Source organism: Melospiza georgiana, chromosome 6 (genome assembly GCF_028018845.1).
Source record: "Melospiza georgiana isolate bMelGeo1 chromosome 6, bMelGeo1.pri, whole genome shotgun sequence".
Lineage (NCBI taxonomy): Eukaryota > Metazoa > Chordata > Aves > Passeriformes > Passerellidae > Melospiza > Melospiza georgiana.
Genome location: NC_080435.1, coordinates 28,468,098 through 28,540,186, shown reverse-complemented (window position 1 = coordinate 28,540,186; position 72,089 = coordinate 28,468,098). Strand labels below are relative to the sequence as shown.

The 72,089-nt window shown below is 45.4% G+C and overlaps 1 protein-coding gene across 1 annotated transcript; it reads right to left on the bottom strand.

Annotated features, from left to right (window-relative positions):
• Window positions 1-29,969: 29,969 nt before the first annotated feature.
• Window positions 29,970-61,819, bottom strand: WT1 (WT1 transcription factor). The gene is given in 10 exon segments (XM_058026633.1): window positions 29,970-30,041; window positions 30,043-30,092; window positions 33,693-33,785; window positions 34,539-34,628; window positions 40,771-40,921; window positions 42,315-42,417; window positions 51,212-51,289; window positions 57,216-57,318; window positions 57,399-57,521; window positions 61,429-61,819. Coding segments are annotated over 10 exon segments (1,254 nt in total).
• Window positions 61,820-72,089: the final 10,270 nt, after the last annotated feature.

Here is a 72,089-nt window from a genome sequence, read left to right as displayed (position 1 = left end):
CAGTGTTTCCAGAGCATGAGATTTTTGCTGGGTCATGAGATGAATCCACTTCAACCAACTCAATTTCAGGAGGCTTGCTTTATTTTCTTACACTTTGGTTGCTTTTCCAAGTGAACACAAGAGGGCACAGCTCATGTGCAATTGCAGGCTGTATTCATATCCAGTACATGCCAAATTAAAATCAATTCTTCCTGCATGCAAAGCTCACATACAAAAATAAGGCAGAGGCAGGAAATCTTATACACAAATAATTTCAGGTACTAGATGAGAACTGAAATGCTGTAAGCGAAATAACAGAAGATCTCCATAAGATAAAAGTAAATCAGGACCTCTAGAGCAATGTGCAGCCTGTACAAGTTGAAGGATCTATTTCAGGAAATCTGACACTGATTCAACTAACATCTGAAGGTCCTGAATATAAAACATCCTGGAAAAGGAAACACAGAATGGCTCAGGAAAAGGATCAGTCTGATAAGGGTGGGGAAACAAAATGAGAATATAGGATTCTTCCCTGCTCTAACCCCTTGAGACTAAGCTTATCAGTCTATTTTTGACACAATGATTATGGAAAAAAGTGAGAGATTGGAAGGCTCAGTAGTTTCTGTATTCTACAATAGCTAATCAGGTATTCCCCTTACATAGAATGTTTGTGCTCTAAGATAATCCAAAGAAACTGTAAAATTTAGTTATAAAAGCTGTCTGATAGTCAATAACGCAACAACCTTTGCTGAGTTAGAAAGGGAGCAAAATTAACTCTGTAGGGCTGGTAAGCAATACCAATTCAATTTTTGAACACATGTATTCAAAAGCCCTGTGCAAGCCCCAGGAAGCTGGACAAAGTCAGGGCTGATAAGAAACACTGCTCAGAGCTGTCTGAATTATTCTACTACAGCTTTTCCACTCCCTTCAATACCTGACTGCATTATTCTACTACAGCTTTTCCACTCCCTTCAATACCTGACTGCATTATTCTACTACAGCTTTTCCACTCCCTTCAATACCTGACTGCATTATTCTACTACAGCTTTTCCACGGCCAGCTCAAATACCTTCCACAAACATCTCCCAGTGATTAGAGAACCAGAACAGGTAAAACCCAAGTTCTAGGCCAAATCCTCACCACTCTGTGAAGAGCCTGGACTAAAAAAAAAAAGCACCACACACACATAAAGCACAGAAGTTTCCACTCACAGGGGTGTGGGGGCAGCTCTTTGTGCATCCTCCCATCCCTAAAATCAGGGCAGTGATGCTCCCAGCACGAAGGCTGGTCTCTTTTCCTAAGCATATGTTGGAGTTGAGCCACCACACAATTTCAGAAGGTTTTAAGCACTCCCAAACCAGAATAACACCCTACCTCATCAGAAGGCTTCAGGCACCTGCCCATGCAGAGCAGCATTATGGCACTGCAGAAGGCTGGGAGCATCTGCTCCTCCTGTCCTTCAGCCCAGCCTTTTATGCCCTGCTTTTGATGCCCTGCACCCGTGTGCCCTCTGTGTGATTGCTCAGCACCCCTGGGCACTCCTGGGTGTTGGCTGTTACTGGGCACTGGCTGTTACTTTTAATATTAGTCACCTGTTTTTCACAGCTGCAGCCAGTTAGGGATGAGGCTGGGCCACTGCTCCACTCCCAACCACCACAAACTCTGTGCCCACGCTTTGCCAGTGCACCTTTTGCCATACCAGTGGCATTATTTACAGTCATCCCTCCTGCCTTCAGAGGAGCCAAGCCCATCCATTCACCTGCCCAAAGAGGAATGGTGCTCCTAGAGCACATGATCATGTTAATAAATCACAGAATAATTCAGGCTGAAAAAGACCTTGGAGAACATCAGGTCTAACAGCAACCCAGCACTGCTAAATCCACCGCTAAACCATGTCCCCAGGTGCCACATTTAAATCTCCAAGCAGCTTTTTGCACTTATTGACAATTCATATAAGCAGTGAACGGCTTTGTCTGGTTGGCTTAAAAGAACCTGTCTTTTCATGGGGAAGGTAAAGCCTAAGGAAATTCACTGTGAGGTCTGGATGAGGAAGATGCAGTCTGAAAAGCAGCTCACAAGAATCATGCAAATGAAAATAGGGGCTGACAGCAAGTGTGCAGAGGAAATCTGCTCTAAAAAACTCTGTAAAATACAGGCGTGACTGGGGCATAAGCCAGTACACATGCAGCAGGTTCTAGGATACATCATAATCTCAAAACAGCTTTGGCCATAGCATTTAAATCTTTTTTACACTGCTGACCTTAGCATACTGTTTTTCTCTGAATAAATACTTTGCTACTGAAATTTTAAAAGCAGGAAATGGGCTGGAAAGACATTCCTGTCAATGAGACATCAGAGAGTGTGGTCCAATTTACAGCGGGACTTGAACAGGGCAGCCATCAGGATCAAAATGCTTTGTTGCAGGTCTGAAACTTCACCTTCTTCCTAGATTAGACTCTTCCTCACATCTCAAAACCCTATCCTAAGCTTCAGATGCCTGAGTTATCTTTTTGGATAGAGATGAGTGGTTCACTTTTCCTTGAAAGTAAGCCCAGTGAAAACAACCCACTTCATCCAACAGCAATCAGGTTGTCCAAAACACAAGAAACTCAATAATAAAAACTCCTCAGTGAGAAAGAATTCAAAAGGTCTTCCATAAAAACACCCTACCCTACTGGGCTGCAGGCAGCAGGACAAGGAAGGAATCTGCCACCTCTCCTAAGAGAGGACGTGCACAGGTTCTGATCACCTGAAACAAAAACCAGCCTTTTCTCCTCATTATTATTTACATTGGCAAGTTTATTATGTCTGTTTGTCCTCAGTATAAAAACATAACTGGAAAATAAAATGGTTCTCCAGCTCAGGTAAAAAAAATGAGCAGCAGCTCTGTGACATGCAGAGTTGAGGGCAAAAAATGAGCAAGTTCAGGGAAAGAAGACAGGAAACAGAGGGAGGAATAAACACATGAAAGAACAGACTGCTTCTTCCTATTAAGTTATTACTCATGGTGTATAATTCAAGCACAATGAAACAAATCTCAAAAATTGAAGCCCAAAACAGTATGAGGCTTTTGTTTTTGCTTTTGTTTATTTCAACGGCATGATAAAAATTTGTCACAGAATCAGAACTTAATTTTAACTCTTTTTCAGAAAGAACAGTTTCCAAAGCAGTAACAGGCTTCAAAAGAAAGCAAAGATCACTTCAGTCTGCATTAGTTTCTGGCCCCATTCTCTGAAATGCTATATGTTATCGTGCACATGTTTGTTTTTATCTGTCACTGTGGTTTATTGTTCAGGAAGTGTAGTATCAGCTGTCTCTTCCCTGCCATCAAAGCTACTTCGTTAAAGTTAATAGTGTTTGACTTCCAGAGGATCTTTTACCAAGGTAACACAAAAAAACTTCTGCTCATCATTATTTTTACAGCAGTAAAGACACCAAATGGATGCAGTATCCCCTTTACCTCTTAAGAAAAGAAATCCACTGCACAAATTTGTTGGAAGCGTTTAAAGGTGCTGTTTGTCACTTGCCAAACTTCTTGAGCTGTGAGGAATCCAAATGTTAACCACACACCATCAGATTTCAGAGCATGCTGTATTAATGAGTGTCTGCTTTAGCTGGTGAAAAAGTGCTGTACAAAGGATCCCTGCACCTGTGTGCACTGCCTCCAGTCCTGCATTAATGGCTTTAACTGCTGCTGTTGCTGTCATGGAATATTCAGCACTGCCCTACCTCCAGGAACACAAAATGAGTCTTAAAATTTAGTTCTAAAACTCAGTTTTATAACTGTGACTCTTAACTAAAGAACATCGAGAGAATATCAATTAAGTCAATTATTTTCGCCTTGATTTTAATGATTGAGAAGTGTGTGATATACTGCATAACTTTCAAAACTTCTCTTCCACTTCCAAAAACATGTTTCTTTTTATGACACAGCCACTGCTTTGTAGTCTCTTTGCATTTGTATCTCCCCTCATCTCTATTTTCTTGTAACCACACCTGGTTTCAAGAATAAGGGTCACTCCAAAAACCTGACATTGTCTGGGCAGGAGGGGCAGACAGCAGCTGGCAATACATTTTATGGCTTTTAATCAGAAATCACTGCTGAAAACCATTGATATTTAAAAGCTACTTACATAAATTAAAGTGCTGCTGCTTTAAATAAAGGAATAAAATAAATAAAACCAGGTTTTAAATAAAAACCTATTAATTTTCATGAAAGTACTTAAGGACTAAGTGGATGGATCTTGGCATAATACACATGTCCTATGAGCAGTAAAATGCAAAGGCATGACACAATAACCAGGAAATTGTTCCTCTGTAAAAATAAAAACTCCAGTAATGTCTAAAAAGACAACACAGATGTGGTCTCTCATATTCACAAGTATTTCTTAAGTCTAGCAAATGTTTATCAGCTCAAATATAAAAAGACCCAAGCTCAAATCAACTTTACACCAAGTATGTAAAGTATGCTCCAAAAATCTTGTGTCCCTCAACAACCTGTATTAAAATAAAAATGAAAAGTAATATTTGATGCAGTATTAAGGTATTTCCAATCTCCTAAAATACATTGCAATAAAATACTATAAAAAGAGAAAAGAATCATCTAATGCATACAATAGTAAAATAAATGTATTACAACCATTAGTTACCCCATGCACACAGCCCTTAAAAATGAGATGAATTTCTTGTTAGCTACTTTTACCTGAATAATCTCACTATCATCTTTTCAAGCTGCATCCAGACTATTCCTGGCATCTGGGAATACACCAGGTCCTTTAACTGAGGAACAAGATCCTAAGGCAGGTATGCACACCTTACCCTGCTTTTAAAAATATGGGGTTTTTTCAATATGCTGTTCTTTTTAATAATTCTATTCATATTTTTATGTGTATCAAACTGTCTCATGTCTCAGAAAATCCTGGCAGCTGAGGTGTACAGACAACAGCATGCAGCATTTTGTTCCAGAGAATCTGAGATGCATTGGCTCCATGTAAAATTATTAATGGCAGCCAGGCTGAGCATAAACTCGGCCTGGTTGCCATTATAATTAATTATTATAATGGAATTAACATAGAATTAGTATTTATAGAATTAATAATTAATTAATAATCATTAATATAGTAGATAATAATGTGATAATAATCTAATAAAATAATAAAATAATAATATTTTAAATAATAAATTAATAAATTAACAATATAATAATAGTAGATATGATTTATTATTATTTATTATATATAATAATAAATATTATATATATTTTATATCTACTATATTATATTTTTCATATATATTATAAATATCATATATTATATAATATATAATATAATAAATATATTATATTATATTATAATTTTATATTATATTAACAATTATATTTATAAATTGTTAATAATTATTAATATGCTGTTGTTAGTTATTATAATTACTGATTATATTGAATAATAATTATAGAATTTATATCATAATGGTATAATATATAATTATAATTATATTAAACTATTAACACAATAATATATAATACAATAATTATACAATAATGTATAATGTATAATTTTTTTACAAAAATCAGTTAATAACTAATAGTATTATTAGTTATAATGTATAATGACTAATAATAATATACCTAATGTATATTCGTTAATACTAATAATGTATTAATAACGGATATATATTAGTTACTATAATTAATATAACTAATGTATATTTAATAATTAATTCATAATTATAAGAATAACGATAATAATATTATAATAATTATTAAGCATTAATTAATAACTAATTAATTAATGATTGATAATTAATTAATCATTAATAGAGCTGATGTATGCGGTGTGAATTACCCATTCAGACACCCAAAAGCAGGCGGAGAGCAGCAGCCAGGGGCAGGGCAGTGTGACAGAGCCTCTGGCAGCCAGCACAAGAGGGAGCAGTCGGGCAGCGTGTGACCCTCCTTGCCAAGGCTTCGAGTGAGACATAAGAGTTAGAGACTCAATATAAATAAATAAATAAATAAAATAAAAACTCAATATAAATAAATAAAAACTCGGAGCTCGCATAGAGGGTCACAGAAGCTCGGCCTGCTGCGGGACAGCCCCCCAAGCGCCGCCCAAAAATGAGAACGCCACCAAAAATGAGAGCCCCCTTCAGCCCAAGCGCACTGACCCTGCCCTTCCCAGCCCTGTCCCCCACGGGTGTGCAGCTCCCTGTAAAAGCAAAATGAGCAGTGGCAGCTGCAGCTGATTGCTGTTATCCCCCCTCACTGCAATACGCAGATATTCCTGGGGAGGAGAGGACTTGGGTGCAGTAATTTCATTTTTGGGAACGCAGCTGCACTGTAAAGCCAGTGAATTCCATCAGAGGGTAGCACAGCAGCCTCTGGGTGCTCCTGCATTCTGATTTGTTTCAAAGCTCTAAGGAAATACTGAAGGTCAGCTTGCTTGTACAGGTTTTCTTACATCCTGAGGAAAGCAGTAGGAAACTGCAGTGCCCGCTGAAATGCACCCAGAGGAATCTGTAAGCCTGGTGGACCCAGTGGTTTTACTGACAAAAGTGATCCTTCCTTCTGCAGAAATCTGGAAGGTGCTCAAGCCCAGCTCGTGTCCACAGTTTGCTGTGATGTTCTTCCAGATGAGCACAGCTGGAGCACTTCCTGTGTCTGCTCTCTGGAAACCACCTTCTCCAATACCCAGGGCTATTCCCTCTTTAGGTCCTTAAAGAAAACTTTTAGTTTCACATTTGCAAAACACCAACTTAAATAGAACCACCTCCTGCCTGTGATTAGCAATCTTTGCCACTGCAGCTAAACAGTGTTTCCAAAAAAGAGTTTGAGATGTAATTGTCGCTGTAAAAGAAGTACTCTTTTATACCAAAGTGCCTAAAGATTTAAAAAAACCCAGAAATCAAAAACCAATCAAGCAAATAGATAAGAAAAAAAGATAAGAAGCAGAGAAGCAGGCAGAGTTCACTTCTAATCCAGAGCTTCAATCAATAGCTATTTTTATATAACACATATATTTCAAAAATTACTTATCCTATTACAATATTTAAGTCTCCATAACAACTCTGAGAAAGAAAACTGTAAATTACCAGAGAGAAAAATCCTCCACCCAGTGATTATTCGTACAAGTACTTATTCCACTTCTCAGATAACTTTATAAAATAAATTCACAAGCACAAAACCCCACCCAAATTCCACAGAAGCCAGTGTGACTCCCTCCACAGAAGCAATGAGAGCTGCACTGACTCCACATTGCTCACAGCACCACAGACCACATTCTGCCCATTACCATTTTGAAAGCCATTAAAATACTCAAGGTAGGATACAATAAATACTTTTTTTTTAAAAGGCCACACCTTTTCAATCAGTTTTCCATAAGCTTTTTCATAAATTGAAAGGATTATCACCCCAGCTAAACCTTGAAAATACTACTCTGCAACACCTGCAAGCAATTTTTATCTCCAAAGATTTGCTGAAGTTAAATTTTGCCAGCTGAAAAGACCATGATCATTATTAAAAGAAATGCAACAAAATCCCCTAAGTGCAGCAGTATCTGAACTGCAGGTCTATAAATCAGCCAGTTAGTTTAATTATAAAGAGTCTATTTATAGTGGAATCACTCCAAAAACATTACAGATAGGCCAATTAGTTACAGGCTTCCCTCAGAATAAAGTGAACATAAGCTGTATTCTTACTTCTGTAGGTTGCATGAAGATTTTCATCTGGAAGAAGAAGTTTAATCATTTAAATTCACCTTCTCCTCTTTGTTTTTTACTTACTGCATGCTGTTGTTAAGCAAAGGAAAGATTTAAGGGTTTTTAACCAAAGTATCTGTTGGAAGTTCCAAGTAAAGCCTTGACAGGGTCCAGCTTGCCAAGAACTGTGCTTTTACCAGTAAGCAAGGAAATCCATCCAGTTTTTTGGTTTTTTCTTTTTTGAGAAAAAAAAAGACATTTCCCTTGGAATTCATCTTCTCTCCTGACGATTCTGTGTGCACACTGCCCAAGGCAAACAAACACACACCTCTCCCCAAGGACAGGGAGATCCCTGAGCATCCAGGGGCTCCAGGACAGGGCTGGCACCCGTGTCCCCACTGTGACACAGCCCAGGCCAGCCAGTGTGACCCACTGATGGAGCCCTGGGTGCTGAGGATTCCAGACTTTCAGGCACTGACCCCCAAGAGAACACTGCATTTCACCTGGAGAAATCTTCCAAAGTGGGATGACAGGACTGGGATTGTGGGTGTGCAGTTTGAATAGAAGCGTGTGATATCAAAACTTCGAGCTTAAGGTTTCAGAATATAGTAATATATATAAAGCAAGATGGAGGTTTTAGGGTAGAGGCTGGTCCTTGTTCTTCACCTTCTTCTCCTTGGGTTTGGGTGGTTTGGTGTAATCGGATAAAAAGTCCACATTGCAGACATGGGTGGTTGGTTATTGGGTTAAAAGTAGAAATAATTCAGGTGTCATTTCTTAATTGGACAGTTTATCCTTAAAAGCCTTGTAGAGAGAGAGATACAGCTCCATTTCACCTTGTTAGAGTGAAGTGCTATAGAACTCACAGTTTGTGAGACTGTAACACAGAAAAAACTAATAAACATCCGGGTCCCAACCATCTCACACATTTAATCCCGACCCTAACAAAAAGAAGTTAGGACTCCACAACCCTCTGCTTGTTCCATGGCATTTTTTGTGAGGGAGATCCCAGGATTTGCTCAGAAATACCATGGCCTCCCACGGGTATGGCCCTGGTGCTGGGAGCACAGACCCCGCTGCCAGAGAGGGCTGAGAAATGGCTCAGGGTAGGGAAAAGGTCCTGACCTGTGTGTGTGTGTTCTGAGGAAAGGGGCAGTCTCTTCAGGCCTTGCATTTGGCCTCCTTACCTCGGGAAATAGCTGCAAGCTGCAGGACTGCCCCAGTATTTTCGAGGATAATTTGTTCTAAAGATGAATACCATCAATATGATGGAGAAATAAAATGAGCGTGTTCCAAACCGTCCATGATATAGCACTGACCACTCAATGAACCCAAATCTGGCATCCCTAATGTGCTCACGAAGGAAAAAGAGCCTTGTTTTATCCAGATTAGATGGCATGGAGGTGAACACCATGCTGTCACCTCACCCAAGGCTTCAGCACAAAGCAGATCTCTGGTACGTGGTTACCTGGGGTTTTCTCCTCTATGGACCCCATTGAATCACACTGAAGGGTTTGTACCATCTAATGAGAAAGGGGTGGGCGTATCAGAGCAAGACTGGCTTTTCTGGAAGTGCTATTAGCCCTGGGCAGGTTATTAAAAGGCCCTTTGGATTGTAGTCATAAAAAGAGGGCTGAGTTTCAAAGGTAACTCAGCACAAGAGAGCTGAGCAGGAACAACTTTGCAGAACTGCCAAGCAGAATATGGCTGACACTCAACAATTCAAAAAAAAAAAAAAAAAAAAGCAGAAACGTGATAAGAATAGAAAGGATGTTCATTTTCAAGCAGAAGATAAGATATGGAATAAAGTTCATTCTCAGAATAGTGCAGAGAAAGATTTTATGGCTGCATTATCCTCAAGCCAGAAGATTCCTCACCGAGTTATTTAAGTAATAGGGTAAACTGAACCCCAGTGCCTGCTGTACACAAGGTGTGCTGCTGTGGGTGCCAGTCCTGGCACATTTATACCTCTGGCAGCCTTTGGTCTGGAGCTCTGGTAGAATTTTTTATATTCATTTTTTGTATTCTTTACACATCCATCTGATTTTATGTACATGGACATCACACTTTTTCATTCCTTTATGTTCCTTACCTCAGACATTCTGGTTTTAGCTCTCTCTCAAACCACAGAGAGGATGGCCACTCTGTAACCACTCACATGCCAGTGATGTTAACTTTTCTTCTTTATTTTCATTACCCATCTACATCTTGGCTTAGTTAATACATCAGTGAATACATGGGAGAAGGAGAGCTTGGGAAGGGAGACAGCAGGGCTCAGCTCAGAGAAAGGATTCCTCACTGCCTGTTAAGCATGGCACACCCTGCAAAATTCAAATTTACTGGAGAAGCAGAAAGCAAATGGATTGCCAAGGCTTGTGACGTCTGCAAGACAAGGCAGGGAAATGTTACTTAGGAAGGTAAAGGCAAAACTGCACGTGGTTTTTAAGCCAAGGAAAAGAAAGTTAAAATAGAATAAAAGTCTACTAAGAAATCAGTATAATTGCATAAGTTTCCTATAGACTTATCTGCAAGTATACATTTAAACTTCCAGAGTGATGCAGGACGATGCTAATGTGTGGAGTGTGAGTGTGTGGAGGCTGTTATCAAACCAGGAGTGGCTGGGAATGATTTTTAGCTGTTAGGAAGCTGGAGCTGCAGCTGTAACCTGATGGAAGGTCTGCATGCTGAGTCTCAGTTTCATCCTTATTTCAGATTCCTTCACATCTTTGGGCAAATCACCTGATTCTGGCAGGTCTCTTCCTTCTTCTGTAATAGAAATCTGTTGGTAATATTTCCCTTTGTCCAAGCAGACAAAAAACTCTTCCAAACAAGAACAGGCTCTTCCATAAAAGTGCTACAGTAATAAAAACACTGATTCCTGAGATTTTTTTTTAAATTCAGATTTCAGTAAATTCCTGGTTAATTAAGGAGGTGTATCCAGGTTTGAAAGATTTGATGATATTTGAAATGGTACTAATTGTTGTCTAGGGGGATACACCAGAAGTTCATTAGTCACCTTTCCAGGCCATGAAGATGTGTTTTGGTTAGTTTTATGTGGAAAGAAACTGCAGTCTTTTCCAGCGCCCTTCTGTCCTACTGTTCCTCTCATATTTTTCTCCCACTCCCAGCTTCACTTCTTTTTCCATGCTGCCTCTTAGAGTTTGAATAACTTCCCATCTGCCACATGCCAAATCTCCTTTAGATCCTTCCTTAAAACCACTTCCTTCTCACAGCCTACTTAGGCTGATATTTTCACCAAGACATCTCCATTCATTCCCCATCTGAACTATTGGGCCATAAATCATATTTGTCTCGCTCAGTTTGTCAGCACTAAACATAAAACATGTCCTGGACATTCTAGCAGTCATTCCCAGTCTGCTGCCACATGAATGATAGTGGGGTCTTCTATCAATTTCTGTACATTTCCCAGCAGGACAGAAGAGAAAAAAAATAATTCAAAGAACTTCCCCACAGCCCTCAAGGCTCGTCTGTATTGCACAGCTGGGAACAAACATTTTTTTTGCTCCTGTGAACTACAACTCACAGCATTATTAGTTAAGCAAAGGTTAAATGGAAGTAACAAATGTTTGTTTCTATTGAACTGACAGTTCCTTGCACATACACAAACATCTCAGCAGATGCTTCAACAGTTCTTCCTTCATGGTTCTGGTAGCCAGAATGACATGGCAACTGGAACTGAACAGAAAAAAAAAATAGTAATAATAGAATAAATTATAGAAATAGAATAATAGATAATATAAATATAATATAAATAATTCTAGAATAATAGAATAAAATGATAGAAATAATAATAGAAAAAAAATACTAGTCCTATTATTACTACTAATCACAGAAAAATCCCCACTAAAAATAGAACTAATGATAATAGAAAAAAAAATTATTAGTCCTTAAAAGTCAATAGCAACCATTTAAAATTTGATGGGAAAGATCTGTTCATGATTCTTCAAAATTAATTTTGTCAGGTCATATTTGGTCAACCAGCTTTCTATTTCAATGGTGAAGATTAATGCTTTTTCCATGAAACAAATGCCAAAACTTTGACTCACTGGAAGTAAAACATTAGTTTAAAGAGCTACTCATTATCATTTGTTTTACAGTAAAAAAACTAAATTTCTTGCATTGGGATATAAACCATTTTGTCACATAAGAGTTTGGTGGGGAAGACCTGGAAGGTGACCTGTGCACAAACAGCTCAACCACTGGTGCCAAATTCTCAGTGCTGTAACACTTGCACAGTTAAATGGAAAGTGAAGTTTCATTTGCTCAAACTGCTGAATTAGGTTAACTTCCCTGTGTAAAACAGAAATTACAATGCAGAGCTGACAGGGATTAATGTCATTTTCCTAATCCACAGGATGGGGGATGCTCCCTTAATACCAGCAAATAAAATCCTGCCATAGGGCAAGGAGTTTGAACAGGTTGTAACTACGAAGTAATGACTGGAAAATACCTTTACACCTTCAGTGTGTGTTGCTGCTCTGTGAAAGACACCAACAATAGATCCTGAGATCCCCTTCAGGCCTGCCAAGGCTTTATTCCCACAGGAAAGCAGCAAAACTTGGGAAAGGGTGAATGGGAATGGATGGTGTCCAGCACCTTGTGGGATAAATCCATGTTTGTTTGAAACCAAGAGAAAAATCTCACCTGAGCACTGAAAATCTACAGCTAATATCTACATGAGACAAGAAAACGGAAATACAGCAATGATTATTTGTTTAATATATAATTATGTTAACTGTCAGAGTTGGAGTATGGTGAAATCATACCAAGAATTCCTGCAAATTGTGCAAAAATCCTTCAAATTCTTCCAAATTTCTCAGAAAGTACAGTGGGCAGCAGTTGTTCTTCTGACATAAGTTTAGATGGGTGTATTTCATTTTATACTGTATTCAAAGTTTTATCCTTTTGCTGTTGTTTAGTTGGGGTTTTTTCTTCGGGGCACATATTTTGTCAATTTTGCTCTCAAACCAAATCATGTTTTCAGACACTCATCCCCTAAAAATCATTTAGACTCATTCTTAACCTACCAAGATCTGAAACTAGTATTTTTGGCTTTAGGAATGCTCTAAAAGGACAAAGTTGAGAAAGCACTGGCAGATAATGCCTTTGCAAGGGGGTACAGATGTATTGCAAAGGCAGAGAAGCTGAGGAATCTGCAGAATTCCTTCATCCAAATGGGTTCAACACTCTTTGCTTTCCCTAAAATGTCAATGATCTGATGGGTGTCACATCTCTTGGAAGCACCATCACTGTGAATTTGGGGATTTTGCAGGCTGCTTAAGCTTTTGCTTCTGAATATGTGTACTAAATATTTGGAAACGCTGAATTTTCTGAAGAAAGTGCTGGTGAAAGCATTGTTAAGGGCAATTCAGAGCACATAAAAACAGTATGAACTGTCCTGATGTTGATGCTGCCAAAGTTCCCGATGCTGGTCATGATTTTGGTTACACAGCATGAAATGAAGGTTGGGATTTTTCAAAGGACCAGATGAGTAGTTTCTTTTTCAGAAAGATAACTTTCTTTTTAGAAAACAGTATATCTTTGGTGTGTCTCCACTTGGTTGCTTGAAAATGGGAGCATTCAAGGCTTCTAGCTACCACTAATAGGTTGTGTATGTCCAAAACTACTGTGGATTCTTATGCTAACAGCTTCTTGTTCCACATCCAGAAGGGCTCAGGTTGGAAATGAGAACCTGATTTTCTCTACACACACCTTTCCAAGTTCATGTTTGGAGAGGAGACTTTTCCCCTTTTTCACATGATTACAGGCAGGAATTGTTCAGGTACATTTGTGAGAGCTCACCACCTTCATTTCAGCCTCTCTGCTTCTCATTCAGGAATGCACTTCAGCAAATCCATCACTCTGAACTGTGGGTGGACTGCAGACTTATTCAGCAATTTTGTGAATGGGAATGTTTTCTTACAAACCATACAGTTGGAACCTGCTGAATACTCACTGCCACACAGCACAAGAAAGAATTACATCCTAGAATTACAAGGGTTGGCTGTTCTAGGAAGAGCACACACACAAAACAAAACAAAACAAACAAACAAAAAAAAAAACCAGAAAAAAAAAAAAAAAAAAAAAAAAAGACAAAACCCTGGAGGAAAGATATTGTTTAGAAATAAATTTGCTAGATACAACTGAAAGAATGGGCTCCTTGAAGGAGAAATTCTACATTGCCATTTTAAATTTTACATTGCCATTTTAAATGCTATATTGCCATTTGAAAGTCAGATGGAACTTGAGCAGTTGAGTGAAAAAAAAAATAGTTGTCACTCATTCAGTTGCCTGAAAGCAGACTTTACAAACTGGGAGCTAAGAAGGAACTTAGAGAGGCTGCTTCAGGAGACAGTAAGGTTCTGCTAAATTCCATTTGATGTTCTGATATCTTGAGCAGCAGCAGGGATGGCCCTGTTTTTAGGAAGCCAACCCTGCTGGGCACAGGGCAGGGTTAAATCCATCCCCCATGTGTGGGGGGCAGAGATTCAGTGCCTGGCTCAGAGAGAGGGTGGTCACAATGGAGGACAACACTCTCTACATTTCAGAAGCCTGTATATTTTTACAAAAATAACTATCATCACCATCATCTGATGTAGTGCATGCAGTGATTCACCTCCTGACTGCAGCAGAGTTTTTGAGGATCCATGCTGAGGATCCATGCCTTCAAAGAGCAGCAGCACTCAGAGCTCAGGAAAGCCCAAGGATTTTGTGTCCACAGGACGTTGCGCTGACCACATTGTTCATTTCTTGATCCGGCCAAACCTCTGTGTTGCAGTCCCTCAGCATTGCCACAGGATTTCCAGTCTGCTGGTGAGGTTCAGAGCTGCTGCCCCTGCCCTGGCTTGCTGCATGACACAGAAAATATTTCTGGTGACTGATTAGCAATAGGTTGTTTTTATAACGATGTGTCTCTGTACACATGCCCTCCTCCAAAACCCTTCCCTATTCCCAGGACAGAGATACCAACTCAGTAGTCACAGCCTGCTATATTACATCAGAGAGCCTCATTAAATCACTGCAGACACAATTATCTTTTGTATCCATCAAAGCATGAAAGGTTACCTGAGTTACTAAAAAATTCCAGGCGTGTCTTCCTAATAAACAACAGCATAGTGATTAATTGCTGAAAGAATCTGGTGCTTTAAGAGTAGCTTTTATTTGGAAAGTTGAACACACTCATTCACCAGACAACTGAACTCTCCACTTCTCACTTTCTCAGGTCACCTGCAAGCACTGGAGATTTATGTGAGCAAGAAATATTGTTACTTTTTACCATGGCCGTGTTTTTTTAAGCAACATATTTCAGATAGAGATTTAGCCCCACGATGCATAGAAAGAAAGAGACTTTGCCTTGAGAGGATTTGGTATGAACTGGGTCACAAAGGCAATTAAAAGTCGTAAAGCAGATGTATTATGTCTGTTCTATCCTTTCCCTTTGTGTCAGCGGGTGAAATCGTAGCATGGTACGCCCTGGTTCATTTTGTCATTCTAAAGCTAGAAATGATGTAAATTAAAAAGCAGCTCTTTCTCTTTTTTTTTTTTTCTTTAGTATTGTGAAAGACAGTAATTTTATTCCACTTAAACTCAGAGCTGAAAATGCGTGTACATTTTTAAAGATTCTGATTTTATGAAGTGCATTCCACAGTTTGTGTTCACTTTGTGATTAATTTGTTTTCTTCTATATCCCCTATACTGGGGGATATAGAAGAAAACAAATTAATCTCCATAACATAGGATGAAATATATGTAAATAAACCACACCATTACAACTGTGTTTTCATTCACCTGTGGAATCCTTCAGAGGAATTACTGGCTCATTTAAAGGACACACTTTAAGTTTCAAGAGACTGGGCTGCACTTCCAATGTGCTTTCTGCTTCCATGGAGGGTCAGCTAAACTCATGGAAATAAGTAAATGATGTATGTTGCTGCTCAGCACAGAGTTACTCAAGTTAATTACACTTCTGTTGGTTTTGGCTAAAATCTAATGCTCCAGTGTTTACTTTAATAATTTGAAGTAGGCGCTGAGCCCCTTTAAAATCACACTCTGTGGAGTGCAAAAGCTGTAAACACTGCAGAGCCTGGATTCCACTTGGAAACAGATCCATTACTGGTTTGCCCAGCCTCCTGCAGCTGGGGGAGCCCTGCTGCTCTCACTCAGGTATCTTCACACCTCGCTGCTGGGAAAACTGCTTCAAACCCTGGCTGTGGCACCACTCCTAAAGAAATGCTGTCATTTGCCATCAACAGAGAGAGATCAGCACCTAGGAAGTTCATAAATCTTCTATGTCCCTATGTCTATGTCATAATTTTATGGCATATTATGACACCTTCTCTGCTCTAGTCCCCAAAGCCACTGTGCCCAGCTCTGCCTGACCTCTAGAAGCTCAGGATGCTGTGGCATAGAGGTGCTGCCTTCATCCCTTCAGTTTTCCCATATTTTCTGTCACCCTGAGGCAGAGATAATTAAAACAGGTGGAGATTTCCATGGCTGCACCCCCAAATTTCTCCTTCATCTGGTTCTCCCTTCAGCTCGGCCTGCTTGGGTCCCAGCTCTGCTCTGATCTCCACCTGAGGGACTCCCAGCCCCAGGCTGGGCACTGTTATCTGCATTTGGTGCTGGATGGAGCAGGAAATGCCATATGTTGTCCCCAAATATGACTTTCCACAGCCAGACAGAAATGTGCCTGCAATTTGCTTTGTACTGCCAATACTTTTTGTAAGAGGAAATTGTTGGGGCGCTGGAAGTTATTTATTTTCCACTATATTTTATTAGGTTATTTCCTGTTTTTCTTCCTGTTCCTTTGCTCTGTCTAATTTGGCAGATTGATTTTCTTCTTGCACTTTCCTTCCTTTTAGCTTGTTCTCTGAGACCTACTGAGTCCATCCAAATTTTCTGGTCAGCAGTTGAATCTTAGAAATCAGAGCTGGCCAAGGATTTCAACATTCAAAATGTGGATAAAGATTTTCAGCTAGTTTAAACCTCCAGGCTTGCCATTAGACTGGTGTGCAAATCTACAAAACCGTAACTTCCTCTGTTTTTGGGGTTTTTTGCATATTAATTTTTCCTTTTAATTTATTTCCCCCAAACTTATGTTAGGCCCTGTTTTATCTTGTTCCTATTTCCACTAGTGTCAATTGGACTGGATTCTCTTCATTTCTTTTTAAGGTATTAGTATGTTCCCAAAGATTCAGCACTTCAGTAGATTTTTGACATTTAAACTGGGGCTGGTAGAGGACAGAAGAACTGGAAAATTTAAAAAAACATTGCCCACCTGATGGACATCGGGTCAAAAAGAACATTTTTGGGCTCAGGTAAGCAAGTTTACCTAGCCTAAGATTTTTATTGCTGAACACATTCACCTTCCTTCCCTGTTAATACTCAAGTTTGGCCTCCAGCTCCATCTCTGTTCCATACTGCCTATTTTATTGCCATGTTAAGAAGCGAAAATTGCTCATTGCATGATGAAAATTAAGCATATTTCTGTGAAGGTGATTTTTCCAATCTACCAGCTCACAAATTTCTGGTGAAATGCTCCAGGAAACGAGCCCCTCCAAACTTATGTGTCCCTCTAGGCTGAGATAAGTTGAGCAATATTAGATGCATCTATACCCTGGGAATAGAGATCACTAAGTTCAACTCACAGAGAAATAGCCCCAGGGGACCCTGAGCTTATTCAGGCTAGCCAAAGGCCACGGCCAGCACTGCAAAAATTCCAAAATTTGACATATTTAAGTTTTTAATTTGAATTGTCAAATGGTCTTTAGGCATACTGTTACAGAGCCCTGAAGTGGAATTGCTCATTGGTTAATTTTACTCATCAGCTGCACCAACACATGGTAAAGGAAGGCAGGAATGTTGTGCTATTCCTGCAGATAATTTTATTATTTCTTCCTTCAGAAAAGAAAACAGCTGGATTTGTGTTTATTTTTAACAAGAGCGCTACTTTTGTCATAAACTTCTGAAAACAGAGCTATTAGAGCGCTATTGATTCACATGTCAATGGCACACAAAGCAATCGAGGGGTTTACCAAAACATTATCATTACAAAACCCAAATGGGGGAAACTCATTTGTTTTAATTAAAGTTTTAGTAGGAACTGTGCACAAGCCATGGAAAGCAGAGAGGGAAACTCCTAACTTTGCTTTCCTAATCCGTTCCTGAAATGTTATCTGAGTTTCAGCATTTGCTAACTAAGCACAAATTTGATAGTAAGGGTAAGCAATACACTCAAAAGAGATTACAGAGACAAGAATATGCTGATACTAAAGGCAGTGAAAAAATATTTTTTATGCCAAGAAAGGAAAAAAAACTTGGGGTATGACCTGGAAATGTGAACACTTGAGGAACAAGGGTTCAGCGGTTTTCATTTCTCGTTTTTTGGCACAATCCATTCACTCCAATTTACTGCTGGTGTGTTTGGACACAGCTCCAAGTGTCTCCTGCATCCAAGGATAATGACCTGGGACTGCAGTGATTTAGCAAACCCCAACTCAATCAGTGATGGGCTAATCCCTTAATGGCCATTTGTGCCTTTGCAGTGCATCCTCAGAAGTTCTGCAGCACCCCAATTGTGCTGCACAGAATTATGTGCACTTCTTCCACCCTCCTTATCTTATCAAGGGGCTAATTCCCACAAATGATCGTGCAGCTTCAAGCTGAAGATGAAATTGCAATTGAATCATAAATTTGTCACTCTCCTGACAGCTGCTAAGTCAGTAAAATCTTGATCAAGAGGGGATTAGTCACTGGATTGAACAATTAAGACATGTGAGTGCATCTGGCCCTCAGTCAGAGACATGTTTATTGATAAAAAAAATAGTTTATGTAGAGGTTTAAAATGTTATTAATTCTGAAGTGGGGTATAATCCCTTATCTAGTATATTATGACACATAGCTAACTACCCCACTAACATCTTGTTCTGCTCAATTGATTATTTAAACAGAATTCATCTTTTGAAATAATAATGACTGTGAGCCTTAAATTAACAAACAGAGCAGAGTGCAATGAGAGATGCCATTTACAAAAACTGTTTGCTTCCATGACTTTTTTTTTTAATTGTAAAGGGAAAGAGCATTTCAGATCATTCCCTAGTTTTTATTAAAATCCTGAGATACAATCAGATATTTCCCAAAGAAGAAAATTCTTTTTGCTGCAGAGAACTGTCATAGAGCCTTATTTTGGAAAATGATTGAGGCACAATGGGATGCTGAAGTGCTGTTTTGGCTGCTCATTACATAATGGGAACAAATAAAGGAGATAAGCACTTCCCTCAAGTTTTCTGCAGCAGACACTTCTCCCACTGCATCCCACATCCCTGTTTTACCAGGACCCACTTTGATTAGTTTATGGTGGGAAACAGCAGGTCTCTGAAACATGGAGTGTGACTCTTCCATGGCTTTAAATTCTGCATCTCTTATATTTTTAATTTCAAGGCAGTTCCTTAAGTGCAGGTACCTGTGGGCTGAGGTTCTGGTGGCTTCTGCAGCTCAGTTATGGAGTTTTCACTGTGCTGTCAGCCAGAATTCAACTTGCAGAGCAGAGCACAGGCTAAAAGCCTCATTTCAGGCATCCTGCAGAGAGCAGCAGTTTTTGTTCTTCTCTGGGCTGACTGAGAGCTCAACTAGTAAATCAAAAATAAAGTGATTTAAGGTTTGATTCACCAATGATGCCCTGAGTGTCTGCAGCCTTGTTACCTGACAGATTCAGTGGTCTGCAGTAGGTGGGCACTGACCAAGCTCTCCCATCACCAGCAGGATCAGTTTTTCTGATTTATCTGGTGTAATGAAGGAAAAAAAAAACTAAAAAAACCCAGCATTCCTGTATCTGTAGATAAAAATGTGATTTGCTTGCCTGGTGGAAATCTCCGTGCTGTACTTGTTTGTTAGGAAAATGATTCACTGGAGTTGCACCAGAAGAAAAGGAGAAAATTGAACTTTCACTTTCTGCAACCCAAATGCTCTCATTCCATATTTCTGAACACAAGACTTCTTTGTTGAGCAGATCTGTACCCTTCAATCCCTTTGCTTTTTTTCTCAAGATACTGAAACAAAACATTTAGTTTGGGGTTTGAGAGAAACACATTGTTCAACTCGACAGAACTGTTTCCAGTATTTTACTTTTGAAAAATAAAAAAGGCCCCAAAAGATTAAATGTAAATTTGGCCCAATTAATTTGAAACTTGGGATAGATATCAAGAATTGGATGCCCCATTTGAAAAATTAATTCAAAACCCTAATTAACTTAGAAATGTGCAATGTTTCAGAGTTCATAGCCACATCAATACCACAACAATGCATTTATTCCCCACCAGAGGCCAGGAGGAATTAATGTTATGGAGGAAGTTAGTAAAAAATTTAGGAAATTAGTAAAAAATTTAGGAAATTAGTTAAAAAATCAGGAAATTTCATCCTTATGGAAACAGAGTAGTGATGTTTTTCCCTTGCATGTTTACACTGAGCAGCACCAAATGCAGGATCACATGCAAAAAGCAATCATCGTAACTTTGAGCTATGTGAAGCATTCACAGAGCTGGAAATAAAGGTTAAATGGAAAAATTAAATGGAAAAAATGGTTAAATAAAATATATGATTTTGTCAGTGCACAATTACATTCTGTGGCTTTAAAAACACTCTTTATCCTCCCACTTGTCACTTCTTGTCTGGTGCAGACCCCAAGCAAGGTATGGAAATTAAATCAGGTGTGGTTGGAAAGGTTCTCAAGGAGCAGCTCAGTCAGGCAGGTACTTGTACCTGCAGGGTAAATATGGGCTGGATTTATCAGCTGGTGGGAAAATTCATGTCTAGATCAAGTCAAGGCTCCCAGCCTTCTCACATGCAGCATTTCTGCAGCCCATCTCACTCTAAAATCCCACCCTTAGGGGTCACAGTCATTTCACTTTGCCCTTGTCTGTGGCTAATTAATGCAAATTAAATTTTATGCCAGTCAGCTCAAGCAATCTGTGCAGTAGGCAGAGGAGTCTCCAATAGAAGGCAAAATTGTTTTCACCAGTTATTGACATTTTCAGGGAGGGTCAGAATTCCAAATGCACTGATATAAAACAGATTTTAAAATTCAATCACAGTATTTTTTTTAAACATATAATTGAAAAATACCGTTGGGTTACTTGAGTTTCTGAGGGTGTTTTTTTTTTTTTTTTTAGTTTTATATATGTTTTAATAAAAACTTTTAAAATCTAAACCAACAACCCTGCATCTAAAGATGATGCCAAAAAGAGCCAGGAATGCACTAAGTTGTTTCCAGCAAATGGCCAAGTTAAACAATACAAATTGACAAAATATCCTCTGACTGAGAACAATGTTATATTTTTTCATGATTATTAACTACATTTCTTCTAAAGTGACTTCATGGTTTGGGACAGTATGGGTCTGAAGATTAGCTCACCCCTATCTCCTAAAATTTAACAATCCTTCCATGCAGACAGGGAAGGTTAAAAAAAAAAACCAAAAAAACACTAAACCAACAAAAGCAACAAAAAACCTGCTCTAGGTTTCTCTTGTCACCTGGAATTTCATTCTGCTTATATATAATTTTAAAATGTTACCATGTTAAAGGCAGAAACACCTACCAGAGGTACTGGAATGCAGCTGAACTATTAAATACTCAGAATATAATCCCAGCACATAGAACCTCCTATGGTCTTGCTTTCCCTGTGACAGCACAGCCACCAACTGCCTGCTCATGTGCAATAGCTGGGACACCAAATCTGGAATAAACACTGACTTTGGAATCCAACCCAGCAATTTTTTCCCTCAGGTAAAAGTCTCATGCGTGTTAATTAATGAACATGGGGCATTTCTAAGTAGGAGCCTAAGGCTGCAATTCCAGCAGAGGCTCACACTGTTACAAGTGCATTACATTATATTACATTTATTAACAAAGGAGATTCATGTTTTAACTGGCTATCTCAAAATTAATGGTTAAATCAGGGCCTTTAGCATTTTTGGTTCCCTATAGGATCCAGTTTCAATAAATACTCCAGTGGTATTAGCAATTACATTGCACAAGAGTCTACTAAGTAAAATGTTTCAAGATGTAAAACCTTAAAAAGAGCAATATATGCTTTGCTGAGCCTATCCCTCAAAAATTGATTTCAGTTACGCAGTTTTTAATATTATTTTGGATATCTGGTCCATACAAAACTTTCCATAATCTAATTAGATATAACAGAATAGCATACCAGTAGAAGGAAGGTGAAGTCTAGAGACTCTTCCCTATGAAAAATTCACTTTCTTTATTTTGAGATTAGGGAAGTTCTGAAAGACCTGAGCATTGTACCTGTGTGTGGCAGATGGGAGGTAAAGGGTTAAAAAGCAGCCATCAAGCAGCAGAGAGTGGCAAACACTGGACACAAACAGGTGATAAAAGGGCGATAAGAGAGACGAAAAAATTAAGAAAATAAAGAGCACTGTTATAAAGATTTATAGATCAGCTAAAGCAGAGCAAAATAAACGATAACAAACACAGATAAAAAATAAATGGGGCATCAGCCACATAAACACACAGGGAACTTCAATGCTTCTGTGTAGCACTATGACACTGCTTTGTTTACAGCAGCACTGACCTTTTGCTCCCAGAGAAGTTTATTAACCATCTTGCTCTTTCTTTGTGTTGCTTTACTCATCAAGAGAAAGTTGTGCTGGGTTGATTCTGATGAATGACTTTTTCAGAAAGTCAAGTTATCCTTGACTAGATGCAGATGGCCTAGTAAAAAATGAATGCTGCCAGCAGACATTGTCTTTATCAGTAGTAAAAGTTCAGCAGGGACTAGACTTCCTCATCTCTGGCCAGAGAAACCCAGCCTTCTGTTTCAGCACCATATCACATATTGTCCTAATGAATTCTTGTAACACACTGCAGCCCAGATAAATATGCTTATATTAATGTTTTTTGGCAGTCTGGGGCATGGTACAGAATTGACACAAGTGTTTGGATCCTGCCTGCAGCAGACACCAGGAATTTCTGCAGCTCAGAAACGCTGGACTGTTGTCAGGCTGTTTGTGCCGTGACCTTCAGCGTTGCAAACTGCAGCTCGCCCTGCCCAGGCTGGCTGCACTCGAGGAGAGCAGCTCACTGAGGGCTTCACCCACCCCACAGCCAAACCAGCGCCCTGGGACCTTCCCTTTCCTCCATCCTCTGTCATTTTTCCTCCCAAGAGCAGAAGCAGCCGTCCCCGCAGCTCTGAGGTACCAGCAGCGAGAGCTTTGGAGCCCTTCAGAGCTTGCAGCAGCAGCCCAGGGAGCCTCAAGGACAGCAGAGCATTTGGCCTTTGAAGAACACCGCAGGCAGCCAGATCTGAGCTTTGTTAATTGTCAATGTGTGGCTGGAACAGCAGCACAGCAGCACCCGTGGGCTCTGAGCTGCATTTGGAGCCACATCACACGAGAGCCTCCAGCTCTGCCTGCTGCTTGTCAGGCTGGGGCTTTGTGTTGCGAGTTTGGAGACTCCTCCAGCTGCAGCAGGGGCTTGGTGGCCCCACATTCCCGGGAAGGCAGCTGTCCCAAGGGCCAGCCATCCCACTGGGCCAGGCCACCTTGTGGCTGGGAAAAAAAGTCACCATCCCTGGATGTGCTGTCACCATCCCTGGGTGTGCTGCCACCATCCCTGGATGTGCTGCCACCATCCCTGGGTGTGCTGTCCCCATCCCTGGATGTGCTGTCACCATCCCTGGGTGTGCTGCCACCATCCCTGGGTGTGCTGCACCATCCTTGGGTGTGCTGCCACCATTCCTGGCTGGGTGTGCTGCCACCATCCCTGGATGTGCTGCCACCATCCCTGGGTGTGCTGTCACCATCCCTGGATGCGCTGTCCCCATCCCTGGGTGTGCTGCCACCATCCCTGGGTGTGTTTAACAAAGCCTGGATGTGGCACTGGGTGCCAGGGTTTAGTTGAGGTGTTGGGGCTGGGTTGGACTCCATGATCTTTAACGTCTCTTCCAACCCAGTGACTCTGAATTCTGTGAATTCTGTGAAAAGCACCCTCCTGCTCTGGGCTGTGCTCTGGTGGCCACAGAGCTGATAAAAACCCTTTATTTGCCTTTCCAGTGCACCTTTGCTGCGCAGCCACACCAGAACTGAACCTCAAGGCTCCTGTGATAGAGTTAAAAATGTCAGAGACCTTCCCTGGAGGAAACATTAGGCAGATGTGATTCCTGAAGCAAGAGAGCACATGAAGGAGGACACGCCATTTCCCAAGAAATCCTGGGGCAGGATTTTTCCAGGCAGTGAGGTTACTTTTTTTTTTTTTTTTTTTTTTTTTTTTTGTGGTTATGTTTTTCAACATTTCATTTAAATGAATGGGAAGTTCTGGGGCATGACTCAGATGAGAATGAGCCATAAAAAGAAACAGCCTGAGAACAAACACAGTTGTATTTCTCTCCTGCACCTCCATACTAAGGTACCTCAGTGCCCTGTGTTTTCTTACAATTCCTTTGCATTAAATGGGCTTTTTTTTTTGATGCTGGGGAAGAACAGTTAGTTTTATTTATCTAGCCATTCAAGTCAGGATGGTCAGCCAGGTCTTTCTGTCACTGCTCAGCCTATTTTTGCAGATTAGGATCTCAGTTCTGCCAGAGTTCATCAGAACATAACAAGTCTATTCATCATTGAAAAAAACAGTGATGCAATTAAATTATATTTACACCTGTGGGATAGTTATTTAGCTATCAGGAACAGCAAAGTCCTGCCTGCAAGAAGACTTTCTCATTCAAGATTTTCCATGCCTTTAAACATTTGTCTTTTCAAGCCTTATCTGTGGCCTCTTTGGGGCAGAGTCTTCCTGCTGCTCCGTTCCTGCAGCACCCAGCAGATCTCTGTCCATGTTACGTGTGTGTTCTAGGAGAACACCATCCTTCAGACCATCCTCACTACTCAAAGCTCTTTGGGGCACCAGAGCCAACTTCTTTTAGCCCCAGAAACTGGCATTTGTCTTTGGACTGCAATCAGATAGAAAACTGCACTCTGTTTGTTTGATTCTCTGCCTCACTTACCTGGTTTTCCCCCACCCTCATTTTACCACCTTGCTGTGTGGTGGAACCAGCACCTGCTGGTCAGTGCCCAAGCACTTCAAACCAGGTTTCACCATGCTGCTGTGTGGAGCCAGGGGAGTTCTGCCAGCTTTTTTTTGTCTGGGATCCCCCCAAGCTGTGCTGACAACGTGAAATTATGCAAAGCTCTGTACAAGCAGAGAACATAGCCTCTGTATATTTTGGGTTTGCCTCATTTGAATCATGTTCTAGTCAACCTTTTTCTTTCCTATGTTATAAGTAGACTTTCATGAAAAACAAAAAGAAAAAAAAAAAAGGGGGGGGGGGGAGTTTTCTTCTGGGATTTTTTTTTTAATTTTTTTTTTTAGTTTTTTTTTTTCCACCCCTCACAGGACACTGCCAGAGCCCTGGTAAGGCTCCCTTGAGCACCAAGAGCTGCTCCACATCTCTGCTGAGCAGCTGGGGCTCTGAGCACTCCCTGAGGCTGTTGGCCCACCACTGTCCTCTGGGTTTATCTCAGCTCTACCCCCAGTTTTGTCACTGTATCCTTCAATCCCCTCTCTCCCCATAAAAGTGTCTAGCTGTCTCTTAAACTCACTTTACCATTTGCTTCTTTGACCTTGCTTGGCAACTTATCCTTGTGTTTATTATTTGAGGTGGAATAGTTCTGGCTGCATTCCTGGTTTTACTTTTAATTGTCTAATTTTTAGAATGGTGTCAGTGGGGTTGGGGTTTGGGTTTGGGCTTTTTTTACTCATCACTCTTGTGACCAGCTCTTCTGTTTCATTAGGCTCCCTTGTGTCATCAGGGCTTCCAATAGCTCAAAGAATCCTAATGAATCTTTTATTGGATCTTCCCAAATATTGCAGCTGGACTTTCCTGTCCATTAGTGCCATTCTGAACTGCATGCACTGCCTTTAATTACTTTTTTGATAATTGGAGGGCAGGGAGGGGAATGAGGGTCTTCCCCAAACAAGGGAAATCTCAGTGATTTTTCCTGCTTGTCCCAGGGGGAATTTACAAGCAGGGCTCAAGCAGGGCAGAGCAGCAGAACCTCCCAGGTCCTCTGGCAGCTGGTGCCACCTGTGCCAGCTGGTGGCCTTTGGGTGGCACCTCGTGCTGCTAGGAGGGACCTGCTCCAGAGTTTTTTCTTCCTTGGGCTTTTAGACAAAGTGCAGGGAGCAGCTGCTTACCATGCTGGGTTTGCTGTGGGGTCCTGTGGGTGACAAAAACACAGCAGGCTTCTCTCTGAAAACTCCTTTTCTGGGGAGCAGGGAGGAGGAAAAAACACTGGTTTGAAGGCACCTACCTGCACCTCCAGGAATTGTCCCCAGCTGCTGAAAGGTGGGTTGGTGGAGCACGGGAAATGAATCCTACTGACACCCTGAAACAGACAGGCCTGGTTGGAGTGGCTGCTGAGATGGGCAACTTGCTTAACACACCAAAGAGAAGGAGGGAGAAGGAAAGGGAAAAGGGAAAAGGAAAATGAAAAGGGAAAGGAAAAGGAAAAGGAAAAGGAAAAGGAAAAGGAAAAGGAAAAGGAAAAGGAAAAGGAAAAGGAAAAGGAAAAGGAAAAGGAAAAGGAAAAGGAAAAGGAAAAGGAAAAGGAAAAGGAAAAGGAAAAGGAAGGAAAGGAAAGACAGAAAGAAAAGGAAAGAGATGGAAAGAAAATGAAAGAGAAGGAAAGAGGAGGAAAGAAAAGGACAGAGAAAGAAAGAAAAGGAAAAAGAAGGAAAGAGAAGGAAAGATAAGGAAAGAGAAGGAAAGAGAAGGAAAGAGAAAGAAAGAGAAGGAAAGAGAAGGAAAGAACTACTTCTTTACACGGCCCCCTTCCCTTACAGGCACCATCACCTGTCTGCAGGATGGGTTAGCTCCAGGTGGGTTCCCTAACTGCAGCAGCCTCCTGCTTGGCCAGCACAGTCCATAGCCATGGAGACATGTTCCAGGAGCAGATCCTGGGGCTACAAACCCAGGCAGGTTCACTCTGGTGCTTTCCTAAAGCAGACAGACACTTTGCTGGATTCACCTACCTCAAAAATATTCATCCAAGTCAGCTCTGATGGTTGACACCATCAGAGAGGGAGGAAATCACATTCCCTTTCCTACATCAACATATGGTATCTCATGAAGTGGCAAGAAAAAGGAGAAATGTTTTCTATATAATGAACATTCTCCATTTGGGGGAGCTACAGAAGCCCTGGGACAGGAAGAGGGGGGCCAATCCCACTGAGACATTAACCATCAGCCAAAACAACAGCAGTCACCATGCTCAGTTCAAGAACACAGGGCAGAGGCACAAAAGATTTGCTCAATTAATTGTGGGATTGAAATTTTCCAGAGAGCTGAGGATACTTGTAAGATATAATAGAGTGCAGCCTCCTCATCCCCCATGGGGAGGTCAAGCTCACAGAAACTCAGCCTGCTGATCAATCTGTGCATGTCCCAAAAAGAGGAATTGCATGCTGCAAGAGCCAGCATCTGGGGGCTGCTTCTGAGAAATTCATGCACTAAAGCACTTCTATAAAGGTGGCTTACCTTGCTGATAGAATCCCAAAAACAGGGAAACGAAAGGCAGAGATGTGAAATGCCTCTCTTAACAAACACCGGGAATAAAAATGTTAAAACCTTGCAAATATTTACCATCGTCCTCTCTGTGCTTGGCAGGTTGGGGGGCACAATGACCATCAAACAGCAGAGCAGCAGTAAGTCTTTGACTGAGAAAGTGGTGACAGCACAAGCAAAAGGACATGCTCTGTCACTCATCAACCCACGCTCCATTTTTTGTAGCCATCTACTATTATTATTTGGCATGTGATTCCCCAGGCAGCAAACCATGGCTGTAGCTATTACAGGTCACTGGAAGTCTGGCCTGTGCTGCAGTGGAGTTTTGGTTGTATTTCACAGAAGATAGTTTTATTTATGTTTGACCGATGCAGGCAAAAACCGAGGCTGATTTTTCTTTTTTTTGGCTTTTAGTATAAACACTCATGGCAGCTCTCTATTTTGGGTGCAGACTGAAAAACAGATTGTTTTGTAGTTGCCGAGAACTGCTGGGTAAACCAGAGGACATTGTTATTGCAGCTGAGCTTTTCTTTCAAGAGAGCAGAGGAGTTGCTTTATTTTTTAATTCTCTGCAGTTTTACGTACACCGTTCGCTCCAAATATTTGATGTTTGCCACACTTGTTATGAGTTTCTCCAGAGAGATGCTGTCTTTTGGCAGCAAAAGATAAAGTTGACTGATACAAATGAGTCACAGTACCCCAACAGTAATTAACAGTGATGCAATACCCAGGCGAAAAAGAGGACTTGAAGAATTAACTGTTGAGTTTTCTTGACGATGCAGCTGCACTTTAAGAGAGAAAGCTCAACCCATCATAGAACTCCATTGTGTACATTAGAGAAAAAAAGCTTGGCAAGATACATTAAAGATTTTTTGCTAAGAGATACAAATATTTTGCAAGGGCAAAGGCGCTGAGGCAGGCTGTACTTACTTCCAGAGAAAAGTAGGCAGGATGACAAAGAAACAGTAATATTTCTTTATCTTCGTTTTCACACTTCATCATCTGTGAAAGACTGTCTTTTCCAACCTGCTGAACTGATTTAAGCCACCCCAACTCTAAATTAACTTTTACTTAAAAGTCACTCTATGACATCCTAATCTAAGAAGTTATCTGTGCTTATGGTTTCAGCCCAGTTCTACAGAAGGCCAGTTCTGCTATTTATAATGGGATTTTGCTTGTTCTCTAAAGTTCTTACACAAATCTCACGCTCGAAAGAGAAGGAATGGTTGGCTAAGGAGACGAAGGGTTGAAGCAACTGCTTTATAGCACAATATGAAACTTGACACTGTTTTCTGCTGCCAGTATGATTCCCAAGTGAGATGGATAAATTGTGGTCAAGACCTGGACAGGTTAACTAGTGGTCATCATTGCTGGTGGTACCTTTATATACAAAAAAAAAAAAGAAAAAAAAAAAAAGGATACTATTGGACAGGGCATTTGAAATTTAATACCAGACATGAAACAAGACATCTGTTGGACTCTCATTTGTTTCTCTTTGAATGGGCTTTAATTGAAAGCTCAGTGAAAAATGCAGGTTACATTCTTAGTGTTATCAATAGTTCGTAACAGCAACAACATCAGAACAGTGATGCTTCTAATATTTATACATTTTCTAGTTGGAGATGTCCAAGAGCAATACATTATCAGATATATATATATATATACACACAATTTCAAGCAATTAAAAGTAAATAATAAACCCCTCCTCCCAAAACCCTGAAATAATATATTTCCTTACACTAATAATGTCTTTTTCACATATACTTGACAAAGAGTCTTTTTTAAGTTACTTATCTTAAGAGAAATCTGTTAATGGAGATCCTGGACCAGCCCCATTAGAAGTTCAGTTTTAAGTTTATACAGCTTGCTAGCCACATAACCAGTGTGGCTTTACATTGTAACAAATCCCAAATGTCTACAATGATTGAAATTAGTTTTGTGTAAAGGAGATCTATGCATCTCGTGATAGAATAAATTTAAACCAATACATTAAAAAGAAAGAGAGAGAAAGAGAGAGTTAATTGACAAACAAAACAGTTTTAAGGGTTCAGTTATGCAATTCTTTAAAATCCAAGTTAACTTAATGGTAAGATTCTTATTTTTTTGTACAGAGAGGCTCTGGTTCATCTGACTTTAGCTGCTCTAGAAAGACAACCTTAAAAAAAAGGTTTGACTAGTGAAATTTCAAAAGCAGAGCTTCCAACTCTAAAAGTGTTACCAGAAGTGTCTCAGGTGACTGTTCCTTCATCTTGTGAGGAAAGCTGTACTAGCATTCAGGAGCCTCAGCATATGCAGGGGTGATGTAAGTGTAGAGCAGACCTTCAACAGGGAGGAATCATCCTACCCACTGCAGGAATTAAAAAGGTACAGCAATTTGTACCTGGAAAAGTTCAAGTGAAAACAACACAAAAGAGCTGGAGACGGACATGAAAGCTGAGCACAGTTTATAGTAATCTTGAAACTGTGGAGGTCTTGCCTACTTCTGTACAAAACCACAAGTAAAAATCTCTTGGACTTATTGGCTAGGAACTGGTGCAGCTCCAAAAGGAAGGGCAGGCTGAGCAGAATCCTACGTTTAGTTAACTTGTGTCAGATAGGATGCGAAGGCAGCTGCAGCTCTCTGACAGAGGTGATCGAGGATGGCTGAGAAAGTTTGCAGTAGCTTATAATGTCCCATCTGGTTTTGTCACTTGTTTGAACTGTCTAAAGGGCCAACTGCAGTTTAGTCATGTTCCTCTGGTGCATGTTGTGGTGACGAACTAATTCATCAGACCTGGGCAAATTTTTTTTGACAGCTGGGCCACCGGCAACTGAAAGGCTTTTCACCTGTTAACAAAACACCCTGTTATTAGCTGAGCACACAGCTCATCCGAGACACTGCTGGTTGTTTTCTTCCTGTGAGGAGCTGGCAGAGCCCCTGTCAGCAGGAAAGGCACCCTGGGCTGTCCTGAGAGGGCCTGGGAGTGCCCCCAGCTCCTGCTCACATCAGCGCTCGGCGCCTTCCTACCTCTGCCTCAGCTGATGTTTACCAGCAGCCTTTCCAGGTGATGCAGGACACTCTGCAGTGGTTCATTCCTGGGGACAGGCCCTTGCTGAGCACCCTGCTGCCATCGTTATGCTGCTCTTAGCTCTCGAATGACCAAGGTTCAGAGTCACCCTGGCATCCACACAGGCTTCAGTCACACCTCGCGGTGGGGCAGGCACACTGTTAGTCACTGTGGAAACTGTCAGGGACTTTCTAGAGCTTGACCTCCAGTCAAGGGGAGTTTTTCCCAGCTAATGCAACGAGATTTGTCTGAAGTTCTTTAAACTGGTGAGTGTAAGTGAATATGGTAGAAGCAACGGGGTTCAGCATGGAGTCTGCTGAGCCAAACGCAAAGTTTTCCAGCCCTACCTAAATAAAGTGGATTCACATCTATGGAGATGTCAAAATGCTCAAAATAAGCATTTTTCTAACATTTTCATGGCATAATATTCACTGCAAATAACTCTAAGCAAAGCACAATTCAATTTAACAAGAAATGCCACCACTTTTTAACTGTTTAACCTGGTCTCCTGATTTCCTGCAGTGTGTAAGTGGAATTTCAGGCTGTGTTTGTGATGCTGCAGGAATGCTGATGGAATGCTTCTTTCACTAGCTCAGTGCAGTGCCCAGTGACTCATGCTTCTTCTTCTTTTTTTTTTTTTCCCTCAAAATAAACGCAATATTTTAAAGTATGTTCAGCTCTGGATCTGGGCTCTTCAGTGCTGTCTACACACCTCATGCTCTCTAACACACTCCAGACACACTGGGATGGTGGTACAACCTCATCCAGGCATCTTCTTATTTACCTCACACTCTGGGAATTTCACAAACCTGATCCAAATTCAGACAAAAGAGATTTGCATAAATGCATGTTTCTGTTTGCAAACTCCCATGTGAGGTATTTAAGTTGAAAGGGAATTCCTAAAATCTACTTTATCTACTGGCAAAAGCATCAACTATCTCCCACAAGTGCATAAAACAGTGGGGGGAAATGGTGCAGATATCAGGGATCACATTTCCATTGCTGAACATGTCTATGGATGGATAAAACTTCCTTTGATTATTATTTCTTTTTTTTTTTTTTTTTTTTTTTTTTTTTTGCTTTCAACAGCAAAGATTGCTGTCACAGTGAAATTGCTTGTGAAGAAAAAAAATCCCTGAATCCTAACAAATAGTTTGGGAGCTGAGTAAAATTAGGATAGAATTGCAAGGAAGCCACTTTTGCTTTTCTTCCTCAATGTGGAGCAAGGTAACTTGGGCTGGGTGCTTTGTCACATCATTCAAGGGCTATGAGAAAGAAGAGAGAAAGAGAGAAAGAAAGAGAGAAAGAGAGAGAGAGAGAAAGAGAGAGAGAGAAAGAGAGAAAGAGAGAGAGAGAGAAGAAAGTGAAAGGAAAGGAAAGGAAAGGAAAGGAAGGAAAGGAAAGGAAAGGAAGGAAAGGAAAGGAAAGGAAAGGAAAGGAAAGAAAGGAAAGAAAGGAAAGGAAAGGAAAGGAAAGGAAAGAAAGGAAAGGAAGGAAAGGAAAGGAAAGGAAAGGAAAGGAAAGGAAAGGAAAGGAAAGGAAAGGAAAGGAAAGGAAAGGAAAGGAAAGGAAAGGAAAGGAAAGGAAAGGAAAGGAAAGGAAAGGAAAGAAAGGAAAGGAAAGGAAAGGAAAGGAAAGGAAAGGAAAGGAAAGGAAAGGAAAGGAAAGGAAAGGAAAGGAAAGGAAAGGAAAGGAAAGGAAAGGAAAGGAAAGGAAAGGAAAGGAAAAGGAAAGGAAAGGAAAAGGAAAGGAAAGGAAAGGAAAGGGAGGAAGCTGCAGGGCAAGGTGGGGATGAAAAATCCCCACCCACCACTCATGCTCATCCCCCTCAGGAGCTGACACATCCAATACTCTTGTCATGGAGTGTTGGCTCCATAACCCCAGCCCAGATGTGCCAGTGGCAGGCAGCAAAGCCACAGCAAGGTTGGTGGGCCTCAGATCTCAGGGGGAGCTGGGACAGGGAGAGGAGCTTCACTGGCACCAAAGAGAGCAAATTCTTCACTCTAGTTAATCTGGGCTATAAAAAATGGCTGGAGTCATGCAAGTCCTGAATTAGCATCTCAGTTAGCAGTGAAATGTGATGGGGAATGCAGCTCATCCCAGCTTGCCAGCGTGTTACCACCACTTGCCATTTTGTCTCTCCCAGAACATTACCTCTTGCTGGTTAAGAAAACATCTCTCTTCATGGAAATGCACAGAGAGCCAGGCCCTGCAGCTCACCAGGACCATGGGGACAGCCCAGGAGCACAGCTTTGCCATTTGCAGATTGCAAGTGTAGACATGGCCATTGGGTGAAGCATTTATTTGGCCAGAGCCACAGAAAATGCCACTGTTCTCAGGTGAATCATTTCCTTTATTAAAATTTCTCTTTTATTTTTTGGAAGTCTGAAATGTGTGGTGTTTTGTTATGGTCCAGAAGAGAAAAAAGAATTCTTAGCAGGGAGAAAAAGATTTTCAGGCTCCTTGTCCATCTGTACAGAGACTGAATTTAAAAGGTTAAGGACCAGTATGGAAAACGCTGTGACATCCAACAACATGCCAAAGTGCTTGGTAAACAATTATTTGGTAAAAACACTGCTGGTAAACAATTATTTGGTAAAAACACTGCATGCACAGCAGAAGGAACAGCAGATGTCAGTACACAGGACTAATTCTAAAACTTAAAACTAAAATGCAGAGCTTGTTGCAGTTGCTCCTTAATGGTGTTTACATTTGTGTGAGGGCAGAGTAGACTAAAATGGCCTCCCTTTTTTTCCCCCCTTTTTTAGATGAAATACTACGGTTTCTACCAAAAAAAAATTAAAAGGCCCTTGAATATTTGAGTAAGCTTTTACTTTAGTGTCTGTCAGTGTGAGTTTGCAAAAGGCACTGCTTTTATCTGCTGGAGAGATTAGAGCACCAGCAGCAAGAGCAGGAGCTTTGCTGTGCTATCCTGCATTAGGCTCAGCTGACACTTGGGAGAAGCATGAGTAGGCACGAATACTTTAGATTACAGACCTTTGCTAAAGCTAGAATTAAAATTTCTATCTTGTAGGGCTCTTTCAGTAAAGGCAGTAGATCAACTTGACATTTGTGGGCTGAGACCGTGATGCTCATTTCATAATAACTGACAGAATTTATTTTGCCAAGCTGAAATTTTTTTAAACACGAAGGAAGAAAGCATAGTTTCTAAAATCACCTAAATCCCTTTGTGAAAACTGACTATCACACTTGTGGAAAGCAGCCACACTGAAAACTCAGCACACTGGAATTCTTTCTGCTGTTTTGAATATTTAAATCTTGGTTAAGACACTTTCTAACCATGTCGTTCACAACAACATTGATTTAAAATAAAAAAAAAAAAAAAAAGAAATATAAATGTGAAGAAAAGTTTACGCACTTGTTTTACCTGTATGAGTCCTGGTATGAGTCTTCAGATGATCAGATCTGGAGAACTTTCTCTGACAGGTTTTACACTGAAAGGGTTTCACACCTGAGAGGCAAAAAAAAAAAATTCTATTCTTCTTACGTCCCAACATTTTTGAAAGGGTGAATGAAATCAGATATTTCTGAAGTTTCAAAAGCCTGGATTTATTTTTTTTTTCTTTTGTTTCTTTTTTTTTTTTTTTGTCCTAGTTACTGCTCCTCCCATCCCTGTGCCTACACATTACAGAAAGTTGGTCATTGATGAGGCCCCCACCCTTTGTAACCTGCTCTGCCAGTGCCTGGCTCTGAAGCATCTGAACAGCTCCACCATAAACAAACCCTCACTGAAATCATCTGCAAAAATTGCTAATCCTGACCCTGAGGTTTGCCACTCAGGGTATACTGCAGGAGCAAACAGGACAGAAGGAAATCAACGTGCAGAAATTTATTTTCATGTGCTCCCAATAGGTTTAACTTAGTTCATATATAACACATAGGTCTTGGGCAAATTTTACACATTGGCAATTTTTTCTTGCAGAACTGTTTCGTTTTAAGCACAGTCTATTCTTAATTAATGCTCATAGAATATAGAGCAGACAGTTTCATTGTGAAAGTTGTTTCAAAAGATGGTGTCAGGATGATGGTGTCAGTAGTGCTAAAAGGCCAGTTAAAAACCTAGCCATGGCCTCCCCCTAAAATTAACTCCAAGAATTTGGTGTTGTGAGCAGACAACATCAGAAAAATGGAAATTTGAGGAGTGTGATTTCAGGATCACAATTCCTGTATGAACTCTAATTGCAGGCAGGTCTTGTCCACAAACCTGTGTGTCGTCTTTGGTGCCTTTTGAGTTGGTCTGAACGAGAAAATCTTCGTTCACAGTCTTTGAAATCACACTGGTAGGGTTTCTCACCTGGGCAGGAAAAACAGTTTGTTAGAAAATGTGGCAAAATGAGGGAGCACCTCAAGCTGAACCAGAAGGTGGAATGTGCTGCTCTGAAAGATTTCTCTGCAGCCTGAAGCAGTCTAGTGGCACACCAGGACTGATTTGTCATAGAGCCACACAGCTCTGCTGGAAAGGCTGGGAAAATTCTACTGCATTGACACTGAGACTGAATCTGCTCGCTCTAAAGAAATTAGAAGTTAAAGCTGCAAAAATAAAAATTTTTAATTTTTTTTTTCTGCTGGAAACCAAGAACAGGAATGTCTTGGTTTTTATTTCCCTAAAAACCCCATTAAACCCTTTCAGCAGCACATAATTCATAGAGAGGAGCAAATCACAGTTTGAACTAAATTGGGTTTAAAGCAAAAACTAAATAAGTTCCATCCACACAGGTGACAGTTTTAACCGCATTAGAATTAGAAATTGGAAAAAAAAAAAGAAAACTGAGCAAAAAATTCAACCCCAGAAAAAGACATATTCTTCCCCAAAACACAAATTAGGTTTCTTCCATAAAGTGCTATTAAATAGAATTTCTCATGTAGCTGCACAGCTCCCACAGGCAAAGCCATGAATTATTGCAAAACCTCATGTAAATATAAACTCTTCCCCTCCTGCCATGCAGTTCAGCAGAGATCCTCAGGGTGGGATTTCTCTGGGATGAGATTTTTAGGAAAATGAGGAGCCAGTGTCTCAAATGGACATGGATTTCAATGCAAAGGAATGCACACAAACATGCAAAAAAAAATGCAGCAGCTGAGGTGTCTGAGGAAAGAGGGAAATGCTGCCAGCAGAGCACAGGGGTGGTGAAATTTGGGCAAGTTTGGCCAAAACAATCCTTATGCTGCTACAGGAGCAGCTCCATGATCTTCCAGGTCTGACTCACTCCTAACCTGAGATCCCTCTGCACAGCCCTGGAATCCTGCTGAAGCCTCAGCCACCTATTACATCTAAGAAATGTCTTAATAGATCTAAATTCCACTAAATGGCATTTCTGCCCACAGAAGGTCTGGTTCAGGGGCACAGCACAGAGCATCAGCAGGAGCAGGAGTGGAGCTGAAGAGCTGGAGGATGCTGGGCTCTGTCTGGGAGCTCTGCAAGAGTAAAAGAGTAAAAAAGAGCAAAAGCCTGCTGCTGACAAGAGCAGATGAGGAAAAGGGGCTGATTCTGAAACCAGAGCCTGCAAGTGGGAATGAGAATCCAAAGGCTGGTCTATACATCCTTCACCAATTTAAACCCCTTTTCTTAAATGAGAGGCAGCAGCTCTGCCTGCTGTGGGAAGCTGAGATGTAAACCAAGGGTCCTGTGGGACCTTTTCCTGCAGGAAAACACCACCTGGAGTGGGCAGAGGGGTTGGTTTCTCCCTGTTTCATTTTAACCTCCACTGAAGGTGTCTGCATGTCTGATTCTATGGCAAGGACATTCATCCTGCTTGCACTGCTATTCTGAGACACCAGAGCAAACCAGTTTAGTTTAAAGCAGATGCATTGGACCCAGGTGACAGAGAACAAGCAGCACATTAAGGAGAGCATTCCAAATTCATCCTGGTGCAGCTAAAATAAAAATTTTACAAAAGCAACTAAATCTGCAAGAACAAGCTGACTTCCTGTGGCAGCCACCCCCAAGGAGTTTAGTGACTCTCAAACCGAGGTGTGGACAATTTCTATGTCTGCTGGGCTTAATTTATTAGCATAGGAGATTAAAGTTGCCACAGGTGTTTGAAATAGTTCCATACTCTTTGACCACAAGGACTCCCTGGGGGGTGCCTGCTTTCCAGAAACCACTTACTTCCAAGGAATTCAGCCCTTTGGCAGATTTAAGAGGGGGAATGTCAGCAGAGCAGAGTGCAGTGACAGGATGATTGTCTGCTAATTGCAATATAAACTTAGAAGATGGCTAAGGAGGCATTGGAATAAAAGAGCATAGAGGCTCTGATGGCATGCACATGAAAATATTTCTTTAAATACATTGGAAAATAATCTTGGTCACATTACAGTCAGATTTAACCCATGAAGATATTAAAGGAAGCAATCTAAAATTTTTACATAGGGATATGATGACACTGGGAAGAAAACAAAAAGCAAATAAACAAAAAGAGGCACAACATTAGACAGAGATCCTAATTCCCCTTTCCTTTTTCATCTTCTGTGTCAGCTGCCAAAGCTGACTGCCACATAAATTTCCTCAGAACAGGACGACAGAAACATCCCAGATGAGAGAAAGTCTGTCAGTCCCCCATGAAATTCCCACAGTGAGAGTGTCTCGCTTCCCCAGCCCTGCCAAAGCCTCCAGTAAGAGGCTCAAGTCTCTTTGTGTATGAAAATATCCAGTGATGCTGTCACCTCCTCATGTGAGCACACACAGCCCCAAAACAGGCCAGGAGATGCAGATGGAGCCTCACCAGCCCTTCTGCCTGAGACATCATCACTTACACCACTGAAAGTAGTGGGGAAAAAAAGGGCATAATGAAATAATAAAGATGAGAGAGGATAGAGGGAATGGCATGTCTTAATATGGCATGCCTTGAATATTTAGGAGAACAATTTTTAAAATAAAAGGTCAAGAATTGTAAAACAAGAGTGAATCTGCCTTTGCACATATTGCAAGAAATGTTTCTAATAAAACAGATTTTTGTCAAAAGCAGTTAATTTAAACCGAGGGAAGTGTGCATGTTTTCTTTGGAGCAAATTCATTTGCTCAGGTGCATGGGAAAACAGAAAATTCTACTGCTGTAGCGGTTGCACAAAATATTCACAGTCACTGCTTTGATTAAGGACTTCTGCAAGAGTAAAAGCCAGCTGCTAACAAGAACAGATGAGAAAAGGAGGCTGATTCTGAAACCAGAGCCTGCAAGTGGGAATGAGAACCCAAAGGCTGGTCTATACATCCTTCACCAATTTAAACCCCTTTTCTTAAATAAGTGTACCCACTTAATCAAACAAGTCCCATGATCACAACTTTGTCTTGCTAATGCTACATTTTTATTTAATATCATTTGCTTTAGCAAACTCACAGAAAATACATGTTTATTTATTTACTAGGGAGCCTTTACAGTTAACATTTTCTGTCATCTTCACACCATAGCTCAGCTGTGGCATGTCATTACTATTCTGAAATTAATTTTGCATTTTAGTTCCCGAAGCATTTTTTATTTTATGCTGTAGAAATATCAGCCTGAAAGGGTACAGCTTGACACCCACCCATAAAGGACAACCTTCCTGAGCTACAGATTCTCATACTCCATTGCAGCCCATACCTGCCAGCATGAACCCATTTAGACTAAAGAGCATCCCTGGCAAACAGGCAGAGGATTTTCCCTCTGCAAAGAAAATCTGCAGGATTTTCTCCTGCTCAGCTTTGTGTTGGGATAAATCCAATTTTCCCAATGAGTGGCACTGAATCCAAAGGGTCTCTGGCAGGAATGCTGATGCTTCCACCAGAAGTGAAATTTATGGAGGTCTAGACATCAATTTGTTTCTGCAGGGAAGAGCCTGAAGCCTGCCACAGAATGACAACTCACATTATTTGCTGCAAAGTTGAAAAGTTAGATGTATTTCTGCATTTCCTTTCAGAGGCCTATCTGCTGCAGCAAAATACACCAAGATAAGAAAAAAGCTTTTTTGGCTGTGCATGTTTCAATGAAGGCATTGTTAAGAACAGATAAGCAGCCTCGGAGGGTACAAAGTGTTAACATATTTTCAACTGAGGCTGTTTGAAACATTGGTAAAAACTGATTACAGAATCCAACTTTGTGTTTCAGGGCCTTGCTCGGTTTTGCAATACAGCAAGTGGGAAAGAAGGATGGAAGATCTGATGAGCCAGTCCTTTGTATGTATCTATTACAGAAATAAAAAATATAATCTAGAGCCAGCAGTATCCTGCAAAGATACAATCTGTTGGTTTCATATCATATATATGTAACAGCTTGTTTTCAAATCATGTGTTCATCGTTTTAAAAATGACCAAAATCTTTGACCTAGCACTACACTAAGACAGCATAAGGTGGAAGAGCTCCAAACCCATAAGTGAGCCCAGAACCCCCTTTCAGGAAGATTAATTTGTTTGTTTGTTTGATTAATTGTTTGATTGATTAGGAGAGGTGTGACAAACACAGACACATTGTTTTTGGAAAAAAAATAGTTCCAAATTTTGCTTTGGGAAACAAGCTGGCCTCTTATGGAAAGAAACTTCCAAAGGTTTGAGAAACAAATAATTTTTGCTGTCAGCATATCAAAGGGTGTGTGTGCAGAAGGATCTGTGTCCACCTGTACAGAAAAGGTGTTGGAAGGGAAAAAAGTGGTTTATCCCTACCCAGTTCCACTGCAGCCTGAACCAGAGAGGCCCCAAAGACAATGGGACCCCTCTAACCCTCCTCTGGGGTGTCAGACAGACACAGGCCTATCCCCCATGTCTTTTGGGGGTTTTCTGACTCTACAAGCCTAAATTATATATTATATAATATTAAAAATCTTCTCCAGCTAAGGAAAAAACATATGTAAGCTGAAGTCCTTGTGATTGATCCAGAAATAACACTGGGAAAGCCAAGCAACTAAATGGAATAAAATACAGGACCAGAGCAAACAAATAATGACTGCTAAAGCACAGAGTAAATCAATTTAGGAATGAAGGAAACAGTGATTATGAGGAAAAAAATTCAGAACTGTTTAGGCAATACTGAATTTAATGGCCTTCAAAAGATTTCCAAATGTTCTTGGTTCCAATTTATTTATAGAAAATAGAATAGCACTCCTGTAGACTTTCCCTTCTAAAGATGAGCTTGCACTTACAGTCTGAAGTATCTTAAATTTTTCATTTCAGCACCTCAGAAGACAGCTGTCTCAATATTTTCTGACTTGCCCATTCATTAATTAAAAGTGCTTTGTGTGCATTTCTCACAGTTGACACAATTAAGTGACTGAATGATGAGGTTCTCTCCAAAAGGAGAAGATTGCAGCTGTCTTTATGAGATGTTAGACACTCTGCCAGGTCACCCAGCATGGGCTGCCCTCCTGCTCTCTTCCATCCCTTTGGTCTTCCATCACATCAATGGTTAACTCAACATCCATGTTTACAGACTATATCCACAGACTTCTAGGTAAGCACAGAAAGAACTTTCTAAATAAAAATATGACAGGCAATCAAAAAAAAAAAAAAAAAAAAAAAGAAAACCCGTAAGATAAATCTAAAGATTTATCATAATTTTATACATCCAACAACATCAATCTCCCAACAGGGAAAATAACTCTGTCTGCTCTTTGGCAAGGTGCAGCAGAGTATTTGATTTCCACATTTTGAGGTCTTATTTCCTGAACTCAGAGAGAATCCAGACATTATCCTGCAAATTACTGGCTTCAGGCTCAATCCTTCATGGAAAGATCCCCTGAAGGATTTGCCAATCCCTGCCTACCAGAAAAGGTTTACACAGGAAAGCCAGAGGATGCAGAATGTCTAGGTTCCTCTTGCAGATGAAAATTCTTCATAATTAACATTAGATGAGATCTGCAGTGAGATTCAATGGTCCCAAATGAGAGGGGAAAGAATAAAAAAAAAAATTAAAAGAGAAACCAACTCGCAGCCCTGTAACAGTAAGAGAGGGAGGGAGGTGATCTGATTGCTGTGTGTTTTCCTTAGCTGGATCCAGAGAGCTTCAGCTCCAAGAGAGGGATTGGAGGTGACAAAGAAGGGTTGCCCAGGTGACAAAGAGGGGTTGCCCAGCTGACAGAGCACACGCTCACTCATCACAGTCTCAAGGACACAGGCTCAAGCTACGTCAGGGAAGGTGTAGGTTGGGTATTAGGAAAAAATTTTTCACCAGAAGAATAATAAAGTACTGGAATGCTCTTCCCAGGGAGGTGGTAGAATCACCATCTCTGATGTGTTTAAAAAAAGACTGGACACGGCACTTGGTGCTGTAATCTGGTTGAGGTGTTAGAGCACAGGTTGGACTCCATGATCTTGGAGATCTCTTCCAACCTCATCATTCTGTGATTCTGTGATTCTGTGATTCAGTGATCTGACAGATTCTCGCGCTCCCTGACCTGGCAGCGCATTCCTTGCCCCTTGCGCCACCTCCAGCCCCCCCTGCCCACTCTGCTGTGCTGTGATTCGTACCCACCAGTGTGCTTTCTGCTGTGCATCTGCAAGTGGGACAGCTTGAAGTATCTCTTGTTGCAGCCAGGGTAGGCACACATGAAGGGACGCTTCTCGTTGGTCTCGCTGGCCGAGCGCACGATGGTGGGAGCCACGCCGGGCACGCGCCGCACGTCCTGCGGGGACACAGACCTGCTGAGCCCACCTGGGGGTCCTCATCTCTGCCTTCACACACCCAGGTCACACCCCAGCACCTCCCCGGGACAAAGGGATGCTTGGATGGATCGTGCTGGAAACGGGAAATTTTGCTTCATTCTACGTCAGCGACTTTAGTGCGCCTTAATTGGTTCTTTGCAGAGCGTTAAAATTATCTGGAGGTGAAGCACAGTGAGCTCTGCTCAGTGAATTCTCTCACCAGTGTTTGTGTGAGAGATTGAATGGCCCACACTGACCTCATGTATAACCACACAGCCCTGGCAGAACTCCCGTTGCCACAGAAAATAGTTTTAAGTTTATACCAGGGTGAGAGGAAAGAGCGTGAGCCAGACAAGTGTTGTCCTTTTTATTTTAAATACTCATATAAAGCTAAAGGACAAGGAAATGGATGTCTTGGATTAACACAAACTGATTAACAACACAACAAAAACAACTGTCTAGGTGGAGCTGGCCTTAATGCATTTTGGCCACTGTCACAATGTTCCATCAAAGATGATCTCCTCCTTCTGGGATAATTAACTTCCTTAAACCATGTTGACCATTTACTTTTATTCACCCAACAAAAGCCGGTTCAGGAGCCTGTTTCTGAGAGCTTGCCACTGAATAATGACTTGCTAAACTACACAGAAAAGGAAAAGGAGAGAAAATGCTATCTAAAAACACAGATGTATGTGGACAACACAGAGCAACACAGAAGAGACAGACACTCTGTAATGACTTTGCCATCAGTTTTAACAAGGTATGTCTTTTACAGGGGTATAATGATATGACTGTCTCAGAAAGGGAGGAAATGAACTCCCGTGAATGGTAAGTTCCTCCCAAATATTCACTAATTACTTAGTTATTAGGAAACAATCACATATTTAGTTTTAAGGAAATCCATTTGAATTAGTAAAGTTTGAGAAACACGTAAAAGCAAAATGAAATCTGACACTTTGATATATGTAATTATTAGATATAGTCCTATAAACATAGATTAGATCACATCAGATATAACCACAGAGGTTACATCACTCATGGCCAGAGTGATTGGAGCTGGAAGCTGCACAGTGGATCACTCATTTTGGGCCATCCTGAGAAGCTGGTAAGGTAAGTAAGCACAGAAAGGAACACTGCCTTGCAGACTATTTCAGAAGAAGAGATGAGCAATTTTAAAGGACTGTGGCAGAAGGAAATCTTATGTTAGAGTGCAATGGCTTCAGTGAGGTCAGGACACTCACATAAAGCATCTCCTGACAAGGCGGGGAAGCCACAAATCGAGGATGGGCTCACAAACACCAGTGAAGCAGTGAGTGAACACCACAAACAGGCTGCAGTTTTCCTTCCCAGTGAGGAATGCCCCCCAATGCTCACCTGTATGCCTCTGAAGACCCCGTGGGTGTGTATTCTGTACTGGGCCCCACAGCTGTACAACATGGGAGCACTGTGGTTCTCATTTTCGTATCCCGCTGTGTGTCTGCAAGTAAAGAGGGCAATAACAAAAAAAAATCACATATTTTTCAGTACACAGCTCCATGTGAGAGGTTTCTTTCCTTAAGTCAGTGGTAACAAATGCAGAGTTTGCTTTTGCAGCCATGATATCCAAGTTCAAGTGAAATTCACCAAAGGAAACCTGCTCTGCCTTCATGCACATGGATCTGCTCCCACTGGCACAGTGCACTGACTCCATACATACATCTATTAGCATCCATTGAAACATCCAGGGGAAAAAGAAAAAACAACAGCAAAAAAAAAAAGAAATTGTCATGATTTCAACTCTGATGTATTTCCACAAAGATTTTAGGTAAGAGGGGAAAATTCACATAGCAGCACAACGGTGTCATGTGCACATGTTCACATTATTTATCAGTCAAACGTGGGGCTGGCTATTGCTAATATCTTTTGGAATGAGCAAAATGCCTCAAGTTTCACATTAAGTGCAGTGGATTTTTGTCAGCACCTCATGACTCAGATATTACCTGATACTACCAAGCAAGTGATGACATTTATAAGAATAGCAGTCATGTACTCATAAACAGAGATTACAAATCAGTGTCTAAACTATTTATCCCATGTATCAGCTTGCAGGATACACTACAAATTAACCCTTTATAAAAATAAAATTTGGGGGAAAAAAAACAAACAAACAAACAAAAAAAAACCAGGCTATCCCCACTGGGTATAAATTTTCACAATAATTTTAAGAATTTGCAAATTTTGGTGTGTTTTGGAGTTGCCACAGTCATTGTCTAATTATGGTCTTCAAAATCCTGAATGTTGGAACACTGCTGTGTCTCCTGTTTGCAGCCTTCCTAATGTCAGAACCACATAAATGCATTTTAGGTTTAATTTTTGAGGGAGTATGTTACATTATCACTTGTGGAGGTGCACATTGGCAATGGCAAGTGTACACGTTTTGCACAGCACCAGAAATTGGAAAGCCCAGAACAAAACCCCAGGGCACACAGCTAGGGACAGAGATGGATATGTAGGATGTTATCCCAGCCTCTGCCAAGTGCTTGCAACAGCAATTTGAAGGGGTCCCTGAGGTCCAGACTCTCATTTCACTGGTCCTTCCCTTCCCTCCACTCAAAGTTCATGTGCAGAGTAGAATTACAAGGAAGTTTTAAAGCTCTTAAGTGATTTGCGGAGCAGGCAGTGGAGCTGGAATGCAGGAGGTGTGCACAGGGTTCGTGGGGCTGGCTGCAGAGGAGGGGAGCGGTGTCTGAGAGCAGCTCTGCCTGCCCAGGGTGGGCTGCCCTCCTCAGCCCTGGCACAGGTGTTCTCTGAGGCCAGCTCTTCCACTGCTCTGCAGAGCTCTTTTCAAATCCTGCCTCCACCTGCCCCTTCACATCAAAGGCCACATCTTTTGGGAAGGTGTGCTCTGCTTAATGCAATTTTAATTCAGTTTTAAGGTGGTCATAATGGAATTAGTTATGGGGGGGGGGGGGGGTGACAAGAAAGAATCTCTGTTCTGTAGTAATATCTGTAATTAATTCTGTAATAATAGATAAAGATACCATTAGTTGATTTAAATGGATTAAACCATGCTGTAGATATGCACCATGTTCCAAATAAATGGGGCCTGCTCTCTGCCCAGAGCCCACAAGTGGCCTTTTGCTGCCTAATTCAAGTAACAAATTACCATTTGCTATCACCATTTGGTCAGCACAGATTCCCCACCAACATCAAAATTTTCCTCTCTGTTTAAAGGCAACAAGTCCCTACAAGTAAATAAATAAATAAATAAATAAATAAATTAATTAATTAATATTAAAAAAAATAGGAGAGGGGTGTTGAAATCCTTCAAGCCATGGTGATACCCACGTTGATCACAAATTACACAGTGCATTTTTAAACTGGAATGGAATGGAATGGAATGGAATGGAATGGAATGGAATGGAATGGAATGGAATGGAATGGAATGGAATGGAATGGAATGGGAGCCACCACTGATAAGGAGGAAGCTCTGCAGCAGAAGCTGTTGCTGACCTGCAGTAAATCAAGGGTGAATGTGAACTTCAGCACTGGTCACCCCGAGTCTAACCTCCCCTTCACGCCTGTCCTGACAGCCTTAAACACCACACTAAACAACAGGCACAAAGGCTGATAAGAATTCCCAGGACACAAACTTTGTAAGAAGAAGCAGGAATATGTAGTAAAATCTTATACCATAAAACACAGCCCCATTTTCCCTCCAAATTCCCATAGTTTTCATCTTTCAGTGATAACCCTTTTTGTAAGGACCAACTAGTTCTGAAATAATTCCTCCCAGGAATGAGAGGCAGAACAAAGCCCCTGTCTGTGCCCTAAGGAATGGCTCCATGAATGAGAGGTATCCCCCAGGTGATCTCCAGCTCAGATTTTACTGCACAGTTAGAAAGCCTTCCTCCACAACCAGCCTTTTACACATTTCCTCCTCTTATTTCTAGTTGTGCCTCACTAAAACTGCACATACAAGAATCCATGAAGATTAAAATCTGCTTTCTGAGCCCCTTAACCCACAATACACTAAGTCCTTAACCAGCTCCCTAGGAGAGACGCTTTAATAACCAGGAGCCCTATTTCCCATTTTACTTTGGGCACATTTCCATCAGCATTGGCTGGCACTCAGCATGGCCATATGGCTGCTGACAGCAAAATGGATCATGAGAGATTTCTTGGTTAAAACACTGTTTATTCATTATGGAGTGCTGTGCACTTTGGGGAGATAGGAATTAACAGGTGGATACTCCTTTCAGTGGGAAACTGGAACACTGAAGGAGGAGTTTTCACAAACTGTCCCTGCGTTGCTGCTTTCTTGAAGTTCAGCCTTCACTCTGCATCCTTGTGGGGAAATTAGAGTTCTGTCCCTTCCAGCCTCTTCACTCCATGCTTTAGCCATGATTTATGCCACAAGGTGTACATCACAGCTGGCACAGCTGGCTTGTTTCACATGGCTGCAGTTTATATCCCACAATAAAGGCAGGGATAGAAGAGGAGATACAAATCTAGATCCATTATTAAACTCAAAACCCTGCTTTATTTCATGCAGGAGATAATGCAATGCCACATACATGAGGAATACAAGTGACTGGTGAATTTATACCCGCAGTACATTAACTAAATGGAAATCTCCAGAGGGTAGCACAGTCCTTAACTTTCATCTTTTCTAGTCAGGCACTCTGTGTTAAAGTAGGCAAAGAGACAATGCCTTATAAGCTCAGCTGAATTAACCAAAGCAGAAAAAAAAAAAAAAAAAAAAAAAAAAAAAAAAAAAAAAAAACCAGAAAATGTTCCCAGTAAGGCCCAGAGTCACATTTAGGAGACACACTGGGCTGATCCCTCTGCAGGTCCTAAAAGGACTCAAAAATCAGCAGGACCAGATGCAGCCAAACTGCCCTGCCAGGATCCAGCACAAATTTTTGTTTGAGCAAGGACTGAAGGATTTGGCCTCACTCAGTCCAGCTCTGCCATTATTTGTAAATATACAACTCGCTGCAACTTCAATCAGAACTGCTCAGAGCCAGAAATGCACTGCAAATATTTAGAGTTTGGGTTAGCTGGTGAAAAAAAGTGTATTTTGTTCTTTGGATCTAGACAGCCAGAGCTGGAAGCACAGCCATAAAATGGAATTCTAGATAACTGGGAAACAAAGGCTGATACTTGCAGAGGAAGAGCTCTGAGCTGTGGAGTATTTAGAAGCACTTGCATTTACCATTAGCCCAGCAAATCCTTAACACTCGCAGAGTAGCTCTTTTAAAATGATTAATCTCAGAGTTGTACAGATTGTACAGAGATTAATAAAAATGAAGGGTTTACAGATGAGAATGTGTGATGAAAAACAGAGCAGCTTTAGAGAGTTGTATCAATCTAAGTGGTTATAAAAAAAAAAAAACTCATAAAAGATGACATTCTAATCTGAATATTTAAAAAAAATAATCAAGCTGCAATTTCTCTCTCACACCATTTTACTTTGTAAAACTGAAATTGCCTGTCCAATGTATAAAGCAGCTACAACTTAATCTGAAGAGTTAAGCTTTTTATTGTTATTTCATAAACCAAAAAAGGGAAGCTTTAGGACACACTGAAGGGAGCTAGAAAATTTCAGATGAAACGTGAATACACATTGATTCATGTGGTTCAGACTTGGAAGAATAAAAAAAAAAAAAGCCAGAAAGCAAGATTACATAAAACAGGCACCACATTAAGCTTCAATTTAATTGTGTTTCACTGCAGGAACAGGAATTTTAGGGTTTAGAAACAGAGCCAAAAATGAGGCAAAGTGAGGGTGTGGGCTAGTCCCGTTGATAACAGAACATAAAGGAAGAGAAGTAGAGTTAATTCCCTCTGCTAAAATATTTACCATCCTAGCACCCTGGGAAAAACATGTATGGAGACAGAAAAAGATCCTGATTAGTTATATAGAAGGTCCTGTTTCTGCCTGGTTTTTGTCTGATGCTATTATGGAGGGTGGAGTATGAAGCTGCATTTTTATCTGCCCTTTTCAAGGCAAAGGAATATTTAAAAATGCAATTTCACAGATTTGAGCCCTTCTGCCATCCTCAGTGGGAGAATCAGCTGCCTAATGAAAGGAAGGCTCCGAATTTTCAGGGCATCTTTGTGTTTCTGACTTCAACAGTCTTTCTTTGGTTTGGGATTTTTTACCACAGACCTGATTGGAATCGCGATTTCACCAAACAGTTCCTTTCAGGACAAGACTGGTGGGAAAGGATAAGTTCCGTGTTACTGGAGGTTATTGCTCATTTTCAGCTCATCTTGACTGCAGAACTGAACCCAAGTTTCACACCTCCAAATTTTACTAATAATACCACCAAAGCTAAACAGAAAAGCCTTTACAAACCACTCCTAAACAAGAAAGGCTTTCCCTGCCTTGCTTAAGATGTGGTTTAATAGTGTTCTACAGAGATCATATCCAATATTGCTTACAGGGAGCCTGAGAAAACAGCAATAAATACCAATTTCCATGGAACATGCTGAGTGTTTAATATCCAAGCAAAACCAAAAGAGGAAAACCAAAATGTTGTCTGGTTCTATGCCTGATTTCAGATGACTGCTAGAAATTTGGATCAAAGCTTTTTACTCGAGCAGCTGAAGAGAAAATTACATGGAGTCTTGCTGTTGGGAATGTAGCTACACTTCTACCATGCTGTATCACTTTCTGCTTGATATCAGTTATTTCTATATCATTTTTACACTTAACTCATCAAAATATAAAGGAGGGGTTTATTCCCTGAGATCTTCCTCTAGAACTGCTGTGGAAGGAAGCAGCGATTTTCATATTGGACAAATTAAAAAGCAACACAAAAATATGAAAGAGAAACCAATGGCAAAAGTGTCCATTAATGTGGAACATTAATTTTGAGATGTCTGAGACCCACTGACTTTCCTGCAACAGAATAAATCTGATCCCAGCAGCTCCAAACCAAATACCACAAACGAGGAACAAATCATCAGCAAACAGTGGTGCCAAAGGGCAGCAGATAGAAAAGGCTGCAGCCATGAGTTCTGGGGGTTTCTGCTCACTGACAAACCAAAAGGATGTCTGATGGCCCAGGATGACCTTCCCTCTGCCAAGAGCTGCCCCTTGAGAAGAAGACAACCCACTGCTGCTCCCATACAGTCCAAGTGACCTGAATCTGCATTTTAGATTTCCACTTGGGTCATGAATTCCAAATTGATTGTGCTCTGATTGAGCTCTCCCCTTCCCCTGCCAGCCCATCACAGTGCTCTACTCTGGCAGAGCACAACATCTCAGCCCACCTCAGGTGTCTCAGACAACATCTCAGCCCACCTCAGGTGTCTCTCTTCACCACCCAGCAATGGCTGGCCAGGATCTCTGCTCCACACCTTTCACTGCCCACCTCTGCCTTTCTCTCAGGACGTGCCTTCCAGAAATTCCTGATGCTTACCCCCACTGAAAGCACTCAGACCAAACTCCACTCATACACAGAAACTTCCAACATTCAACATTAAAATAGCCATGAATGAAAAATAATTCAGGAAAAATAATTTTCCATGGCCTTAAAGCCACAGGCTGAAGCAGGCTCTGAGCAGATAAAATCATTCAAGAGTTCAGGTGCCAGGCTCTTGCTGCTGCTGACACACAAGTCCATAAGCTTGCAACTCAACAGGAATGATTTTCACAATCAGCTTTGGCCACCTGACAGTGTTCTTTGCCCAGTTTCAAACTTTTAATTCTGGAGCTGATCCCTCAAATATTGGCTCTTTACAAGAGCTAGAACCAGGATGCTGTCAGATAAACTGCTAAACAACTTCAGCACAGAAACTGCCAACTAACTCCACCTAAACTGCACTGCAAAAGCTTCATTTCAGTCTGTTAAACTCATGTTAAACAGGAACCCAGAAAAGCAAGCTACTGACCTGGTCTGCTGTCAAGTATAAAGTGTGTGACCCACAAGCTTTATGTAACTGTAGAGCTCTCTAACTATTTGCAGAACTTACTGGCAACGTTTTCTTCCTTCTTAGAATGTGCAAAAGTCTCACTGAAGCCAGGAAGAAGTGCTGGGGAGAACTGAAGGCAAGGAGCTAAACAGGACTGTCATCGTTGGACAGAATCTAGAAGCTCCATATTTCAACAGGAAGATTGACTCCAAAATTCTTAAATTACAACTAGGAGATTGAGAAAAGCATCTGAAACACTAAACGCCTGGGAATCACTTATGAACAGTTCATATATTTTAAAGATGTAAATCTTGGGAAGAATACCTTATGTTCATGGCAACTGAGATTGGAGGTACTGTGTATTGTAACTCTCAGCCAGAAAAGACAGATAACTATTTTGGCTCATATTACCAGTGATGAGGCTATGTCTAGCACTGATTTTCCACAGATTCTACAATCTTGGCCTATACCAAAACTTTCAGCTTTGTTTTACCATAGATCATTCATCTTGATTCTTTCCCCCTTTTCATGCATCCTAGGTCACATACTTTACACTGCTAACAGTCTGACTCCTGGACAAGTAAGAAGCCATTTATTTTGTTCAGTACTCCTTTAATATTTCTATTGTGACTTTTTATTTTTTTCACTGAGTTCCCCAAAGAATAACCTCTTCCTTGCTTTAATAACTTGGACCTGGGTCAAGGTTGATGTGTTTCTCCATTTTGCAGGATATTTTCTTCAGAAGAGACAAAACAGTGTCTAATATTGCAATGACTGATCTTTAAAGGCTCCAGTTTCAAGAGGAAACCAAAAAGACTTATGAAAGAAAAGTAGGAAATAACCTTTAAAAAGAGGGGATAGGCAGCAAAGACGGCGAACTGTGCACAAGTGTAGAATTTGGGGATCTTCTCTAACCAGAAAAAAAAAAACCTCCTTGATGGATTTCTCCAGGCTCAGCTCCCTTGCTCACCTCAATACAGATAGTTTGGATTTTGAGATCTTCTCTAATCAGAACAAACCTCCTCAATGGATTTCTTCAGGCTCAGTTCCCTTGCTCACCTCAATACAGATAGTTTGGATTTTGACATTTTCTCTAACCAGAACAATCCTCCTCGATGGATTTCTCCAGGCTCAGCTCCCTTGCTCACCTCAGTACAGTTTACTACACTACTCCCTCTAACCTTCAAACACCATTGCTTTAGGAGCTACAAGGAGACCCATAATATTTTTTTCCTTTATCACAGTACAGCAGTGTACACAAAGTCCATCTTGAACAAGACTTTCACATCTATGGGTGAAAGCACAGATCTGTGCAGGCTTTTATCAGCCTCTGCTGATAAAGAGAGGCTGCACACCTTGGACACAGAGAACACCCCAATACCTCCTTCAGCGGGGGAGTGTGCAGAGTGGGTTATCTGCTCAGAGCAGTGAATTATCCGCTCTGAGCACAATGCCTTTCCCTTGGCCAACACCAAAAGGTGGCTCCCCCGCTCACGGCCGCACCGAGGTGAGGATGCGGCAGCGCTCCAGCCCCGCTGCTCCGCCGGGGATGGGAGCCCCGGAGCGCTGCCCGCCGCCCCGGCGGGGCCCCGCGGCGCCTCGGGGCCTTCCTGGCGGGGCGGGCGCAGGAAGCGCCGGGGGAGGCGGGCCGGAGCCTCTTCCCGGCAGGTGGGAGGGCGACAATGGCCGGGAGGAAGGAAAAGGGAGCCGGCCGGGCCGGGACACAGGACGCGGGGCCTGGCGGAGGCAGGGAAAGGGAAGAGGGATGCTAGGAAGGGGCGGCAGCTCAAGGAGCGGAGCGCCAAGTGGCCACGGCTGCGGGAGGGGCCCGGGCACCGGGACAGGGCACTGCCCTGCCCTGCCCTGCCCTGCCCGGTGCCACCGGACCCCCACACACCCAGAGCTGCGGGCACTGCCCTGCCCTGCACGGTGCCACCGGAGCCCGGCATACCCAGAGCTGCGGGCACTGCCCTGCCCTGCACGGTGCCACCATAGCCCCGGCACACCCAGAGCTGCGGGCACTGCCCTGCCCTGCACGGTGCCACCATAGCCCCGGCACACCCAGAGCTGCGGGCACTGCCCTGCCCTGCACGGTGCCACCATAGCCCCGGCACACCCAGAGATGCGGGCATGGCCGGCCCGGTGCCACCATAGCCCCGGCACACCCGAGCTGCGGGCACGGCCTCTGCTCAGGCTGGGGCAAGGATCATCAGAAACACGCCAATGTGATGAGCCACTCTCAGGACCGGCCAGTGCATATTTTTTTTTTTCCGTACAATTTTTCGAATTCGAAAATCCAAGATGAAGTTAGCTCAGCGATGCAGCTTCACTAGGGCAACAGGTTAGGAGAGAACAGAGCTCCTTACCCTTTCAGTGTGGATCCCAGGTTCATTTGGTTCCATGTCATGCATTCAAGCTGTGAGGTCATCTGGTACAAGTTGTCGCTGTTGTGAAAAGATGTAGGGTTAGGACTAAAATTGCAGCTATCAAATAAAACCCAAAACATCAGAATGTCAACGATTTCTTTGTTATTTGTTTTAAGTATATAACAGTAGAAAGTGAATTTGTTTTATATGATCCCTTTTTTCGATGCATTATGAATTTTTAAAAATAAAATTAAACAAAATAAAAGAAACTCTGTGGTTCGAAAAGACAGTTTCAATCTGCTAGCCTGACGCTTTGTAAAGAGCTGGAAATCAAAACATAAAACTTTTTCCTTCCCGAAAAATAATATCCGATATTGATATGTCGAAATGAATTAAACGAATACAAGCAGCGCGGCGGGGTAACGCAAAGGATTATTTGTTTTAAAAACTCAAATCTGTTAACTGTTTTAACCAGGAGTGTGAGAGACCACGTGGGTAACGGAGTGAAACAGCTATCGTGACTCGTGATGGATGTTGCTACACAGAGGGGCTTGACAAGCGGGAGAAAAATGGAGTGGCTGAGCGATAAGCGGAGCTGAGCGCAGGGGCCGGTACACACCGCGGGCAGCCGGGATGCAGGGCGCCTTGTCCCGCTCTTTCCAGGCCGGCACACACCGCGGACAGCCGGGATGCAGCCTCGCCTTGTCCCGCTCTTTCCCCCCCGGTACACACCGCGGGCAGCCGGGATGCAGCCTCGCCTTGTCCCGCTCTTTCCCCCCCGGCACACACCGCGGGCAGCCGGGATGCAGCCTCGCCTTTCCCCGCTCTTTCCCCCCCGGCACACACCGCGGGATGCAGGGCGCCTTTCCCCGCTCTTTCCCGGCCGGCACACACCGCGGGCAGCCGGGATGCAGCCGCGCCTGGTCCCGCTCCGCTCCCCGCTCCTCTCCCCGTTCCCCGCTCCCCGCCCCGAGCAGCGAGCGGCACGGAGCCCCGGCAGCGCTCTCCCCACTGTCCCCACAGGGCCAAGGAAGCGCTGCAGGCTCTCCCTGCAGGACAGGTCCCCACGGGGCCGCGAAGTGCCGCAAGCTCCCCCGGGCCAAGCTCTCCCCGGCCCCTCCGGTGATTGATGCCCGGCACCGCCGCTCACAATAAACCCAAGTCTCCCCGCTGATTAATTACACCTAAATTCGCTGGGTTTACGGCGTGAATTTATATCCTTTTTTCTCTTTTTCCTTTTTTAATTTTTTTTTTAACTTCGTGGCAGGTAGAAGCGACCTAAAAAAGCCAGAATCCAGTAGGAAGCTTTTGCATATAAAAACAAATTAAGTGACTTCAATCTCGAAGTATGCGTAATATCATTTGTCAGTATCACTGGACACTATTATTCATTAGTGTGTCTGAAGTGCTATTATGCTACTACAATGTCCTGCATATCAGCTCAGGAATTGTTAAACTCTCCTGCAGTTTCCCCATTTGCAATAGCAGTCCGTGCTGGTCTGTGCCAACTACGTTTTGCAATTCCACGAATTCTTCCTGTAATGCTGCTGTAATTAATTCCTCCAGGACCCTGATTTTTATTAGAAGTGCCCGCCCGATGCATTTACAGCAGGAGATTTCCCTTTAACTTTCTTTCCCTTGACAGTTCATTTATAAGAGCCTCCCCCACAATATCCACTTTTTTTTTTTTTTTTTTCCTCCTTTGCTTTTTCATAAAGCAATACACTTATTCATCTTGTCACAGCGCTGGGCCACTGTGTTCCGTGCCGCCCTTGGGTGACGGTGTCCGGGACGAGGCGCCCCGGTGCCGCCGCAGCTCTCCCGGTGCCCGCCCGGCCAAAGGCGCTGCCCGAGCCCCGTCCCCGGCTCTGCAGCGCCGGCCGCGGCTCCCTGGCGGAGCCCGAGCCGGTTCCAGCCTGGGAAGGGAGCCCGGAGCGGCTGTGGGGCAGGCTGGACGTGGTGGGAAGCGCTGGGAGCCGAGCTCCGCTGTCCGCGCTAATCCCCGCTCTGTCCGCCCCGTTTGGGGTCTCCCGAGCGAGGAGAGACCCCCGGCCCTCGCCCCCTCCTTGTCCTCCCACTGGAGCCGGGGGCTGAGCGAGGGAGGAGCAGGTGCCGGCCTGGCCCGGACCCCACAGCAGCCCGGGCGGGGTCTGGGTAGGGTCCCCAAATCCATTGCACCCCCCGGGTGAGCCGAGCGGGGTCTGAGCCATCCCTGCAGCCGGCAGCGAACGAGGGGAGGCATTTCTGTGCTGAGCCACGGAGCTGCGAGGTTCACATCTCGAACAATTCCCATTCTCCCATGTCCGGAATTGCCGGAGCTTTGGTTAAAGCACCGCGGGGCTTCGCGCCCCTTAACCCGGAGATAAGAACGGCCCGGTCGGATTAAACACCTCACACCTGACATGCGAGAGACAACAGGACATCCCTAACGCCATTTACGCCTCGCCGCGGTTTATTATCGACGGTACCGTGAGATGATCTCATGGAACCAACAGCTCCGCTCAGAATCTCGGCTTTGGATGGGGTTTGAATAGGGAGGAGGAAAGCGAGGGCTCCAGGGATTTGCCTGCGCTGATTCCAATCTGAATCCTTGGCCCTTCGAGCGGCCACAAAGAAGACACTAAAAATAACTTATTTTCATTACAAAGATGCTTTTAAAGAGAAACGAGAGGAAGGGGGGGGGGAACATTTCTACAGCGGGGATTAATGTAAGTTGGAGTGGAATAAAAGGAAGTCAACGCTGAGCAAAAAGGGAACTTAAAAGGAAACCAGTAGTAGATCATATAGAGTTTGTTTTGGCCTGCACTGCAGTATTACCGAGTTCTTGACCTCTGCACAGAAAGAGCTATAATCTGAACCGAGCCTCCTCCACTTTTAAAGTCTTTGCAAGTGTGACTCACTGTAAATTTTCAACATCCAGCATGTTTACTACATGAAACAGCGCGAGGTAGAAAAGTTCACATCACCGTTTGCGACGGAGCCACAAAGCCCTGCCTGAGATCTGCGCGGCTTTGTCACCCGCGTCCAGCCCCAGCCACGGGCCGGGCCATAAACACAGAGCGAGCAGTGGCCGGGGCGAGAGATTTCACAGATCGTTTTGCTTCCAGCCTAAGAATTACGATGGTTCAACCATTTCTTTCTTGCTGAGAGAGGGCGAGGCGCTTGAGCCCCGAGTGTCCCCGCACTGCCGACGGGCGGGACCCGGCTGCCCTCGGCGCTGCTTCCCGCGGGTCGGGCTGGGGCCGGGAGGGTCCCTCGCACCCAGCTGGAGAGATGGCCATGAGGGAGAAGCCAGAGCATCACGCGGAGGTGTCTCCCTCCGCATCCTCTCCCTCTGCTCTCTGCCTCCCCCTCCGCCCCCCGAAGCATCACCCCTCGGGCCTTGCTGGTCCAAAATTGGGGTGGCCGTCCCTGCGAGGCGCTGCAAGAAGGAGCGGAGCCGCAGCCCTGGCTGGGGTGAGAGGGCGAGGGATCCCAAACCAGCGCTGTTCGGGCGTCCCGAAAGACGCAGAGAGGAGGCGGTGCAGGGGAACAGCGGCCGCCGCATCCCGCCGGGGGCAGAGGCAGCGCCACCTCCCATTCCCCACCTCGTATTCTCCAGCACATCCCACCCCTCTCCACTGCCAAAGGCGGACGGGAGCGCCTGATGTCCCCAGGCAGTGTGGGGACGGACAAACCCCCATTCCGGGCTGAGCCCCATCCCCTGAGCGCTCTCGGAGTGGGCAGGCTCGCCAGCCCCGGTGCTTGGATGCGGCCACCGAGCAATCACTTGACAAAGCAGAGCTGTCGAGATTGACCTGAACTGCGAAAAGCAAAAGAAATCTTCAAGAAGGAGGCGCGGGATAAATACGGTCTTGGGGGGAAAAAAAAAAAAAAAAAAAAATCACGATTTTGCCAAATCAAGATAAATGCTTAAGGACAGTGCGGTCGTTTTCAGGGCGTTGGCCATGCGGGAAAGGAGTCCCGCCCGTTTCTGTGCCGCAACGACCCAGCCGCTTTCCGGGCCACATTTTCCCGGCGGGTTTGGATGTGTTCAATGCGGGACAAGCAGAGACCGTGCCGAGCTCAGCCACCACCTGTGCGGGCCCCGCTGCGGGAGCAGCCTGGGGGCTGCTCCCTGAACCTGACCATGAACGTAAGCTTCTTTGACCAACTCTCAAGTCCATCCTTCCTAGGAATCCCACTAATCCTCACCTCAATAACATTCCCAGCCCTTCTACTACCGTCCCTGGACAACCGGGGCTGCCCTCGACAGTGGAGCAAGCGCTGCCTCGCTCACACCCCCACGCACCAGTATTGGCTCCTGAGAGGTTTAAAGGCTTAAATCCTTATCTCACTGGAGTGAGCCGTAAACCTCCCAGCGAGCGGGGCAGGATCAAGGCTGAGGTCGGGAGGAACTCGGTCCCCGTGGCGCAGCGCTGGGAGGGAGGTGGCAGCGTTAGGGAGGCGACCTCTGCTCACCCCTGCCCCAGCGGAGGCACATGCAAGAGAGAGCTCTCGACGCTATCAGCGTTCCCCTATCGCGTTCACACCTGCAGGCGCTGCCGCTTCCAGGAGCGGGGCGAGGGCGAGCCCCGGGGCCCGGGGGACCGGGGAAGGGGGGCGCTGCCCGTGGAGCTGCCCTCCCCAAGCCTCCTCCGAACCATATTTATAGATTTCCCTGCGCGGCTCGCAATCTCTGTCCCTTCAGCACAGGAGTTCGCCCCGCCAATTATTCTGCAAGCTAATCTCCCTGGATAGGCTTCTTTCCTTCCTTCATTACCTCATTCCCTCCTTCCCTTGACGTCAACTCACGTTCATTAGCGAAGTGGCTTCTGGAAGTGACAGAATTTTGTTGTCTCATGTCCAGTGTCGATTAATGCGAGGTGATAGAAGTGGCCTACAAGAGGAGCCGCTGGCGGCTTCCTTCGCAGAGGCGCACATTGTTTTGTGTGCGAGAGTTACTTAGCAACTCCGAGATACGGGACTGGCTCCAAGTTCACAAAAAGTTGAGGAATAAATTTTTGGGGAACTTCTTTCACTCACTAAACACGTTGTAAAACTCCAACGCCCAGCCCCCACGTCAGACCCAACAAAACAAAAAACCAACCGGGAAGCCGCGCTTGCCACGGGCCCGTCTGTTGGCAAAGACATCTCATTGCTCGCGGCAAAGTTCCAGACGCACCTTTCTCCCAGCAAGGAAATCCCATAGGTTTATTGCCCCGATTTCAATAAATAACCTCCCTACAGGCCGGCTCCCACCCCTCCTGGGAGCCATCGGCACGGCTCTTGGCCCGCAGGACGAAACTCTCGGTCGGAGCTGAGTTTTGGTTGCCTGCACCGCGCTGTGCCCATGGCTGCTGCTCTCCAGCCAGCACTCCCACACCTTCCCGGCCTCGGGAAGGGCAAGCTCCAAATTCATCGGGCCCGGGGAGCGCGGGGAGCGAGCCCGGCTCCCGTTTCCCCCCTCCCGGCACCTGCAGCGGGGATGCTCTGCCGGCCGGCCGGGAAACCTGCGGGACACAGCGGGGCCCGCCACGGGGGGCGCGGCATCCTTTTTTCGTTTTGTGCGGGTTTGGGGATATCGATTTTCTGGGGGTATTTTTGTTGGTTTCTTTGTTTTTGTTAGCTTTTTGCTTGTTTGTTTGTTTGGGGCGGTTTTGCCTTGGTACCGTTTGGGTTTTTTTACATGTGAATCTTCTTTTTTGGGGTTTGGTTATTATTGGTGGGTTGGGGTTTTTTTGGGGGGGGGGAGGTGCTTTTGGGGATTTTTTTTTTTGTTGGGTTTGTTTGTTTTGGTTTGGTTTTTTGGGGGTGTTTTGGGTTTTTTGGGTTTTTTTTTTGGGGGGGGGGTGTTGGTTTTGTTTTTTTGGTTTTTTTTTTTTTTTGAGAAGGGAAGACTAAATCCGTTTCCCAGCATAAAGGAAAAGCTGTTCGAACGGCATGCGGGGGAGAGAGAGCGCGTCCCAGCAGCAACCCGCGCACAAGGAGGAGGGCGAGCCCAGCTCCCCGCCGGCCGAGGTACCTGTTGTAGGGCGTCCGGAGGAGCAGCGCCTGGCTGCCCGTGCAGCTGTCGGTCGGCGTGTGACAGCCGTACACCGGCGGAGGCACCGAGTACTGCTGGTCCCCTGCGGAGAGAGCGGCACTGAGTTAACCCTTGCGGCTCAACGGGGCTCCGTGCCAGGGCTCCTCGGGAGGCAGAAATTACCTAGGGAGGGCTGCTGGCTGATGGGGTCCTCGTGTTTGAAGGAGTGGTTGGTGAACTGGGCGGCGGGGTGGGACGGCGTGTGCCCGTAGCTGGGGGTGCCGTCAAAGGCCACGGTGCTGTAACCTGGCGGAGAGAGCACAGCGGGGTTAGCGGGGTCCCTCCGATCCCCCTGGGGACACACAAGGACAAGGCCAGGCCCGCTGAGCCCCTCTGTCCCCTGTGCCACCGCCCGCACATCTCTCTGTGCGGGCAGAGCCGTGCCGAGCCCGCGGCCAGGCGCGCAAAGTCGGAAGTCTCGTTCGTGTTTAAAGAGAACAGCTCGGTCTCGGTAATAAAAAGGATGTTTTCGTTAATTGTTGCTCGTATTAAAAGTGGAAGATTCCCATCTGCTCGGTGTAGTCATCTGGCGCTTCCAATTTAGAAGTCAGCCTTTAATCTTGCGCGCTTTTTTTTTTATTTTGTTAAGGGCGGCTTTCTGAAGAGTCTGCAATAAAGAGGCGGAATATTACGTGCAAAAATAAAACTCCTCCTTTCAGCGAAAATTGCTCTTCCAAAATAATAAACAGCCTATTTTGTTTCCTACACCGAGCAGATTCAGATGGAAAGAGACCACCTCTGCTGACCCCGGGCCGGCACAGAATCGTAAATCAGGTGCTTGGACACCAACTTTCATTAATGACTTGGAGCTGGCTAAACAACTTCAGCTAAAAAAGTAATTACAAAGTAATATTATCTCAGCGGCTTCTCGGCTCATCAGCATTTACCCCGAGAACCAACCTCCTCCGAGAGTCACTCTTAAAAAAAAAAAACAAAAAAAAAAACAAAAAAAAAAAAACCAACAAGACCAAGCAAAACAAAAAACCCCAACCAAAACAAAACAAAAAGTCCGACGCGGGCAGGGGAAAGAAAGCAGAGGGACTACGAGTGCTTTTCTCCGTCACTCTCCTCTCCCTTAACCCGCTTTTTCCAGCTCGGGCATCCCTCACGGACCCGTCTGGATGGGGCGTGTGGCTGGAGAGGGATTTTGGGGTTTTGCCGCTCGAGAGGGAGCACTCGGGGCTGTTTTGGGGCTCCCTTTCGGCGCCGCATGCTCGGCGCTGGGCAGGTGTGCGCTTCAGGAACGATCCGTGATCACAGCGGCTTTCGGAGAGAATGAAACCGAGAGGCAGCAAAGCGATTCGGATGTTGCTTCTCCGTTCTATTCTCTCCGCGGCCAGGCTGGGGCCAGGGACATTACGGGACTCCATTAACCCGCGCGGCTGAGCGGGAGGAGCGGAGGAATGAAAATCCTCCAGAAGGCTTTAAAACCTTCACCTTGGCGGCGATTTTCAGTCGGCCCGGAGGCCGCGGGGCTGGGATGGGAGCGGGACCGGCCAGATGTGCCTCGCATGGCGCTGACCCCGGGAGCAGAGCTCCTTTCGCCGGGCAGCGATGACAGGCCGGTACCCAGCGGGCTCCCATCCCACAGCTGCTTCTCGCTCCTTATCTCCTCCCTCAGCCCTCAGGCTAGAGGCTCAGCCTTCACCTCCCTTTTCCCCGTTTCCCTCCGTCTCTTTTTTCGCTTTCAGAAAACACTGACACTTTCTACGTTACTTTTGGCCCGCCACAGAGTTTCGGTGACCTTCAAAACTCAGCTCGGAGCAGGACGAGGTTTTGGCCGCATTTTCCGGTGTTGCCTGACCCAAAGCTTCAGGAATGTGATAAGAAAGTTGAGTTCTGAACCGAGCTGCCGATAGTGAGGTCTCTTTAATTAGGGCGTTATCAGAACTAGGCCTGATTAAAATGTGCTGAAAATAATTGAAAGTTGTACATCTGGTGGAGAACGGGGCCCGCTGGAGGCATCCAGTTGTTGGAGGAGCCCAGCTGGATGAAAGAGGCAGGCAAACGAGAAGAGGGAAATTGGGCAGAGGTTTCAAAGCCTTAGCTTCCTACCCCCCACCCCATCCCATCCCAGACTTGGCAGAAATGTCATCACAGAGCCAAGGTAGCGTCTTTCCCACGGTCGGAGGAACCTCTAAAGCAAAAAAAAAAAAGTTCAACCTTGAGGAAAGCCAAAGCAGGAACATTTTATCCATACACCAGAAAAAAAAAAAAAAAAAAAAAAAAAAAAAAAAAAAAAAGAAGAAGCAAACACTCTTTGCTCTTTGCCGAATTTCTCCTTGCCGTAGGAGCCCTCTCTGTGTGTGCCACCGAACACAGCTGTGGCTGAGCCCCAGGTGCCGTGCCTGCCCGAGGAGAGCCCAGCGTGGGCTCCGTGGCTTGGGCCATTACAGGCTCGGTTTCTCCCCGGGCTGGGGAAACCCGCACGCCAGGATGGAGCGGGCTCGCAGCTATTTTTGTCCCTCGCCAACTCGAATTTATCTCCCTCGCCCTTCTCTCCGCTTTCTCGTCCCTATTTCCGCCCAGCGATTATGAATCCCCTGCAAGGTCTAAAATCTTTTCAGCTGTCTTTCGAAATACATCTTTCCCGGTCAGAGTCCCCGTCCCGGCTCCGGGCCGCTCCCCTCCCCGTCCCGCAGCTGGAGCTGGGACCCCGCGGGGCTCGCAGCGGCTCCGGGGCCTCGGCAGGGCCGAGCCTCTCCCCAGCTCCAGGGATGCCGCCCATTTTCCCGGCCGGCATCGGCAGCAAGGCCCAGGAACCCCTCTCTGCAGTTTGCTACATGGGGCAGGGGCCGGGAGCCGAGGGCAGCAGCGCGGTGGCACCGGGACCGCGACCCGGTACTGCCCGGGGCAGGTGTGTGCCGAACTGAACAACCCGGGCTCGGTGTGTGCCGAACTGAACAACCCGGGCTCGGTGTGTGCCGAACAACCCCTGCCCGGGGCAGGTGTGTGCCCAACAACCCCTGTCCGGGGCAGGTGTGTGCCCAACAACCCCTGGCCGGGGCAGGTGTGTGCCGAACAGCCCCTGGCCGGGGCAGGTGTGTGCCGAACAGCCCCTGCCCGGGGCAGGTGTGCGCTGAACGGCCCCTGCCCCTCGCTGCAAACATCGCCCGGGCCTCGGCCGCTGCTCTGCCCCTCGCCCCGCAGCCCGAACCCCCCGGGCCCTCCCGGACGGTGTGTCCCAGCCCCTCCGTGGGTACGCGATTGCCCCCGCGGGGCACAGCAACCCCGAGCTGGGTGCGGGGAGCCCCATCTTAGAAGCACAGAGACCCCGGCCCGGGTCATCCCGCTCGGGCAGGGCCCCTCTGGCACTCTCTGCCCGTCCCGGTGTCCGGAGGCTCGGCTGCCCCGCTGCCCTCGGCCGGGCAGTGCGGGCCGAGCCCGGCACACCCCGTTCCCTCCGGGGCCAGCTGAACGAGGGCGAGCGACACCCGAAAGGTCTCTGGCCCCTTTTCCTTTCTCCCTGGCGCAAATGCTTACACTGCAGGCACTGGAAGAAGAAGGATGAGGTCTGCCCCCGGCGCCACATGCGGGTGACCCATTGCCCGGCCGCTCAACCCTCGGGAGCCTCGCAGGGCACCGCGGGCAGTTACGGCACAGCCGCTCCCGGCCGCGGAGATGCGGACAAGAAAGGACGAGGCATCCCCGCTTGAGCATTCCAGCCCGGGAATACTCATCGCTTCCGAGGTTAATTCGACAAGGGGCTTGAAAACAGAGCGCTTTTCGGATTCAGGACGAAGTTTGGAGCTTTACTCCCGCCACCACCCCATCAGCCCCGAGATACGCAGCGGGAATTCTCTCGGGCCGCGGGCCCCAAGCTCCATTGCAGGACTTGTGCCGTCTCCGGCCCAAACAAACCTTTGCGAAGGCGAGAGGCTGCTCCAGGCCGGGGAGGGGGCCGGGGGGCTCCAGCCCGCCTGGCAGAGCCCCCGCTGCATCCGCTGCCCCGCAGGAGGGGTGGGGGCTCCTAAAGCTCCTAAACGGAGCGACGTGGCCGCCGCACGGGGAGGGAAGGGAGGCACGGCGGGGCCGCCTCGCCTAAACCCGGCTCGGACAAACACCGGGCTCGGGGTTTCCATCAGGCGCGGCCCTGCGGGGCTGAGCGGGCTCCTCGGGGGCCGCCCCCCGATGCCGGCAGCGCGGCCCTTACCCTGGTTGCGGATGGCTTGCTGGCTCTCCAAGCAGTTGGGCAGGTAGGGCCCGTTGGGGAACATCCGAGCCTGGCCCGAGGGCGGCTGGCTGGGCGGCGGGGCGCCGAAGGGCCCGTAGCGGCAGGCGCCGGCCGTGCCCGTGAACTGGCCGGAGAAGTGTACGGTGAAGGCGCTCAGGTACTGCTCCTCGTGCGGGTCCGACCCGTTCCAGCTCGGCTCCTGCTTGATGAAGGAGTGCGGCCCCAGCGAGCCGTAGGAGGCCCCCGGGGGAAAGTCCAGCACGGGCGCCCACTGCGCCGCGCTGCTGACGGGCATGGTGCAGTTGCTGTTGCCCGGCAGGGAGGGCACGGAGGGCAGCAGCGCGTTCAGGTCTCGCACGTCGGAGCCCATCTGCTCGCAGACCTTCTGCCGGCCGCCGGGCAGCCAGTCTCCCCCCGGGCCGCACTTGTTCCAGGACACCTGGCCCCTGCCCGCCAAGCCGGAGGCCGGCTCCGGCTGCAGGCACCAGGCCGGCGAGCTCAGCCCTTTGGGGGAAGTTTGCTCCGCGACGCAGCTCCCCGGGTCCAGCCCTGCGGGAGCCGGCAGCAGCGACAGGGAAAGGTTGTTCTCCAGGATCGCCTCCGGGCTTGCACCCGCTCGCAGCGCGGTGTGCGCGTGTCTGCGTGTCTGTCTGTCCGTACGAACGTCCGCCTGTCCGAGCTAGGGGGGCACAGCCGCCGCGCACGCCTCACCTCGGATGCCTGCTCGCCCTCAAGTTTGCAAAGCTCAAATAGAGGCGCTTGCAGGGGAGGAGGAGTCAGCCACGCCGATCCTCCATTCACACAACCTCCGCCGAGGGGCTGCCCACAGCCCGCTCTGCTGAACCCGGCCGGAGCAGACGCGCGGGGGGAGGGAGGGGAGGCACGGCCGGGCCGGGGATGGAGGGGGAGAGGCGGCTGGGGGAGAATATATCTCCCCTACACATCACTCCCACCCTTCTCCTGGTGCAAGCGCCACTAAATCTCGCCCTAACGTCCCTCCGCTTTGGGAGAGGCTGGCGGGAATGTTAGAGGGGTCCAGGTGGCCAGCAAGTACGTGCTGGCTGACTTCCCCCGCCAGCTCCGTGCGTGTCCGTGGGGATTCCCGAGGGCGGCGAGCCCCAGGCCCCGGGGACCGGGCGGAGAAGCCTCCGCCCTTGCAGGAACCAGGGCAGGTGACCCGAGCCGCGCCGGGCGGACCCCGTTCCCGAGAGGGGAAAGTGCCTTTCCAGGTGCCTCTCCCGCTGCGGGAGGAACCAGCGGCTCCAGGAGCTCCCGAGAGCCGCCTGCCCGGGCCCCCGCACCCCGGGCCGGGCCAGGGGAGAGCTGGGAGCCCTTTACAAGGACCCCGGGACCGGCGTGTGTCCGGCCCCAGCCCCGTCCCTCGGAGCTGCCTGAGTGCGAGGGGAAGGAAGCAGCTGGGCGGGCGGGGGAGGACAGCAGCGCTGTGAGTAACCTGCTTGTGGGACATTCACCTGGCGCTGCTCCCGGGGAGGCCCGGAGCCTCTCCTTCCTCCCCAGCCTCCCGACAGCGGCTCCTCCATCCCGGGGGCGGCGGCCGGAGGGGACACGCTATCCCGGACGGTTCCCGCTGCCAGGACACACGGCAGGGCTCGGGAGCGCACCCAGCCCCACTGCCCAGAGCCCCGCCGTGCCTGCCGCGGGCAGGACGCGCTCTCTCCGAGGGCGAGGAGGGGAATCCTGCCGCCCTCCTGCAGAGCTACCCATGGATTACCGAGATAATCCATCACCCGGGGCTGCGGGGTTCTCACACCGGCCCCGTCCCGTGCGCGTTGTCACAACCGCAAACCGGGGTCACCCCCGCGCACCCTCACCCTCTCCCCTGCGGCGACAGCAGCGACAGAGGCGCCGGAAAGGCTCACCTGCCGCAGGACACGCCGAGCCCCTTGTGTTCCCGGTGATTTCCTACCCCTCGCGGCATCCAAGGTTGTCGCCGGCATCGTCAGCGTCGGAGAGATGTTTTTAAGATTCAAAGGGTAAATGCTACAACAAAAGAAATTAAAATAGGTCGTTATTGGAGCAGCCGAGTATAATTTCATTTTCTCTTAAAAGTAATTAGTCATAACGGTCGGGTTTTTGTTGTTAGTGAAATTTTTTTTCACTATTTCATTGAATTCTCTTTAAAAATCTCTCTTTTGGCGCATACATCTATTTATTACAAAACTCCGCGCGTAACATAAGGGCGAAATATCTGTTCGTTATTTTTGCTGATAATTAATATCCTCCAAGTTCACAGGAGGACGTGCCACCTCAGAGCCCACGGCAAACTCAGACACGGCGCTTGTGAATGCGGGGACATCGCGCTGACCTTGCTGCCCGCGGGCTCGGGCTCTGCCTCCCGCTCTGGCCGCACCGGGGCTCCCGCACACCGCGGGCACCCCTGCCCTGCGGGATCGGGACAGGGGCTGCTGCTGGCTCGGCTCCTTTCCGCGACGGACCGACACACCAGGTTGGTGGAACTCGGTACCTTAAAGGTCTTTCACAAGCCAAACGATTTTATGATTGGTTCTACGATCACCGGCTCTGCGACGGACACCTTACATATAGGAATGGAAGTCTTTGGCCAGCCTAAGCGGGGTATTTATTTTCCCATAAAAACTAGAGCTCTCTAGGAGCAAACAGAAATGCGTTTCCCTTAGAGGGCTGTTTTTCGAGCTAGCACAGGGGTTTTCTATTTTCTTGAAATAACCTAGCTTGATAAATCATCGTGAAAAGGAAAAAAAAATGTTTTCTTGATCGCTTAGCTCTGCATTACACCACCTGGGAGGAAGAACTGCCCAAGTCCTTCCAAACCTCCTCCTCTCTCACTTTCCAGCAGTGAAACAACACGACCCCTTGGCCATTAGCGCATCCTTCCTCCCCGCGGCTGCTGGCGAGGCTGGCTGGACCCCGGAGCTGCCGGCTCGGCTCAGCTCAGCCCTGTGCTGCATCGAGGGGTTTGGGTGCCCAGCTGAAAGCGATGGCCGAGGAGATGGCAGCTCAGGGGACAGCTCCTCCTTTGTCGCTTTCCAGAGCTAGGCGGTGCGAAACATTTTGCCCTGTCCCCTCCAAACGCGGCCCGATCCAAAACTCTGACAGGCTTCATTGCCCGCGGTTCCATAGCTAATTTCTGATAACGCTCACTCCTCGATTGTGCTCTGCAAGGTTAAACAATAGCCGGAGGAGGATTGTTCCAGCGAGTCCCACTCGATCCCGAGAAAAGCGGGCTCGGGAAGCTGCTTCAACCTGAGCACCGCCGCCACCCCTCCCTCCTCCCCAGCCCTTTCCCTCTGCTGCGCTAACCAGCTCAGGGACCGGCAATTCCCACTGAACTCCTGAACGATCCCCCCGCGGTTCGGAGGTGGGCGAGACTGACTGAAACGGAGATAAATCCCCAGCCCTTCCCCTCCTGCTCACGGCGCTCACGGCACGCAGGGGGATCTGTCTCCTTTCACTCAGGGAGCTGATCGGAGTTTGATTATTTAAGCGCAGAAACAAAGCTGCGAAGCATCTCCAGGAGCGCAGAGGGCACAGGGGCAGGAACTCATCACGGCGGGCCCAATCTCTCATTCCTCGCTGCCGAGAGCTGCGAGCACCACGGCAGCCGGCGAGGCGGGACCAGCCTTCCCCTTCAGTGCGGGCTGACGTGGGCACTGGAACGCTTTCCCGCTGCCTAGAGGACATTTTGTTTATCCCCTGAGGGTGCAAGAGTTTTGTTGGGTATTTTTGAGAAGCAGAGACGCGCTGCAGACGGGAGCGGGGCGCTGCGGTGCCCCCGAGGCAGCGGGGATGACGGCGGGGATCCCTGCGGTGGCTGCGGGGATGATGCGAGCATCCCCCGCGGGCCGCTGGACCTCTCCCAGCACGGCCCCGGCGAGCGGCGGGGCCGGGCCCGGCCGGCGGGGCTCGGGCCATTATTGTACCGTAAATCTTGGAAACGCTGGAACTAATTACGGAGAGGATATGTCTCAATTTGTTCCGCATTAGTGCCGCGCCGGGACGCAGGCACCGAGCACGGGAAATTGATGGGCCCGGCCCGGGCCGGCCCCGGCGGGACTGGCGGCCCTGACCCCGCGTTCAACCCGGGGGCGGCCCCGCTCCGCCTCTCCCGCACCTGCGGGGCCCGGCCCGCACCCCCTCGGTGCCCGCGGCCGGGAGCACCACGCGGGCTCCGGGAAATTTATTAGCGTGCTGCTAGGACGGGGCTCGGTATAAATCAGCGAGCTGCATAGGGCCATAAAGCATCCCTGAGCGTCCCGCCCTCGCCGGGGTTCTGGTGAATAGGAGTTCACGGAAAGCTGGTAACGTCTTTTAGACCTGGAGTATGTGACGTTTTTGAAGTCTTAGGTATCGATATACAACAATCTGTCAATATACAATTAGATATATAATCAGGGATGTACTTATGTACTTATTATATTTATATTTATAAATAATAAAACTATTACATAGAAATTTTATAGGTATTTTTTACTCACATACAAAAGAAATTTTTAGGGAAAAAGCTCTTAAGTAATACGCTCAGCTCTTGGCATTACCGCTAATGGCTTTGAAAGTAATACAATTATTATTTCGGCAGAAGAAAATAAAAATGTTCTAAAATGCAGCGTATTATAAATGGGTGTCTGGTAACTGAGACTTGAGGAATTAATTCCTCCCAGGTTGTAGCATGCAGATCCCACTGTAAAGGCACACTGAACTCTAAATGCAATGATATACAAACACATCACTAACAATACCTGGCGTGGACACCAGTTCAAAGAATTCTTTGAGCCACCTGGGACACCATCTTTGGGCACAGGTAGATACTGGAAATGTAAACCAAACATTTACACATTCAGAAGAATTAGAAAGGCTCCAGCTGCAGTGCACAAACACTGCAGTGTCCTCGGTACCTCACAGGCAAGGAAAGGCACCCACAGCCTCAGGTCTCGCTAACTGTGGGGTATTACAGCACAGGGACAGAAGATAAATTGTCCTGTCCCATTTTCTTCACAGACTGGCCATGAACACGTTATCCTAAACACTAACCATCCATGCCTTTTATCTATCAACTTAATTCTTTAACAAGCACACTTAAACAATGTGAAACCCGAATCTCCCTTTGTTCTGGCAAAGCCCTTTTGCAGCCCTGTGCAGAGATCACAGTGCTTCCTCAGTGGGAAACAAGAGGGCTCCAGCAACTGCTCTGTCTTAGCTGAGGGTCTCAACCCCTTTTCACTGGGTTTTGTTCTCTGTACACACCTCCGAGGAACTCATCCACATTAGCCCCTGACTGAAAGGCTGTAGAGTAAGTGTTCCCACTGAAACCACAGGATGTCAGTTCTCAGGACTTGTACCACACTGTGGGCAAGGCCAAGCATGTCCCCTGCCTGAGGGTGCTTGGTGACTGTAGAAGACAAGGAATGGGGACAATGTGCCTAATGCCTAAAGCAGAGGAGAACCAAAAGCCCCTGGGTTCTGTTCAATACTTTCCCAGAGAAGTGGAAGAGATGCCAGCAGTTTTGCCAGAACAATGGGGGACTCCTGCAGCATTTCTGGAGTGCTTGGAGACCTTGTGTAAGCAGAGAAAGGCAGATGGCTGCATTTTGCAGCACAGCTCTGTGTGATGTGTCAGTGATGTGACCTGTGAGGGGGTGGCAGGGCTGTTGTAACACGGCAAGTCCCTCCTGCCAGGCCAGCAGCACAGCACAGCCAACACCCACAGCTCCTTCCCAGCCTGGGCAGACATTCCCCTGCCCCAGGCCCCCAGCACAGCCCTTGGGCTTCCTTAGAAACAGAGCAAGCCCAGTCGTCTGTCACCACAGCTCCACGGAGGTGTGCGTGTCTCTCCTCTCCCTGGACTGCACCTACTGCTATGTGTGGATTGCAGCAACAATCCACAGGGAAGCTCATTTTACTCATCCGGATGGCTGGAAAAAAACAGGCAGCAAAAATGTACCCCCAACTGAAACAAGAGTTCTTCCCCAGTTCTTAATTCCAAGGCTTCCCACTCAATGTGGCTTTTGGTCAAACCTGAAGGTTTACAGGCAAACTCTCCCTTGTGTGGGTGGGGGATATCTGGTGTGGGCTTGAGTGGGAAAAGTCCATGGTTTCAGGACATCAACCCAAGAGAGAGCTGCTGCAAGCAGGGACAGAAATCTCAGTATCTAACACAATTCAGAGCTGCTGCAAGCAGGGACAGAAATCTCAGTATCTAACACAATTCAGAGCTGCTGCAGGCAGGGACAGAAATCTCAGTATCTAACACAATTCAGAGCTGCTGCAGGCAGGGACAGAAATCTCAGTATCTAACACAATTCAGAGCTGCTGCAGGCAGGGACAGAAATCTCAGTATCTAACACAATTCAGAGCTGCTGCAGGCAGGGACAGAAGCCCCAGCACCTGACACAGTTCAGACGGGCTGTAGCTGTCGCTGTTTTCAGATCTGTGACTGTCACTGTCCATCTGCAGCCTCTGCTGCCCCCACAGCTCATGCAGAGATGGGCTGTGCAGGGACAGCTACGGACAAAGCTGCAGGGAGAGGTGGGGGAAGAAAGGAGAGGAAGGAGGGAACCCACGTGTTGAACTTGCCTCAGAAGTCAAATTTCTTCTTCACGAGAAGGACATTCCTTTCCCTTCAGATTTTATGTCTGTTTGAGTGCACTAAATTCATCTGAGCGCTGCTGTGACACAGGAATTAAAAGCACTGAGGGTTTGCTGTAGCTGTTGAGTCAAGGGTGCAGACTGATCAAATCTACCTCTTGTTTTTCTTCCTATTACATGAAAGTAGAGTTCAGTAAAGTTCACATCGGAACCAAGACCTGCTTTGTGATGCCTTGACAAACCTTTCCTGATATATTTATCACATATTAGCCAGAAAGAAAGAAGCACAAAGGAAGCCTGTCAGCTTGTTATTTATGTTTTTTAAATGAAATAGTGAAAGGAATGAGCAAGTAAGTGTGATTCCTTTCTCTAGATTGCAGTATCATAGATTAATAGCTCTATGAACAGATTTGCAAGTAGCACCATCATGTTTGTCAAGATATTAAAAAGTTTATGAGCAGTTGCTTAGGAAAACCAAGATAAAGCCTATGGAAATCTGATACTGGTCAATGGTGCATTTATTCAAAACATAATACTCACTTCAAGTCCCCATAAATCCTTTGCAAATGAAACTTCCATTGTGATCACTGTTCCAGATCTAAATGATTTATTTTTGTTCCTTTTGTAGACATTAGATAGATCTCAGAATGTACAAGTTATGTGCCTACTGATATGGAGTTAATCATGCACCCATGAGATAACAAATATTAAATTCAAATAAGAAGGTATTTCAAAGAAGAACTATCTTCACAATAAATTTGGTTTTATTTATTTGTGGATGAACTGGCATGAAAAATCTCACATTTCTGTGGGATTTGTTTCAAATCCAGGGCTTCCACAGTTCAAAACTCTGAAAGTTCCCGGGAGCAAAGCAGACATTGGATCGTGTGCAGTTTCAAAATCGAGTTCTTAGCAATATTTAGAATCACAGAATGCTTTGGGTTGGAAATGGCCACAAAGGTCACCTCATTCCAAACCTCCTGGCACGGGCAGGGACACCTCCCAGTCCATGAGGCTGCTCCAAGCCCCTGGCCTTGAACTCTTACTGGAATGGGGCAGCCACAGCTTCTCTGGGCAATGTGTGCCAGGGCCTCACCACCCTCACAGCAAGGAATTTCTTCCCAAAAACCAATCTAACCCTGCCCTCTGTCAGTGTGAAGCTATTCCCCCATGTCCCACTCCTCCTGTCCTGTGAAAGTCCCTCTCCAGCTCTCTCCTAACTGGAAAGCTGCTGGAAGGTTCCCCAGAGCCTTCTGCTCTCCAGGCTGAACAAGCCCAATTCTCAGCCTGTCCTCACAGGAGAGGTGCTCCAGCCCCCTGAGCCCCTCATGGCCTCCCCTGCACTCAGTGCAGCAGCTCTGGGCCCTGTGACTGCTGGAGAGCCCAGGGCTGGATGCAGAGCTCCTCTGGGATCCCCAGAGCAGAGCAGAGCAGGGGGGCAGGATCCCCTCCCTGCCCTGCTGGGCACATTTGGCTCTCTGGGCTGTTAATGCTCACTGCCAGGTCCTGCTGAGCTTCCAACACCCCCATCCCTTCTCCTCAGGGCTGCTCTGCATCCATCCATCCATCCATCCATCCATCCATCCATCCATCCATCCATCCATCCATCCATCCATCCATCCTCAGCCCAGGCTGTGTTTGTGCTGGGATTGCCCCAGCCCAGGTGCAGGACCTTGCACTGCCAGGTCCTGCTGAACTCCATGAGGTTCTCCTGAGCCTCTCCAGGCTGTCAGTGTCCCTCTGGATGGATCCCTGCACACACTGAGCGTGCTGTTGGCAGCTTGGTGTCCTCCACCCCACTGTCCATGCCACCGATCCCAGTTGATCTCAGTTTCACCCTGGGCAGCAGCAGCCTGTGCAGTTTCTATGTGCTTTTGAGGAAATGGGTCCCATTGCCTGAGAAGCTGCCTGAGAACAAGGAATGTACTGAAAGGCCAAGCAGAAGAGACCCACCAGGAAAGCAGCCTCTAAACCCATTTTTGTGACTTCATGATCTGAGCTCCCCAGTTTCTAGAAGCCATGTGGTCTTCACTGCCTCTGGGTTTTTGAATGCTCCTTTCCTAAAATGCTCAAACCCAAATGGACTCTCAGTTATAAACCTACTCTCAGAACATCTGGGCAGAAGTCAAAATAAGTTCAGCAAATTGGTTGAATATCAGCTACAAGCACACTTAATTTTTCATCTGATAAACTTTTCTCTGAGGAACTCCTGGAGTCAGCTTTAGCCAGACACCAGATCTATAATGAAATAATTTTGTGATTGGGTAACACGAACACCCCATAACAGCTACATCTGCTTTATCGTGGAATGAAAGTTCTTGAATCAGTTGGATAAGTTCTCTGGCCAAATACAGATTTCAGAGTATTTAACACTTGCAACATGCTCCACTCCAACACTGTGTATCAGTAACATCAATGCAGATATTGGGAAGGTTTGGGCTCAGAGTTCTGAGGAAATACACAAAGACATTTGCAATTGTCACCTAATGCATCTTCAGAGCTCCTGTCACTTTGGACAGCTCAATCCAACCCTGCAGCCTCCTGCCCTTAGCACCAAAGAACCAGGATCAAGCCCACAACTTCAGAGGAGGTAGATTTTCTTCAAGATCTGTAATTTTATTTATCAAGCCTAACTAAAAGAGAAGCCAGAGGTCAGACAGAGCTCAGGAGATGCTCTGGGCTGCCCAGCAAATCCCAGGAACCTCAAACACAGTTAGAAGAGAGGAGCACTATCCACTCCTGGGTGCCACGTTGTAAGGTGACTAAGAGCTGTGCTTTGTGAGGCTCTGAGCAGCCTTGTACAACTTTTCCCAAATCACACAAGTCCCCTGGGAAACCTCAGTAATCAAACAAGATCTCGTGGTCAGGAAGCTTTTCTTCATCCAGCCGATTTTATTTCCCCTTCATCATTCCATCTATTACTCATTACATCCTCCTGCCAAACTCCACATAATTCTTCTGTCTCTCTCTCATGCTTCCATGTTTCATTTACATGTAGACCACTAAATTCTTTCATCCAAGCTTTTCCTACCCCTTTTTCAGGCAGCACATATTTAGTCCTTCCCATTTTTCCAGCACCTCTGCTGAATAGAAGCACTCCAAATTGAACAGATATTCTACAAACAATGACATTTGGCAGTCTCTACACATAGGGACAACACAATGATTAAATCACCTTGAACAACTGAGTGAGAGTTCAAAGCCATAAAATTGTCAAATCAGGACAGGGAACTTTGGATGACACTGAAAGATCAACTTCACAGGAAGCCCTCAAATAATGATATATTAAAAATAACCCCAAGTTTGCTTTACAGTCCTTGTTTCAAGGAATATGTTGTTAGGTACATATCTGCAGTAATTTTTATGTACAAAATATTTTCGAAGTGCTCTGCCACTGTGACATCAGGCAGATACTGGGAAGTGCATACCACCCTTACAGTCTTACAATATATTCTGGAGCTACAACATAATTATTGTTCCAAGATGTATACTGCAGTTCATGTCAAGGCAACTTTTTACATAATTAAATCACTTACTGGTGAGCAATTCGTGCTTCAGATGTTAGAACATCACTGTGCTACAGAGTTACAATAATTTGCGTCTATCATCATATCCTGCTCAAAGATGCAGCTTCCACAGCCTTTCCCTGCTAGAATGTGGGGTTTAGCCATAAACAAGGCAAGATCATTCCACAAAGCAAATCATGCTTCATCTACATAACTTAAAATTTTATAAGCTTAGCTTGAAAGACTTCAAGTTTAGTCATCTGAAGGTGATGACCATAGTAATTTATCTCTTTGAAACCTGAGAGCACTATAGATTTGGAATTGGGTTTATATCCAGTTAGCAAGTATGATCACCTAGATAGATACCCATTAATGAGCTTTCTGATGAGACATGGAAGGTCCATTTGGCATTACTGAAAGTTTCACCATGCCCAGGAGAAGGGTGATGGCTGCAGAAATAACACCGCTAACTATTTGATCTGTGGGAGCTCCCAACGTCTGAGCAACTTTCAAAATGAAAAGGCCAACTGGCAGATTTAAAGGACCAATGAC